The sequence below is a fragment of the Etheostoma spectabile genome, unplaced genomic scaffold, assembly GCF_008692095.1.
Source record: "Etheostoma spectabile isolate EspeVRDwgs_2016 unplaced genomic scaffold, UIUC_Espe_1.0 scaffold00018845, whole genome shotgun sequence".
Taxonomy (NCBI): Eukaryota; Metazoa; Chordata; class Actinopteri; order Perciformes; family Percidae; genus Etheostoma; species Etheostoma spectabile.
This window is the reverse complement of record NW_022604514.1, coordinates 1-72,089: the sequence shown is the minus strand read 5'-3', so window position 1 is coordinate 72,089 and position 72,089 is coordinate 1. Positions and strand designations below refer to the sequence as shown.

At 43.2% G+C, this 72,089-nt stretch overlaps 1 protein-coding gene, 1 long non-coding RNA gene and 7 other non-coding genes across 9 annotated transcripts; 3 read left to right on the top strand and 6 right to left on the bottom strand.

Moving 5' to 3' along the window:
- Positions 1-4,569: 4,569 nt before the first annotated feature.
- trnat-cgu (transfer RNA threonine (anticodon CGU)) lies at positions 4,570-4,642 on the bottom strand. Its single transcript has one exon. It is a non-coding gene; the product is annotated as a tRNA-Thr (tRNA).
- Positions 4,643-15,347: 10,705 nt separating this feature from the next.
- On the bottom strand, positions 15,348-22,788 carry LOC116682750 (zinc finger protein 239; the record flags this gene model as incomplete). Its single annotated transcript, XM_032509775.1, has 4 exons — positions 22,383-22,788; positions 19,027-19,233; positions 18,626-18,761; positions 15,348-16,037 (listed from the first exon to the last, which is right to left on the bottom strand). Coding segments are annotated over exons 2-4 (1,002 nt in total), but the record flags the coding sequence as incomplete, so codon positions are not given.
- Positions 22,789-37,744: 14,956 nt separating this feature from the next.
- trnav-aac (transfer RNA valine (anticodon AAC)) lies at positions 37,745-37,817 on the top strand. The gene has a single exon. It is a non-coding gene; the product is annotated as a tRNA-Val (tRNA).
- Positions 37,818-44,541: 6,724 nt separating this feature from the next.
- On the top strand, positions 44,542-48,992 carry LOC116682749 (uncharacterized). The gene is made up of 3 exons (XR_004330476.1): positions 44,542-44,660; positions 46,993-47,158; positions 48,896-48,992. It is a non-coding gene; the product is annotated as an uncharacterized LOC116682749 (long non-coding RNA).
- An 8,790-nt stretch (positions 48,993-57,782) lies between these two features.
- Positions 57,783-57,855, bottom strand: trnat-ugu (transfer RNA threonine (anticodon UGU)). The gene has a single exon. It is a non-coding gene; the product is annotated as a tRNA-Thr (tRNA).
- A 760-nt stretch (positions 57,856-58,615) lies between these two features.
- trnat-ugu (transfer RNA threonine (anticodon UGU)) lies at positions 58,616-58,688 on the bottom strand. The gene has a single exon. It is a non-coding gene; the product is annotated as a tRNA-Thr (tRNA).
- A 6,529-nt stretch (positions 58,689-65,217) lies between these two features.
- Positions 65,218-65,289, bottom strand: trnag-ucc (transfer RNA glycine (anticodon UCC)). Its single transcript has one exon. It is a non-coding gene; the product is annotated as a tRNA-Gly (tRNA).
- A 1,630-nt stretch (positions 65,290-66,919) lies between these two features.
- Positions 66,920-67,001, top strand: trnal-aag (transfer RNA leucine (anticodon AAG)). The gene has a single exon. It is a non-coding gene; the product is annotated as a tRNA-Leu (tRNA).
- A 354-nt stretch (positions 67,002-67,355) lies between these two features.
- On the bottom strand, positions 67,356-67,427 carry trnag-ucc (transfer RNA glycine (anticodon UCC)). Its single transcript has one exon. It is a non-coding gene; the product is annotated as a tRNA-Gly (tRNA).
- Between the last annotated feature and the right edge of the window lie 4,662 nt (positions 67,428-72,089).

Here is a 72,089-nt window from a genome sequence, read left to right as displayed (position 1 = left end):
GGAGCTGTTACAATCCTTACCTGTAATTTAAAGTCCAATTTATTTGCAAGAAACCAGTAGAGACCAGATTAAGTTGGGATATCCAAGTTATCCTGGATGAATTTAGCTTTGACTTGGTTGTGAAACCATCCATCCATCTTCGACCGCTTATCCGGTATCGGGTCGCGGGGGCAGCAGCTCCAGCAGGGGACCCCAAACTTCCCTTTCCCGAGCCACATCAACCAGCTCCGACTGGGGGATCCCGAGGTGTTCCCAGGCCAGGTTGGAGATGGCTGTGAAACCAGGTTGAATTACATTTTTTCTCCATTGGTTTGGCTCATTTCTTGAAACAGAAATTACATTCTCAAAACTCTAAGATCATTTGGCAAAACATTCTTACAGTTTAGCACAACACTATAGCTCACTTGCAAACGCTCATATCTCTCCCAAAACAGTTCACTCATGCTTCAAAACTAAATTCATTTCTCATATAAAGAGTCAGTGCCACCAAAATGGCAAAGATCCTTCTCAATTGCTTCGCTCATTTCTCGAAACAGACCGGACGTTCTCAACACTCTTGGTGCTTTTGCCAAAATAACGTGGATGGTTCGGCACAACACCATGGTTCACCTGCAAAAGCTCCCACCTCTCCCAAAACAGTTCTCTCATGTGTCAAAACTAAATTTCCTTCTCATTTAACCAGTCAGTGCCCCCAAAATACTTTGTCCCTTTAGCATTATGTAAGCACTGCAAGTCAGAATGTTTAGATATTTTGTCACTATGGCAGAGGACATGGAAATGTCCCTCATATCCACCTTTCAGTCTTAGCCCAGTCCTTCATTAACAATGGTGACAACCCGACAATGCGTGAGCTTAGAATTGTAAGGTTCTATCTCCGTTTAGGGTAGTTCTGAGATATTGAGCATCAAAGTTTTTACATCCCAGCTGACAAAACCGTTATGTAGTATAATCTTCTATTATAGCCTTATCTATTACATGTAATCTTTTTTTTCCTTTTTTTTTTTACAAAAATAACACCACACAGGCATTACTGTAATAAACACCTAATGGAAAACTCAATGTCGACCATAAGTGGAGATATAACCTTATAATTCTAAGCTCACGAATGGTTACTGTACTGTTTTTTTGTGCTTACACAATACAATTGTGTATAAAACTGAAAAAAGAAATAGGATTTCACAAAAATATATACTGTAATACAGAATTTTATTATCATTCACACACATACTGTAAAGTAACTTCTATACATCAGAGTAAAAAGAAAATGTATACAGCATAACACTGTAATATGAACACACAAATAAAAAATCTATGAAAATTATATACAGCCTACAGCGCCCTCACCCTCCCTCTCCTGACCACGCCCTCACCCTCCCTCTCCTGACCACCGTCCTCATCCTCCCTCTCCTGGCCGCCGTCCTCACCCTCCCTCTCCTGGCCACCATCCTCACCCTCCCTCTCCTGGCCGCTGTCCTCACCCTCCCTCTCCTGACCACCGTCCTCACCCTTCCTCTCCTGGCCGCCGTCCTCACCCTCCCTCTCCTGACCACCGTCCTCACCCTCCCTCTCCTGGCCGCCGTCCTCACCCTCCCTCTCCTGGCCACCGTCCTCACCCTCCCTCTCCTGGCCACCGTCCTCATCCTCCCTCTCCTGGCCGCCGTCCTCACCCTCCCTCTCCTGACCACCGTCCTCACCCTCCCTCTCCTGGCCGCCGTCCTCACCCTCCCTCTCCTGACCACCGTCCTCACCCTCCCTCTCCTGGCCGCCGTCCTCACCCTCCCTCTCCTGGCCACCGTCCTCATCCTCCCTCTCCTGGCCGCCGTCCTCACCCTCCTGACCATCCACACGCTGCTGTCTGTCTGGCCACAGATTCTCATCCACATAACAGCGTATATTCTCCATTGCGATGCAACGAGGGAAGAAACGGCGTGCATGTCGGAACCATCCCCTACACTAATCTCCTGTTATATCCTCACACGCAGCGTCCATTGCATGGAGCAGGGATCTCTGATCTTGGGCCCGATGCTCATACACTCTCCACCTCCAAGCGGAGAAAAACTCCTTAATAGGATTGAGGAAAGGGCAGTAAGGTGGTAGAAACACCATGACCATCCTTGGATGACCAGTAAACCAGGCCCTGATGAGCGGGCCACAGTGGAAATTCACATTGTCCCATATAATGACGTATTGTGGTAGGTGAGGCCCTACGAGACCTCTCTCATCTTCAGGGCTCAAATCAAAATGAAGCCGGTCCAAGAAGATGAGCAGCTTCTGGGTATTGTATGGGCCAAGACTGGGGATGTGAGTGGCCACACCATTCTCAGATATGGCTGCACACATGGTTATATTGCCCCCTCGTTGGCCAGGGACATCCACCGTGGCCCGGTGGCCAATAATATTACGGCCACGTCTTCGGCCCTTGGCCAGGTTGAAGCCAGCTTCATCCACAAACACGAGGATGTGATGGGTCTCATTTCCTTCCAATGCCATTATTCTCTACAATAGCATAACAAAGAAAACATCAAATGAGTCATACACTAGAGTCATTCACTACAGTTACAGACAATTACATAGGAATGTTCTATGTTCTCCACAAGTTCAATATACTACTGGCCACTACATGTACCCCAATGCAGACATACTACAGGGGTACTTGACAGAAAGGGGAGGGGGGAAATCATCAATGACTAGACTTACTGAAATGTTACAGTAAAACCCACAGTATTACATAGATTTACATGGGAGGCACTGATTGCAGCTCTTTGACCCCTTTTCTTATTGTATGTTATATTCTTCAAAATAAGGATTATAATGATAATTGCATCATACAGTAAGCTGCTGTTTTTAGCAAAAATGTTGAAGTCAGATAAATCAAATACTTTCATACCTGAATATACAAATCAGGTAAAGTGGGTACTGAATCCAAAAAAGTTTGGTAACCACTGCTTAATTGTAAAAAGGTAATGATGGACAACCAGTAACTAACTTACATGTACATACTGGTACCGCAGCTCTTTCACTCTGTCAGAGTTCCTCTCAAATGGTACCCTGTAAATTTGCTTCATTGTCATCCGATGCTTCTTCAATGTCCGGTCTATTGTGGAGATGCTCATGGAGTTGATATTTTGGAATATGGCATTGTCTTGTATGATTGCAGCGCGGATCTGTTTCAATGTGATGGCATTATTTGCCATCACCATGTTACAGATCTCTTGTTCTTGATGTTCATTAAGAAGTTTTCTTCTGCCACCTGTACGAGGTTGTCGTCCAATCCTCGAAATAGAATTCAAAGAACAACACTCCATTTGTAATGTATACCTTATGTATTCCTTACTGAATGAGTTACCTATGTACTTGTATTATTTTTACTGTAACTTTACCACAATTCTAATTCATAACTGCACAGTGACTGGAATACAACTGTAAACTGTATCATCAATACTGTAGAAATAAACTATTCCATAGTTTATTTTGTCCAATGTTTTCATTGTCATTTTTTAGTAACATAGCATTGAGGTAAGATATTAGTCACACACACACACACACACACACACAAAATGAAAAGGTAAATATCAATGTGTAAATACATATATTTCTTGCTCTATGAACAGTGTCCTGTCCTATACAACATATACAGTAATTCCATCATTGACTGACAACATACCTGTTTTCCCTGCGAAAGGTGTGGATGATGGAGGAGACTGTAGAGCGAGGCATTAGGCTGCACTCGGCGACCTGCCTCCGCCATTGTGAGACCATGGTTGATGACATGGTCTATAATCGTGGCCCGAATTTCATCCGGGACAGCATGATGTCTTCGTGCTCCTCTGCCTCTTCCTCCTATTCCACCACCACGCACCCTTCCTCCTCCTCCTCCTCCTCTTCCTCCTCTTCCTCCTCTACCTCCTCCTACTCGAGCAGGCAGTTGCTCTTGTTCATTTACCTGGCCAGGTGCCTCCATGTTCAGAAATTGTGCTGGTCTTGCATTGCCAAGATCTTTCTATACATGTTTGGGAGCATTCACAGTCATGGACAGCACCTGCGATGTAACTAAACATACTGTTTGATTGGTCATCTGAGATGTGTGAAACTCCTCCTTCGTTAGTAAAGTTCTAGTTTCACCTGACTGTCAATTGCTGTGAAAAAATTTTTTTTATCAAATGTTCCAAGGGATTCATATGTGGTATTCATGGTATTATGTTCTTGACTCATTTTGACAATTGAACAGACTATTGTGCATGTAATGGCTTATACAATGAAATGATGCTGACAAGTTTTGGAGTGAACAACCATTAGACCGAGAATCAACAATCAGTTTAGATCAGCAAGATCTATTCACTTGGAAATTGTGCTAAATGTAGGCTACCTGTACTTAATCATTTGCAAAGATGTACTGAGACATTGAGGCATGTACTTAGGCATTTGCAATTTGATGAAATGAATGAGAAATTCAATTCTGTTGTGAACAATTGCCAAGTAGTTTAGAGGTTTGTCCATGTTGTTTTGAGAATGTAATTTCTGTTTCAAGAAATGAGCCAAACCAATGGAGAAAAACTGTAAGTGATAACCAGGCACTGCTGGGATTTGGACCCAGGATCTCCTGTTTACGAGACAGGAGCTTTAACCACTAAGCTACAGCGCCTCCTGCAACTAAGTCTGTCTTGCAAGAATACAATGAGCTAGTGAAAAGGGTTCCCTCCATCCATCCATCTTTGTCCAGCAGCAGTTGGAGATGTACTCTCTCCACCTAGTCCTGGGTCTTCCCCGAGGCCTCCTCCCAGCTGGACGTGCCTGGACCAGCTCTCTACGGAGAACCCCAGGAGGCATCCTTACCAGATGACCCAACCACCTCAGTTGTTTACACCGAGTACCTCCATAATGGCCATGCATCCGTGTTTATTCCAAGAGGTGCTGTGGCTTAGTTGGTTAAAGTGCCTGTCTAGTCAGCAGAAGTTCCTGGGTTCAAATCCCAGCAGCACTTTGTAGTTGCAGAGATTACCTGTACTTGTTTTTAAGTTGCCTGCTAATCAGATGTTGTTGTGGATGGGGCATTAAGTCTGACTCAGTGGTGAGTGAAATGGAGCAGTTGACTGACACAGAACTGTAGTGGAGCCAAAGTAGCGCATTTATTAATTAATTTCATTAGTTATCAGGCAAATAGAACACCTTGTGCGTATGTTATTGGTGTTTCTGTGTAAATGTAACATGCCATTTTCATTTGCTACCAGGGTACTGCTACCAGGGATTGGGTTGACATGATGATGACACGCCAAAAGAGGTAATCTCTCCAACAAGAACGTGCTGCTGGAATTTGAACCCAGGATCTCCTGGACAGGCACTTTAACCAACTAAGCCACAGCACCTCCACGAGCAACAACCCTGTTAAGTCTTAATTTGTCTTTTAACTTGTATAAGCTAAACATACAGTATACTGACTGGCAGTATTGGGAGTAACGGCTTAGCTCACCTAGGCTTGGCGGATCAATCCTATCCAGTCAGTCTGCAGAAGAGGTATGTAGTGGAAGTTTCTGTTCAGCGAGGAATTTGTGAATGAAGAAGAGACCTTGTTGAAACAAAAATAAAACACAGGCTGTAGACTGGATTAAAAGTTTGGATATTCGGTGAAAGAGTTTAATTATTTTCTCGAGAGAACAATCAAACAAAATGACGAGAATGGCAGTTCACAATGAAACAGAGTAACAAGTGACACCACACATTCTGGTGTCTGTGTAACACTCCACAACTCCTTATATCCTCTTCTGCCCCCTGAGGAAAACCCTATCATGTCTTTGAAAAAACCCTTTGATTCTAAACAAAACACTTCATCTCATTCTTCAGACCTGACGGAGCCAGTCGTTGTCTCTGTCCTTATGGTTATTGCGTCAGCAGATGGCTGTCGCTGTCGTTTCTACCTTAGAAGTTAAGAGATTTATCTTTTCCATAGATTAGTTCCGTTTCTGACCTAGAGTTTGGGCAACCTGACCTGACCAACCTGACCGCCTGCATCTGTTCGCCATTTGTTTATTCCGGTGATAAACAGAGTCACACCAGTTGCTGTCCCTGGGGACTGAGGGCCCTGCAAGAGGAGGTGTCGTAGGAGGCAGACACGTTGTTTATGAGGCAAGGGTGAAATAGGGAGGCACATGTTTAGAAACATTGTGGGGGTTAAACCTAAAACACAGATTTGCTTTTACGAATGTAAAAGAACTGAATAAGCACAGATAAGCAGTCATTGCCTATGTGGAAATCATTGTCTATGTAATTTTCCCATCACATTCCCCACTTTTGATTACAACCTTAATCATCATACATTTGAAAATTACCAAAAGTATACATGCAACAAAAAGAAAAGGAAAACACTTTTCTGTGAGGGATTTAAGCCTCTGGGCACAAGCTACCACTACATCTAGTCTAAAAGAAAGATGAGGAGTCAAATGGATTCTATGAATCAGGAACTACTCAAAGTCGGAAGCTGAGTCCGCGTTGCAACCGTCCTCATGGTAAGAGGGCAAATGGAACAATTCAGGACCATCATCTTTGAGTTGTAAGGCTTGATACTGAACTTTCTCAAGAGTAAACAAAAAAACACAACAAATGCTTCAAAACAGAAACAGATCACAGAGATTACTGGAACCACAATAATCCCCATCCAAGCCTTCCACCCCTCCCCAAATATCCAAGCGCCCCAGACACCTAGAAACAGTGTGAGGGACATTTTGAGCCCTAAGACTAGTGGCAAGGTGATTTAGCTGATGGACGGTGTCAGTGAGGTTACCTTCAATGTCTGGGATTAATGTGCAGCATTGATCACCTAATACATGACAGAGCCCCCTCTGAGCTGCTAACAGTAAATCTAGACCCATCTGGTTCTGAAGTAACATGTTACGCATTGCTCACAAGGCTGTAGGAAAATCGCTGAACCCCGCAAACATGACGGCGGTCAGATTTTCCAAACTTTCATGTATCTTATCAATATCATGTGCGTTATTAACTAAACCCTACCACGGAAGAATTCCTGAAACAAATTTGCTACTGTAACTCATCATTTTACATTAAGCTCTTAAAGTAAAATGCAGTCAATGCACAAATAGTTAATTAGGTTTAGGACAAGTGGTTTTATGGGTGAAGCCCGTTTCTGTGAGTGGGGAAACAATTAATCATTAATCAACATTAATCATTGATCCCTACATCGCGTGTAAATTTGCTGATTGAACCCAGTCATACGTTGGAATATGAATGCGTTGTCTTTGTCAGAAGAAAGAACTCATTTATTTTACACAATGTTAATCATTTGAGTTGATTTTGTCATTTTTGGACTGAAAGTAATCGCATGGTTACAACAGAAAGGTAGTTGATGCATTAGCTACTACCATGAAGTCTGTTGTCTTAAGGTTATTGCTTTGTTTATATTTCTCAGTTTGCAATACTGTCTAGAGAAAGGTGAAGAGCGCTCTGCTCATTTTAACCCTTTATTTGATGACTGAAAACTGAGTGTGCGAGTTTACCGTGCATCTGTAGTAACATTAATGGGAGAAGAAGTGGTGTTAGAATAAATTATGTCAGATTTATCTCTATCATATCTGTCTAACAACAAAAATGCTACCCCCACAAACACAGACAGAAAACAGAGAACAAGAATACATTTGTGTCATACACCATGTTTTCCTCTTCCTGTGTTCTTCCATTGTCACAGCGAGTGCTGCGCCCTTCAGGGTGTGCTGTGCGTGTGTGGGTGGCTGGGCGATGCAGTACCGGGCTGTAGATCAGGCGGTCTTGCTTCTGGTGCCATGGATTTCTTCCGGTGTCAGAGGTTCGTCCACCAGCACGTGACACACCGTCGGAGTCAGTCTTTACCACTGCCTCATTTCTGGTGTGTGTTGTGTTGCAACGTTAGTGACACAGAACGCCATCTGTCAGGCCACGGACTTCCGGGTGTCTGGCGGGACTGGCTTGTCCTCTGGTCCTGGAACCCTCCTGCAGTGTGATGCGTGGATCCACGTTGCCCTCTCAGCAACCTTCACTGCTGTGGGTGACCAGAAGAACCTGGAAGGGACCTTGCCAGCGTTTGGATTGCCAGTTTTCCCTCCTGAAGTTTCTTATGACCACAAAATCTCCTGGCTTCAGCGTGTGAAGCGGTCCTCCAGCTGGCTGGGGCAGGGCAGCAGAAACCTGGATTCTTATGGCAGAGAGAGCAGAAGACAGTTGTACACACTACTCTAACATATCATGCTCGCACAGAGCTGATGAGGGAAGGGGTGCTCTAGAAGCTTCTAACCCCACACTGGGTGGTCTGCCGAAGAGAATTTCAAAAGGACTGAGGTTACTGCGCGTTCTTACCCTCATTCACATGTACATAGTTTTGTTCTTAACGTGCCGTTATCACTTGACAACCGACTTGATATTATTAATAATATATAATATAATAATTTCTGTCATTTAGAGCTTTTGCTAACACTGAAGCAGTTTGTTTTGAAGCGGGAAACACCTCCACCCATTTTGATCAACCATCACCAAACAAAACTTTTTCACCTGTGACGGTGTGAGATCTACAAATTCCATCATGATATGTTCAAATGCCTGCTTTACAAAATTTTCCTTTTCTGCAAATGTTGTGAAGGCCTTTGTGTACCATGTTTTCTTTAACAATACTAGCACTCGCCCCTTTGACACATGGTCCCATGGGCCCATGTGTCAACTTTGCAAAATGTGTGAACAAATGGTGTGGAAGGCAAGGTGTTGGATCCGGCCCCTGCCAGACATCCTCTTTAAAGGTGCACTCTGCCCTTTTCCACTGTATTCTGCAGCTACTGATTCTGCAAGTGAAAAGTCAGTCAGCTGCACTGTGTGTGTGCAGAACATTTGTATTAGCCTAGCTAAGATGGAAATAAGATCACTGATCAATTGGTGATGCAAAATGGGCTTACCATAAGATTTCAGGAAGTTTGGTGTTTCCACAATGCCCCAAAATCATGTACAACCCCAAAAGGCGTACCTGGAGTCTGTGTAGGTTGTAACAGACGAACCTTCAGCCAGTTTTACATGCTTCAGTGAGAGCAATGAGTTCAGCAGCCTGCATAGAGAAGTGTTTGGGAAGAGGTTTAGCAATTAAGGTTTCTGAATCTGATACTACAGCAAACCCTACCTGTCCCTGTCCGGTGTCAGGGCAGCGTGAGGCTGACCCATCCACATACAAAACCAGATCTGAGTTTGGCACCGGTGTGTCAGTCAGATCTGGGCGCGGAGCACAGGTGTGTTGCAACTCAGCCAAACAGTCATGCGGCTTTCCCTTTCCTGGCGTAGGGATAAGAGAAGCAGGATTAAGTGCTGTAAAATGTTTAACAGTGACATTAGGCACATCAAGCAGACATGTGTGATACCATAGATATCGTGCTGCAGATAAATGTGAAGGTCGTTGCTCCAATAGGATCAGAGAAACTACATGTGGCACTAACAATGTTAATGGAGCTAAAATAGGCCACAGGCCTGAGCCTGTCACCGTGAGGCTGCAAGAGAAGAAACGTCATGCAGCCCAAATGTTCACCCACTGTCTGAGTGAATGGAAGTTCAGGGTTTGGCAAACCTAAGGTTGGAGGGTTTTGAAAAGCTTTTTTAAGACTTACAAACGCCTAGTCCCCCTTGGTCATCTGAAGACAAGTTGTTACCATGTATTATGTCAGCTAAAGGTTTAACTAACTGAGCAGAATTTGGGATTAAAACACAACAATAGGAACACATCCCTAGAAATGACATAATTAGTTTCTTTGTTTCAAGTTTTGGGAGAAAAACTATTTCTCAATTCGAGATGAGGACAATGTTTTCCCTGACGCTGAAATGTCATGACCCAAAAAAAAAATGCACTTCTTTTTTCACAAATTGCAGTTTGGCTAAACTAGCTTTGTGCCCTTCTGCTGCCAGGTGGCACAACAGTGCAATAGTGTAATAGTTAATCTTTCAAGGCTCTCTCTCAGTGCTTCGTTGTAGACAGTTGGGCTGTCAATAAAAAATCCTTATCCTAAACGTGTGAATGTGTAGGCCTTACCATCACATAAGAAGGCAACCCAGAAAGGCTGTCTTTGTTCACTGGACAACTGAAAAAAAACGTTAGACAAATAAACAACAGAAAAATATTGTGCCCCCCTGGAATTCCTTGAATTTAGTGTACGGTTTGGCACATTGGGAGCACGTGCGTGGACCGCTGCATTTACTGCTTTAAGGTCCTGAACAAAACGCCAGTCGACCGGTTTTCCCTTATCACGAATTTTCTTGACAGGGAAATAGGCGTGCGAAACAGGTGAATCAGGACATGGAACAATAACTCCTGCTTTTAAAAGAGAGTTAAAAACCGGCCTGATTCCATTGATTGCTTCTTGTTTCAGTGGGTACTGAGGTTTTTTGGGCCTGAAGTCTGAGCGAGGAGTGATGACGACAGGCTGACAATTTTTTATGAGCCCCACGTCATACTTATGCGCTGCCCACAGGTGATTCGGCACTTGGGACAGCAGCGGAGAGATATCTGAGGGTGAAACAATCACAGAATTATTCAAAAACGTGCGTGTGTGTGTTTCAGCTTCTTTCCGCTGGAACACACTGCGTGTGGCTGTCACCCGATGCGACAGGAGCTTCCGATAAGCTCCCGTGGAGGGGGAGGTGTACACATTCCCTTCCACGGTTCCAGTAAAGTCAGTCAGTCAGCTGGTCACAGTCCCGGACAAACTGTCCCAAGTTTCTCCACTGATCTGTAGGAGATTTGGACAAAGAAATATGAGCACGTGAATGTTGAACTCTGAAAAACACTCTCTGTTTTTCAGTCAAGTTTACAGCTACTGCACATTTGTTTTCATGCCAGTATAAGTAAGTACACTCAAGCTCATCTGCTTCTTCATTGGGAAAAAAAAAAAAAATCTTCAACAAACATGTCATCTTTTCCTGATAAGACAAAATAAGTGCCATGTAGGTTTAGTTCTGACATGAAGTCAGCAAGGGGTTAAATCACATCTCTGGCCTCATGCAGCAGGCCTGCAGCATGACCCAGAGAGAGATCCACCAATGAAAAAATCAGCTGAGATGTGTGTGTGTGAAAACAATGAGTCAGGCTGGCTGTGACTTCTAATCTCACAACCTTGAGACCTGTAGGAGTTTGAGATAACTCCTCTGCCGAACATTAGATCCCTACCTAACAAATTCGCAGGACACAGGAGAGAGCAAAACCGAACATGTTGCCCTTCTCTCCTGCTCCGAATCATTTAGATCCCTATGTACACACATCATGAGGTTGAAAATCTTTCTGGGACAACTGCTCCACTTGCACTCTTGCACAGAACAATTCCATCAGAAAGCTTTTGATTCAAAAATAAAGATTTTTGAAGCACATAATTTGTTGCACCTAAAAACCCAACTACATACACTCTAAACACAAACCCAAACCACAGATTATGCCTCTAAACCAACTCTACATCCCTTCCATGCACCTTTTAAAATTGTAGCAGCCAATTTATACCCCTCAGATAAAAACATTACATAAGTAGGAATACCTTCTAAATGTTTTTTGTTCTAGGTGACAATATTGCGTCTAGAATCGTGTGAGGAAGAGTGTGATGTTTATGGGCTGTAGCGTGTGAAAGCATTTACTTCTTTGCAAGCAGATTAGTTAGTGTGTTTTGCATTTTTACTTCCCTTATCTTAGCAGACTGGCTCAGACTCTCCACCACTCCCGTTCCCCTCCTCCCTTTCATCCACCCGTTGCTGGCTGTAGGTGCGGTCCCCAGCTGGGGGACCCCTCGGTTGTCGTCTCCCTTCTGTATTTCGGGATGGGCATTTGTCTGCCCAGTGACCTCTTCCTCCGCAGTTGAAACATGTGTCTCGGTCCACTGCTGGCCCCTGCCCTCCACTTCATCTTCTGCCTCTTCCTCTCGCTTTGCCTCTGCTTCTGCCCCCCCCCTGTTCAGCCAACGTTGACACTGTCAAAGTTATTTTTCTTCTGTTTCTCTTCTTGTCAGCCTGCTCCGCTGATTTGTAGCGTTGGATGACGGTACCCGATGCTGCTGTTATTGTCAGATGTAGGTGGGGGAGAGGCCGTGGCTGCTTGTAGAGAGAGAGCTTGCAGCGAGGTGGGGGCTGTGTGGGATCTGGTCCGCTCCTGGTGCTTGCTTCTGGGGGAGACACGGACGGTGTTTCTCCCTTCGGCCTGGGTGCTGGAGGAGGGTAGGGTGGTGGTTTGAGCAGCTGATCGCCATCTTTAAGACTCGGATAGAGGGAAAATGCATTAGTGACAGTGTTCATTTCTCCTCTCTGTGTTTCAACAGCATTATCTGTTCCCTCCTTAGTTACTAGTTTTTTCATCTGTTTTCTTTCCCTACAAGTGGCTTCTTCCATCCACTGACTAAAACATTCTTTGTTTTTCTCTATTTGAATTAAATCCTGGGTGCTTATTGTTAATGGGTGGAGGTGTTTTACCCCCTCTCAATAATTTTTCTTCTTCTTCTAAATCTTGCTTTAGCATCCTAAGCTTCCCTGTGCTCAAAGAGCCATTCTCAGGGAAGCCATGCTTAGTGGTCCAATAAGCCAAACAATCTAAGGTTTGTGGACCATATCGTTTCACCATCTCATCAACCAACGGGCCTGAAGGAACGTGTGATTTTGTGCCTTTATTGCCCATGTCTAAATATGAAATGAGCAGGCTAATTGAAGTACTTCTTTTTCGTATAATCGTCACTATACGGCCCAGTTTAGTCTCTCGGTAAACTTTGCGAAAAAACCTGAAAACAGCTGTAACTTAATTTAAGCTACAATGACTGTTTATCTGTGATAGATTTTAGCTCGATGAAAATCCAGATAGGCAGCTACGATGACTGTTTATCTGTATGATTTCAAAATCTATCCTTCACCCCGTCCTACTCCCTTGTTTGATGAGATGATGTCAAATTAGTGGTTTATTCTGTTCAACAACCTGGATGTTTAAACCCACGAATAAAACCCTTTTTCTCTTGTTTTTGTAAAAACCTAAAATTTCCCAAAACAAAAGATAAAACTTTCACCAAATAATCCCAGTGAAAACCTTGGTCAGTCTTTGTCTCACACGGTGTCTCGGTATCCAATTCAAATTGTTTAAAATTGAAATTCTAACTTACCCCCGCTGTTTGAAATTGCTTCCTTTTCGTTTGGATTTCAGAGTGGAATCAGCGAGCCCTCCGCGGTTCTGACCCTCTGTCTCTCAAAGATGTTTTGGCGAGGTTTAGAGGCAGGTGATCCTCAGATCCCTGGGTGCTAGCTGTCATCAGTCACCAGCGGAGTCCCGTTCTGATCCCTCCTTGAAATCCTGCCGACAACGCCAAGTTTGTTGTGGAAGTTTCTGTTCAGCGAGGGAGGAATTTGTAAATGAAGAAGAGACCTTGTTGAAACAAAAATAAAGACAGGCTAGAGACTGGATTAAAAGTTTGGATATTCGGTGAAAGAGTTTAATTATTTTCTCGAGAGAACAATCAAACAAATGACGAGAATGGCAGTTCACAATGAAACAGAGTAACAAGTGACACCACACATTCTGGTAAATACAATCAGTAATCCACTTCTTTATATGCAGTGCCCCCAGAGGAAAACCAACCCTTTGTTTGGAAACCAGTTTAATCTCAAACATAACAATCAGTGGACCTCAGGCAGACAGTTGGAGCTCTTACGTATTTCTGAATCTGTCCCTCGTGTGTCCAAGTGTCTTGACCGGTCATTCTATCTTAGCTAAAAAAGGACATCTTGTCTCTTGGATAGGCTCTGGTCTCGACCTGGGACCTGCTATGATAAACACCGTTCTAGGCAACTGTTTCTGTCAGGCTCCACGTCATCTATCTTTGGTGGGAAAATGCAAAGTCATAACATATCCAGTTGTCTCCTACAAAGAGATCACACTGAGGACAGATACAGGAACCAAATACTCTGAGAGGCATTGAAGATATTATTATGAATAATTAATATGAAAATCATTGGTTACATGTAATTTTCCCATTACAACTGACAATGCTCAAAGGTTATAGTTTTTACCAACTTTTGGGAGTTTAGAAATATATAAGGGTGACAAAAATGTATTCCTAAAATGAAAATTATACTGACTTCCTGTCAGCCAAAAAAATTGTGTATGTTTCTAGAGATGAGAAGAAAGTTTTTACAAAATAAAAAAAGTTTCAGACATGTCTACGTTTTCCAACCAAAACATCTTTAAATGTCTTAATGTTTCGCCTTTGGGCCTTCTCCTTCCCACGGTGGGTACCAGTAGTGGTAAAGAGTTCTGAGGACAAGCAGAAAACAGTCCAGCTGATCCACAATAACATACATGTTGTCAGAGGTGGGTAGTAACGGGTTACATTTACTTGAGTAAGTTTTTGAAAAGATTGTACTTCTAGGAGTAGTTTTAAATCACAATACTTTTACTTGAGTAGATTAGTGAAAAATAAACTGTACTCTTACTCCGCTACATTAGGCTACGATGAGCTCGTTACTCGTTACTACGCTTCATTGTTTTTACCCCAGCGTACGTCTCATTTTAATGTTTTATTTTGACAGAGAGAGAGAGAGAGAGTCTTCCGCTGAAGGCGCTACCACGTGACTGTGCTTAACCAATCACACGTCGTTGTGCAGTCACGTGACCGTACTTGTTTCAGCAGCGCGACAGGTTAACTTTACAGTCGTAGCAAAGCAAAGACGTCAGAATCAAACGTTATGCGGCGTCTTCTGTGTCGACCAAAACAAACGGACATGTTAGCGTTCAACAACTCAACATCTAACCTGAGGAGACGTAGCGGTGGTTTTAGTTTTTGCTGTAGTTTTTTGCTGTGGAGAGGTGGATGTTTGTCTTTTAGGTTACATACAGAATGTTTTGCACACGCAGTATCCATCCAAATTTGATGTGACAAGTCTCTCAAGTAAGCTATTTTGTAATTAATAAATTATTTTTAATTTATTTTATTGATTGGATGAACTATAATTTGCCTAAATATGATTATTTTGTATCTTTGTCGGTCTGATTAATGCTAGTGTTAAGAAATAAATCAGACGTTACTCAACAGTTACTCACTACTTGAGTAGTTTTTTCATTAAGCACTTTTTTACTCTTACTCAAGTAATTATTTGGATGACTACTTTTACTTTTACTTGAGTCATATTATTCTGAAGTAACAGTACTTTTACTTGAGTACAATTTTTGGCTACTCTACCCACCTCTGCATGTTGTTCAGAAGAGAAAGTTACTGCTGGTCAGCCTTCAATGTGGAGAGAAGATCAGAATATAACAACACAACTATCAGGGCATGAGGAGGAGGAAACAGCTTGGCTCTGAAACATGTTCACAACGAGGCAGTGTGAATGCGCTGGTGTCTTTTAAGGTTACTACTCTGAGAAAACGTTTCCCCACATTGTTCACACCAGTACGGCTTCTCTCCGTTGTGAATCCGCTGGTGTTTTTTAAGGTGATCACGCCGAGAAAACGTTTTCCCACATTGTTCACACCAGTGCGACTTCTCTCCAGTGTGAATAAGCTGGTGTTTTTTAAGGTGATCACGCCGAGAAAACATTTTCCCACATTCTTCACACCAGTGCGGCTTCTCTCCAGTGTGAATGCGCTGGTGAGATTTAAGGTTACCACTATGAGAAAATGTTTCCCCACATTGTTCACAGCTGTACGGCTTCTCTCCAGTGTGAATACGCTGGTGAGATTTAAGGGCATCACCACGAGCAAAAGTTTCCCCACATTGTTCACAGCTGTGAGGTTTCTCTCCAGTGTGAATACGCTGGTGAGATTTAAGGGCATCACCACGAGCAAAAGTTTCCCCACACTGTTCACAGCTGTACAGTTTCTCTCCAGTGTGAATGCGTTGATGTGTTTTTAGGGAACTCTGTAGTGTGAAAGCGGCCCCACATTGATCACAGCTGTACGGTTTCTCTCCAGTGTGAATGCGTTGATGCCTTTTCAGGGCACTCTGTAATGTAAAAGCTGCTCCACATTTGTCACAGAGCTGACAGCGGTGACGTTTGACTCCTCTTCCTCTCCGTTTCTATCAACAAAGAAAAACCAAGAGAGTGAGGTAGTGAGGTGCCATGCTGTAGAGCTTTATCTTAAATTAGAAACAACATTTAGAGCATGTCTATGGAACATTATTTGACTGACACATTACCTTTCTTAATTATCTGCCTACATCACTATTATGTAGTTGCATTATGGGAAATATAACATCCAGTGTTGGTTAGTTTGTGATAAATAAACTACTTTTAATCAATTTATGTGTGGCCCCCATTTTGTTGCCAGCCTTTAGCCTGCCGGTAACAATTGGGGGATCATCTGGGATTTTTAGTGCCGGGAAAGTTGTAAATGTAACATTTTCCCACAGATTTTTAGCTTTCACTGGTATCTGTAGGTGTTACCGTGTTGTCTTCATGTTGCTGGAACAGCTCTACTCCAGTAAAGTAAATTGGAACCATTGTCCCAGATAGGCATTAGCAATGAGGGGCACCAGTTGACCTTTGACCTTTTGTTTTAGGTTGTCGTTTTGCTAAATCAAACGTGTATAGCCAGCAGTATTATGTAAGTAAATAATATGGTAGTGTAATGTGGTATTGTCCACACAAGCTACATTTCCTCAAGCATTTCTGATGCTCAGCAGAGCTTTCTGTGTGCTCTGGAATAAAACTAGCTTTGATGTACAGTTGTGTTCACAATAATAGCATCACTAAACTCAAATTATTTTTTGGTAAAAGTGATATTTCTACATGGCAAGTCATTTACTAGTAAGTGTTGTAGAGTCCTAGAAAACCAATAGTCATGACATGCATGCTGCTCATTCTGTGGAATTGAATCTGTAATTGAAAGGAGCATGTTCAAAATAATAGCAGTGTTGTGTTCAATTAGTGAGTTGATTGATTCTGTGAAGAAACAGGTGTCAGTTATGGCCCAAATTTAATCTATATACTGTATATATACATATTCAAGAAAGGAAGGAAGCATATGTTGTGCATGCTGGTTATAGTGCATTTCACACTAAAACTCAGACAGTTTGTCCTCCGATCCCCCTGCACTGAAATCAAGCCCCAGTCCACTGTGAAGACAGTAAAGCGAGGTGGTTATGGGATGTTGCTCATACTGTGGTGTTGGGCCTGTTTATCACATACCAGGGATCATGGATCAGTTCCAATACATCAGAATACTTGAAGAGGTCATGTTGCCTTATGCTGAAGAGGAAAGGCCTTTGATACGGGTCTTTCAACAAGACAAAACCCAAAGACAACAGGATGGAGCAAAGTCTTGGTTCCAGAAGAACCAGATTGATGTTATGGAGGGGCCAGCCCAACCTCCGGACCTCAATCCCAGAGAACACTTGTAGGGTGACATCATAAATGCTGTTTCTGAGTCCAAACCCAGTAATTCAGAGGAATTATGGGATGTAGTTCAATGGTCCTGGGCTGGAATACCTGTTCACAGGTGACTCCATGCAACACAGATATGAAGCAGATCTCAGAAATAATGGTTATGCAACTAAATATTAGTGCAGGGATTCAAACCCTGACCCATTTTCAGTTTATAAAGTAAACATTTAAGTTTTTAAAGAAAAATGCCAATACTGCTAATATTCCTTTTTCTTCACTTCCTGTAAAGGTAGAACACAGACTTGATCAATGTTTGTCATGTTTTGATTTGGAAATGAATGGGCAGTGTTCCCAATGCATTGGTATTATGGAATTAAAAGCTATTTTAAGGATTTGGAGCATTATTCACTTCTTTAAAAACACTGTGGTTATTCTGAACACAACTGTATGTAAAGGGTTTGCACACAAAGGTGTAATGATTGGTGGAAATGGGGGTGGCCTCATACACCCCCCCCCCCCAACATTACATGCATGTCCATTGATCCGCGTTTGTAGATCAACAGACTGAGTGAGTGAGTTAGTAAGGCGCCATGGTGGAGCGAGCTAAGTAAAACCAGAAGCATCGTTTACAGCATGTCTGTGTCTTAGTTCCACTGCTGCATTGCCATGGTTACGCTGAGTGTGTGTGTGTTAATAAAGTTTGGGTTGAAATATCTGCGTGGCCTTTTTGTTGCCGGCCTTGAGCCAGGCGGGAACAACGGGGGGATGGTCTGGGATTGGTAGTGCTGGAAACTTTTCTTTGTGGGAGTGTTTGACTCCCAGTTGACCTTGATCTAGTATCTGTAGGGGTCATCAGCCTCTCCGACTCAGGGGATTGGTTGGCACTCTTTGTTACTTAATTAGATCAAAAATAAAAATTTGATCACAAAAAATACTTTACATGAAAACCATAATCCAGAAAAGCAAAGTGTGTATATATTGTGGAATCTGTGGAGTTAAATTGGTAGAAATGTACGTTACGGTAAACATGATTGCACATTATATGAAAGACACCGAGGAGATTATCCACACTGATTTTTCCCGGCCTTTATTTATCCGTGTTGCCCCCCCCGGCCACTATCAGAGGGCCGCAGTTTAGTGACTACTAATTTTTCTTTGAGGAATTACGGTATAATATATAAATCCTAAAAGACATTTGTGAAACCCTCTGTGTGCATTCATTAATATTGAGATTAGATTTCTGGGACTCTTCAGTCTGGAGTACCCTCTTTCCTTCACTCACCTCCTCCTCCCTGACACCTTTCCTCTTGCCCCCCTTCTTCTTCTTCTTCTTCTCCTCCGTCTCCTCGTGTTTCTGCATGTACTCGGTGGTAAGGTCCAGGTCCAGGTTGTCTTGTGGCTCCCATGTGTTATCCTCACTGGAAAGGTGAGTGCAGACAGAAGAACATCTCCTCACACTTTGTTTTTAGACAATCCATTCTCACTCTAATTATCATTCCTATTATTCCTTTTTTCTATTGCCATCATGTAAGGTTCTTTGTGGGTCTGCAACATAGTGTCAAAATACCAAACCTTCAACTTTAGAGGCATGATACCATGCTGACACTTATTTGCAATATGTAAATATATTATATATCTCAGGACCAAGAACACCAACTATTATTATTCTAGACTCATACTTACTCTGAGAACCCCTTCCATTTCAGCAGAAACTCTACTCTTCCCTTCACCACTCTGCGGTCCAAAACCTTCTCCACCACATACTCCTCCTCTTCCTCTTTCACTGCTGTTGCAGACTGCTGCTCCTCCTCCTCCTCCTCCTCCTCTTTCTTGCACTTCTTTCCTGCTCTGGTCGCCATCTTGCCGTCTGCTAAAGGTGCTTTTGGTAGGCTCAAGGGGGGGGGGACATGCAGAGAAAATGATTCAAGGGTTAGAAGAACTAATGGGAGTTGTGAGTTAATTCTAGTGTTGTTGTCTAATGTTTTACTAGATTAAAATCTTCTGTTAGAATGGAGAAAATGCAAGGGCTGATGAGGGGACCAATCCATAGGAGTCCGGGGACATTTTCAGCTCAGAAGCGTAAATACCTCCAAAACAGGTTATGTTTTTATCTTTGTAAAAGTTTAAACGGGGACACAGCCCCAGGGGCATCACAAGACCTAAAGCTGCATTGGGGCACAAGCCCACCCAGGAGGGTCCATGGGCATGCCACCCTGTAAGAACATTTTGTCCATTTTAAAGGTGCTCCAAGCAATGTTGGGTGACATTACTTCTTGTTGACGTTCAAAGTATTTTCAAACAAAATGAGACTAGCTGTAAACATGATAACATTTCATGTCAGGTCTGATCCTAGAATCACCCCTGCTGCTACTTCTTATACCTCAGAGTAGGGCTGCACGATTATGGCCAAAATGATAATCACGATTATTTTGATCAAAATTTTGATCGCGATTATTCTCACGATTATTTGTTGATTTTAACCAAAACAAATTTTATTGTCATGTAGGCTGTTTATAACTGCGAGAGGGAGTGTGATGGACGCTACTCACAGAGAGACGGCTGACTCATTATGAACGGGTCCAGCACGGCTTGAATGGCGGACACACACGTTGTGTGTATGAAATGTCTGTATCTTCACTGCGCTGCATTTTTATTAACTATGATATTCTGGCCATGGGTCACATCTCTGGCCCAGGTCCAGCGGCTCCGTCTCACACGCTGTTACTCTACCAACTGAAGTTAGTTGCATTCAATAACTTGTTCTGTGTACTTCGCCGTGGCGGCCGTGATAGCAGAGTCACCATGGAAACACTGCTACAAATACAGGTTTGCCCCTCATACTTAACAATATACAGCTGTGTCAATAAAAAATTTAAACTGTGGACAAATGTCAGAAGTGTGGACCGGCGCTGTGTGGCCGGCGCGGAGAGGAAAGAGAGTAAGAGGAGAGATTCAACACAGGCACGGCTTTACAGAAGATATGGGTCACGTAACGCAAAATCAAACCATATCCATATAAACAGCATTGCAGCGGATGCGAGGACATTAGCACCGGTGCGTCTTAGAGGAGCTAACAGCTAACAGACGCTAACTAGCACCGGTTACCGCTGTTGCAAAATGTTGCGTTTACTGGTAAACTGGTAAACCTTAAGACCGACGTATAACCGACTGCTATCTGTTGAGTTTTCCTCCAGTTACTCTGTCCTCTGTGACTGTCTACATCTAGAAACTAAGCTGCACGGTGCAGGGAACTACTCTGACTGGCTCATGATCAGACAGGTTAACGGAGCGGTAAATGGGCTTTGCAAAAACCCGGAGCGTTCTATGAAATGACGCTTTAAAAAAAAAAAAAAACGCTCGATCACGCAAATTTGATCGTGGGAAGTCAAAATCGTGATCGCGATAAAAATTGGATTAATTGTGCAGCCCTACCTCAGAGTGTTGTAATCTTTAGTCTTGAGCCTGCAGGGGAAGGGGTGCGACTATCGGCTACGTTTGGTCACTGGTTTCTTTCTTTCTTTCATTCCAATTTCGGGTCTGTCAGTGACAGTGAAAACCGGGGGCCTTTCCGGGGACAGGTCACCAAAACTGGGGACTGTCCCCAGAAACCAGGACGTCTGGTCACCCTACTTTAGGGTGCTAGTTAGTGTCTGTTAGCGTACCGAGCTCTAGGGCGCTAGTTAGTGTCTGTTAGCGCACAGCGCTCTAGGGTGCAAGTTAGTGTCTGTTAGCTTACAGGGTTCTAGGGGGCTAGTTAGTGTCTGTTAGTGCACAGGGCTCTAGGGTACTAGTTAGTGTCTGTTAGCTTACAGGGTTCTAGGGGGCTAGTTAGTGTCTGTTAGCTCATAGGGCTCTAGGGGGCTAGTTAGTGTCTGTTAGCTCATAGGGCTCTAGGGTGCTAGTTAGTGTCTGTTAGCTCACAGGGCTCTAGGGTACTAGTTAGTGTCTGTTAGCTTACAGGGTTCTAGGGGGCTAGTTAGTGTCTGTTAGCTTACAGATCTCTAGGGCGTGAGTAATATTTTTCCACCAGGTCGCATCCGCTGCCTCTCCACTAACGAAGCAATGTTGTTTATATTGATATAGTTTAATTTTGCGTTTCATGAAACATTTCTTCTGTAAAGCTGGGCCTGTGTTTGGTTCTCTCCTCTTACTCTCTGCGAAGCCCTGCCCCCCCATTCACTAACACAGGCTCCCCAGCTACAGAGACAGAGCGGCGACTGCACCGGTGTCACGCTTCTGACATTTGTCCACAGTTTTAATTGTTATCAACGCAGCTGTATATTGTTAAGCATGAGAGGCAAACCTGTCTTCGTAGAGGAACAGCGTGTGAGACCCATTCGCCCCCATCTCTCTGTGAGTATGTCCATCGCCCCCCCCCCCCCATTCATTCCTAATGAGTCAGCCGTCTCTCTGGGAGTAGCTTCCATCGCACCCCGCCCTTTTCCTAGCTCTTTTAATCAGTTATTGTTTAAAACAAGTGAAGTAGATACATTTTTTTTTTTAAATATATCTTAGGCTATTTCAGATTTTCATTTCCATGTGTAACAGCTGTATATGTGCAACATATAACTTCAACATAAGAAGAGTGTAGCATAATCTGGATGTGAAAAGAGTTATAAATACCTTATGTGACAATAAAATTTGTTTTAGTTAAAATCAACAAATAATCGTGATAATAATCGTGATCACAATATTAATCAAAATAATCATGATAATCATTTGGGCCATAATCGTGCAGCCCTACATATATTACGGAAAAGTAACGAGGAGGTGAAGCTAGTCTGGCTGTAGGCCCCTGGAGGGGAAAAACCAGAAGGCACATAACACCAGATCAACATCAAGGAACAAAGGTGCGTTCAAAGCCTTGTGCTGCTGGGCCAGTGTCTATCATTATGAAACGGAACAGCCTCTCCAGTCTGATTGGTCCATTCTCTGCAGTTCAACCTTCACTTCATTTACTGGAACATTATTCATTACCTTAGTGCTCATAATACTGAAGAAAAGAAGAAGAAAAGGAGAAAATGATGCCTCTTCCCTACCTGTAGGCGCTCCTAAACCTTCACCCCCCGTCCTTTCCTGGTTTATTAATAATCCTGTAGTCCGGAAGTGTCCCCAGATGTAAAGAATTCATCCAGGTTGGGAGTATTGTCCTGTAGAGTCCGTGCTAACTCGCTGCTAACTTCATGTGCCGACCTCGTTCCGTCTCCTCTGCCTGCACCGTGTTGCTGGGTGTGTTTGTATTCCTCATGTTGCTGCCTACACAATCAAACTATCCCCGCCTTTTTCTGTTTAGTTTTCACCCCGGGACAGCCCCCGACGTCCAGCAAGCGCTCCCACTGTGGAGCGCCAATACGCTGCGTCATCTCTCTGAGCGGCCATCTTAGAAACAGCTCTCATTGGCTATCAACACGCCAATTAGGCCAGTTGTAGCCAATCACGTTCCCTTTCCAAAGCGTGATAGGAACATAAAATGGGAGCCAGTCCTCATGAATAACAGAGTTAAGCCCCGCCTCCCAGAGCCAGCAGGCTCACACATGTGATTTATGAAAACAAATCTGTTCAGCAGTTTTTGTTTTTTTATAGGCTACGTGTTGTTTTATTGTTAAAACTGTATCTTATGTCAAAATGGGTCCCTATAGTGCATATCAATTCAAACTTACAATACTGAACTGCTTTGTGAGGCCCTGCATGTTCTGATGAAAACATGGTGGGACTACATGAAAGCTGAGAGTGTATAAAACCTTTTTTTTTTTTCAAATTTTATTGAACAATATGGACATACAGTAGAAAGAACCATTTCCTGTACATCTCAGAAGTCTATGTTCTAAAAGAGCCAGGGGTTACTAAAGAAAAAAAAATAAAGAAAAAAATAAAATAAAATAAGCAAACCACTTCATACAAATATTCTGTAAAGTTTACAGAGGTCATATGATCTGACAGCTTTCTTGCTCGTACAGGTGGAAATGGAGGCAATGTATTGTTTAAGATTAAGAGCCAGCTCAAAAAAGCTTGGCTTCTTTTTCAAAACCTTCGATTTATGCAGATAAAATTTGGTTAAAATAATAATTAGATTTATTGTGTAATACTCAGAATAAAGCTTTCCATTATGTTGAGTGAATCCAAACAATACATTTTCCCAGTGTAATGTAAAATGAGGGTAAATATGATCAGCAATAAATGTGATAACCTGCTCCAAAGTTTCTTGGTGTACTGGCAAGACCAAAATAAGTGAACCAGTGTTTCATTTAGCTCTCCACAAAAAGTACAGCTGATATTAATGTTTTTTTCATTTTCTGCCGATAATGGTTAGTTGGGTAGAATCTGTGAAGCATTTTAAAGGATATCTCTTTAACTTTGTTGGTTAAGAAAAACTTGTGCGGCAATAGCCAAACCTTTTCCCAACAAATCTCTTCAACATATGAAGACCAGTATGATAAAGCAGCAGGTGGACTCCTAACGTCGTGTAGAAAGAGTTGACGAGTTGCCTTATTCTTGCTTTTGGCCTGTAGAGAAATACAGATTTTTCCAACAAATGTTTCATTCACATTTAACATTGTGGGGTGAACATCGACTCCATTAAAACCTTTAAAGAGTGCGATCACAGCTGGCGGTATTGCATCAAAAACAATAGAGAAGTCCTTCGGAGAGACAGGAATGCTATAGTGATGAATAAACTCAACATAATTAAAAAGCTGACCACGTTGGTTGAATAACTGAGATACAAGCAATATGTTGTTGTCGACCCACTGGATTTGTTTTTATACAAAATGTATCTGTTGTTTTAAATATAAAACCTGTGAGGACTGAAATTATGCGTGTAAATCAGAGACCAGGCCAGCAACATTTGTTTATGAAATGAAGAAAGTTTAAGAGGAATTTTGTCAATATTATAGGTGCATACCAACAAAAATTGGAGACCACCTACTGAGGAGAAGACATAATGGGGAATAAAATTCCACAAGGAAGTTGGACAATTTAAGTTGTTTAATCCAATTAGTTTTGAAGGTGTTATTCAAGGTAGTAACATCTAAAAACTGAGGCCACCATTACTGTACTCATTCATAAAACAGACTTTCTCAGATAGTGAGTGCGGTTTTTCCACACAAAATTATATAAGACTTTGTCTAATGTTTTACACATTTGTTGATCTACATATAAAGATCGAGAGAAGAGTCCTGCCTTTTAATGATAAGTCACGTAACAGCCAAAGATTGAATTTCTTTTTGTTTTTTTCAACAATTGGAGTGAAATTAATCTTGCATCTTTGAAGTTCATTTTTATCAATAACAAGTCCTAAGTAATTAATACTGTTTTTTCACAGGGATAGTAGCGATTAAGTCAACATCACAATCTTTAAGTGCTAGTAATTCACACTTTTTGAGATTTAAGCGGAGACCAGAAGCTCTGCTGAAGGTTTCTATTATAGAGATTGCTAGGGGAACCTGGGAGCTGTCTTTTAAAAACAGTGTTGTATCATCTGCCAGTTGACTTAAAATAATTGTCCTATTGGCGATGGAAACACCCTGCAATTGACTACTCTTAACGTGTTCACATAACAGTTGGGCTGCAAGCAAGAAAAGGTAGGGTGAGATAGGGCATCCCTGCCTAATTCCACGCTTAATTTCAAATCTGGGCGTGGATCCGTTTTTAAGCTTAATGGAACAATTTGCATTATTGTAGAGAGTTTTGATTGCATTACAGAAGAAATCTCCAAAGCCAAACTTCCTCAGAGAATGATAGAGAAAATGATGCTCAACTGTATCAAAAGCCTTGAAAAAATCTAGGAAAAGAACAAAGCTGTCTTCTGAAATTAAGTATGAATAGTCAACTAGATCTAAGACTAGTCTAATGTTGTTGGAGATATGCCTGTTGGGCATAAAACCTGATTGCAACCAGTCAGACCATCTCTACACAGCAGCTGACCCCAGTAGTTAAATCTGTCTGGATGATCAGGATATGGCTGATCCTCCTTCACATTTGTCACCTTCCTGTTGTTGTCAGACAGTTTGAGGTCTCTGTGTACTGAGTTTCATCAGATGATGGAGTTCTACTATCTGTCCACTAGATGGAGCTAACTGACCATCTAATGAGCTGAAGATCAGCAACTTGTACAGCAGCAGGTATCTCTCCAAGGGGCCTCCGTGTGACATATTACTTTGATACTTTAAGTACATTTAGCTGTTAATATTTACTACCTTAATATATATTTTTAACCCTACTTGTTTTTGTCTAACATTTACCTTTACATAAAAAACAATAAAAGCATCTTTCTCCTGACTGCAGCTCGCAAATCAACACAGCAAAAGCAGCGGTGTTATAAATTAATTTAATATCTACTCACATTTGTCGACGGGTCTCTGGAGCACAGGCTGCGTCCCACCTGTGTGACCTCATGTTGCAGTGGATTGTGGGATATGCTTCATGCTGGAAGCTTTATGTTCTAGCTGAAAGAAATAAGGGGATGCATGGGATTACCCATAGACTGTATAGATATTGATTATATTATTAATATTATCGGTCTATGGGATTACCCCCTTTCTGGTCTACATGTCCCTGACTCTGCTGAACACCTAAACAGCCCATATGAGCAGACGTATGTGAATAATTTAGCCAGTCTCCTAGTATGTATGTATGTATGTATGTATGTATGTATGTATTGTCCTCTCTGACCTATTTCCTCCTCCCCCCTAGTGAGGAGTTGTAGAGTCTGATGGCATGAGGGACAAAGGAGTCCTTGAGTCTGTTGGTCCGGCACTTGGGAAGGAGCAGCCTTCCACTGAACCGGCTCCTCTGGGTGCTGATGACGGTGTGCAGGGGGTGGCTGGCATTGTCAGTAATGTCCAGCAGTTTGTCCAATGTCCTCCTCTCTGCCACCGTCACCAGTGAGTCCAGCTTCATGCCGACCACAGAGCCGGTCCGCCTGATCAGTTTATCCAGCCTGTGGGTGTCCTTCTTTGATATGCTGCCCCCCCAGCACACCACAGTGTAGAAGAGGACACTGGTGACCACAGACTGGTAGAACATCCACAGCAGTTTGCTGCAGATGTTAGGAGCGCAGCCTCCTCAGGAAGTACAGCCGGCTCTGTGTCTTCCTGTATAGGTGGCTGCTGTTTGTTGTCCAGTCCAGTTTGTTGTCCAGCCACAGCCCAAGGTATTTGTATGATTGAACTGCCTCCACCTCAACTCCCTCCAACAGGACTGGTTGCGGTTTTGGTCTGGACCTCCCAAAATCAACGACCAGCTCCTTTGTTTTAGAGGTGTTGAGCTGTAGGCAGTTAGTGCGACACCAGAGAGCAAAGTCCCCCACCAGACTCTGATACTCCTCCTCCCTGTCACCGCTGATACACCCAACGATGGCTGTGTCATCTGCGTACTTCTGTATGTGACACAGCTCTGAGTTGTAACAGAAGTCGGAGGTGTGTATGTATTTGTGTGTGTGTGTGTGTGTGTGTGTGTGTGTGTGTGTTCTGTGTGTGTGTATGTGTGTGTGTCTCTCTCTGTTTGTGTGTGTCTGTGTGTGTGTGTGGTGGTGGGTGTGTGTGTATGTATTTGTGTTTGTTTGTGTGTGTGTGTCTGTGTGTGCATGTGAGTCTCTCTGTCTGTGTGTGTGTGTTCTTTGTCTGTATGTGTTTGTGTGTGTGTGTGTATCTTTGTGTGTATGAGTTTGTGTCTGTGTCCGTGTGTGTCTGTGTCTGTGTGTGTTTGTGTGTGTCTGTGTCTGTATGTGTATATGTATCTGTGTGTGTGTGTGTCTCTGTTTGTGTGTGTCTGTGTGTGTGTGTGTGTGTGTATGTGTTTCTGTTTGTTTGTGTGTGTGTGTCTGTGTGTGCATGTGAGTCTCTCTGTCTGTGTGTGTGTATCTGTATGTGTGTGTGTGTGTGTGTGTGTGTGTGTGTGTGTGTGTGTTCTGTGTCTGTATGTGTATCTGCGTGTATGTGTTTGTGTGTGTGTATCTGTGTGTGTATAATTGTGTGTCTGTGTCCATGTGTTTCTGTATCTTTGTGTGTTTTGTGTGTCTGTGTGTGTGTGTGTGTGTGTGTCTCTGTGTGTGTGTGTGTGTGTGTGGGTGTGTTTGTGTGTATGTGTTTGTTTGTATGTGTGTGTCTGTGTGTGTGTGTGTGCATGTGAGTCTCTCTGTCTGTGTGTGTGTATCTGTATATCTGTATATGTGTGTGTTTGTGGGTGCGTGTGTGTGTGTGTGAGGTACAGCTTCAGTTCCAGTAACCCCCCCCCCCCCCGTGTGTTTTATCTGTTTTCAAAAAGAAAAACAGATAAACACCAGAATGAACCCTTCAGACTCCGATCATCTCACTCGGCTGCCAGCCTGGGTATTATTAGTTAAGTGAAGCAGGTTTAAAGGAATCCACTGGTGCTCATGAGTTTACCCCCCCATGCTGAAGTTGACTAATATACTTATGCCCCTGTATTTTAACATAGGGGGGTGTATACTTATGCCCCTGTATTTTTACATAGGGGGGTGTATACTTATTAGGGGTGAGCCGAGTATCCGGCTGAAACGAGTATCCGGTACGGATAAAGCACTTTTGCCGAGTACAAGTATTATCCGAGTATGTGAGTCAATATCCGTGCTCGGATTCAGTGAAAGTCTCCACTGACTGTGTCCGTTCTGTGATAGGCTAGTCACAGTGCCAGTCACAGCGCCTCTCCCTTACACTATTCTGTGATAGGCTAGTCCCAGCGTCCCTCCCCTACACTATTCTGTGATAGGCTAGTCCCAGCGCCCCTCCCCTACACTATTCTGTGATAGGCTAGTCCCAGCGCCCCTCCCTACTCACACAGATTCCTCCTGTTGTTGTGTCCCACCGGCTGTTCTCACACGCACTCAGGACGCGGAGAAGTGAACAGCTCACTCCGTATCTCTCAGGTCCGCGGGCTTTTCTGTTAACATTTAGGGTTCCCCTTCGAGGGGAACTCGACTGCGTCGGTTACGACACTAGGGAACGCCTTTAGGCATGACAGGGCTGAATGTGAATGAAAACTACTCCAATCCTATTGGTCCTAGTGAGAACGGTAGCATGTGACGGCATAACCGTAGGGGCATATATAGGCACGCCGGCACATAGCTCATTAGCTTTTTTCTATTCAGCAGGCACGTTGGTTGATGTTGTGTTGAAAGATTCCAAGTATATCCTACTCACCTGGAAGTTGCAGTCTGTCCAAGCAGTAACCAGTTCCGGAGATTGTGTCTCCCTGCCCGCGTTTCATCACGGTAGGAGACTTCGCATGAGCTGTGTTTTTGCTTGTCTGGGCCTGTCGCACGCCACGGCGGCTCTCGAGGGGGTTGTTTGTGTCCATTGCGTGGCCCTCGCCCGTGCGGGCACTGCGGTCCCGCATGGCTCTCTTTTCCGCGGACGCCGGATCCGCTCTCCCCATGGCTCGGGCCCCGCGGTCGCTGTGGCTGCTCGGTTATGTGTAGCGCGCGGCGTGATCTGCTGGAGGTTTCCCGAGACGGCTGTTTCCCCGTCTCGTCCTTCGTCGCCGGTTCCGACTTCCCCCGGTCCCCGTTCGAGGGCCGGCTTCTCTGCTTCTTCTGTTCGGGGACGCTGTTCTGACGCAGTGTTTTGCACTCGTGCTCTGAGGAGCACGCCGTGCGCTTGGCAGCGTGGGGGAGGGAGAGGACTTCCGGGTGTCGGTCCGACGTCATCTGAAGAGCGCCGAGTGTGCCGTTTTATGATTGGCTGCTGGAGTGGTGCCGCGCTGTGGCAAACCCGGACTGGATTTGCCCACGGACTGGATGATCGCTTCCTACTAAGCCCCTCTGCACTCCCATACCACTCCTTGCCGTTTTTTTCCGGGCTTGCACAATGAGTTGTGTCAGTCCTTGGGTTGTGTTTTTCTCTCCGCCTGGCTTTCTACTCCCCAGCTGCTGGAGTATGGCAATGTGGCGGGGATCAGGGGCTGCGGCTACGGGACTTTGCCCTCGGGTTGAGGTTGCTCTGGGAGCCTGCCCTCTGTGGAAAGACGATTTTGCAGCCTACCAGGCGACCTGCTACTGAAGATGACTGGGTCCCGCTCTGCTGAGGCAGCTGAATATCTCGGCTCTCATCCGGCTCCCACCGGTGTGCCGACCGTTTGTGTGGCTTCTCCTGGTCCCCATCGAGCGGCTTGGGCCGCGGGCACCGCTCCCTTCGCGGCAGGTCGGCCTGTGGGCCGTCACCTGTGACGAGGGCAGGGCACAGTGGTCCTGACTGTGTGTTTTGGCCCTGGAGGCCGACTGAGGTTCCCTCCTTGACGGCCGCTAGCGATGTTTGGCGGATCATTGGCGGCTCTTCCTGGCGGCCCGCTAGGTTGTTGTCCCCCGCCGTGGCGCTCGGGACGTGCTGGCCGCCGCCGGGCCTTCTCCGCTCTGCTAGCCCCGAGGGGTGGCAGTAGGCCGGGGGTTTGGCTCCTGGACTGTGGATCCTCGGGGGGTTCTTCCTGGCGGCCCGCTGGTTGTTGTTGTCCCGCCGCCGTGGCGCTCGGGACTGCTGGCCACCGCCGTGCCTTCGCCGCTCTGCCAGCCCCGACGGGGGCGGTACGCCGGAGGGTTGGCTCCCGGACTGCGGATCATCGGCGGGTTCTTCCTGGCGGCCCCCTGGGTTGTTGTCCCGCCGCCGTGGCGCTCGGGTCACACTGGCCGCCGCCGCCGCGCCTTCTCCACTCTGCCTGCCCCGAGGGGTGTCGGTAGGGGGCCGGTGGTTTGGCTCCCGCGCTGCGGATTATCGGTGGGCTATCCTGGCGGCCCACTACCGTTGTTTCCCGCCGCCGTGGCGCTCGGGACGCACTGGCCACCGCTGGGCCTTCGCCGCTCTGCCAGCCCCGAGGGGTGGCGGTAGGCGGAGGTTTGCTCCTGACTGTGGATCATCTGCTCGGGTTTCTGCCAGAAAAGTGGCGGCCCGTTTCTGGGATCGGCCTGTTCTGAACCGATCTCTGAGGAGATACAGTTCGTGATGCTCTCCGTCCCCGCCGTCTGCGTCGCGTCTGGACTGGTTTGTCCCCATGTCTGACAGCGCATCTTCCGCTCTCCGTTCCGTCCCTTCCCACGGGACTTCCTGAGGTTCGCCTTTGGCGTACCAATATCGGGTTCTTCCCTTCGCCTGGCACTCTCCCCTTGCACTTTCGCCAAGTGTATGGATGCGGCGCTGGCCCCTCTGCGGCTCCAGGGCGTCCGGGTCCTCCATTGCATCGACGACTGCTTATCCTGGCTCGGTCTCGGGAGTTGGCAGTTTGACATCGAGATGTCTCCTTGCCCATCTTCTTCGTTTGGGGCTGAGGCTCACCGAGGGAAGGAGTGTGCTAGCACCCGCCCAAAGGAATGTGTTCTTAGGGGTGGTGTGGGACTCGTTGACGATGCTGGCACGTTTGTCTCCGGCTCGTGTCGAGTCCGTCTGGCCGCAGTGACGGGTGTGAGGCTGGGCCGCGCCATCACAGTGAGACACTTCCAAAGGGTGTTTGGCCTCATGGCGGCTGCTTCCAGCGTGATACCTTCTGGTCTTCTGCACATGAGGCCCTGCAGTGGTGCTGAAATTCAAGGGGTTCTCCCCGAGGGGAAACCCGTCCGCCTGATATGGGTTACGCACAAATGTCTTCGTGCCCTATCGGTGTGGTAGGAGCCTTGGTTCCTGTCCGAGGTCCCGTGCTGGGGGCGCCCTGTCGCCGTGTGATCGTTCGACAGACGCTTCCCTCACCGGGTGGGGCCCGGTCATGGACGACCGCTCTGCGAGGGGTGTTTGGCGGGGGCATCTCTCGTCATGGCACATCACTTGCCTCGAGTTAATGGCCGTGTTCCGGGCTCTGAGGAGCTTCCTGCCTGCACTCCTGGGTCACCACGGGCCTATCTGAATCACCAGGGGGGTCTGCGCTTGCGCCCTCTCTGCTGCGCATCAGATCCTCCTGTGGTCCCAGCGGAGCCTGCTCTCTCTCAGGGCGATGTTCTCCCTGGGCTTCAGAATCAGGGTGCAGACCTGTTGTCGAGACAGGGGCTGAGGCCCGGGGAACGCGGCTCCGCCCCGGGGTGGTGGAGTCCTTGTGCGGAAGGTTCGGTCCTGTAGTCGGGACTTGTTTGCGTCTCGGGTGACTACACACTGTCCTCTGTGGTTCTCCTGACGCCCCCGGCCCCGCTAGGGCTGGACGCCATGGTGCGGGAGTAGCCGGGGCTGCGTCTTTCCGTTTTTCCCCCAGTCGCTCTGCTCCCGGGGTTCCTGGAGAGGGTCCGTCAGGAAGACTTCCGACTGCTTCTTGTAGCGCCGTTCTGGCCGACCCGTGTGTGGTTCGGACCTGATGGTGCTCGGACGGCCCGCCGTGGCCCTCTGCTGGGACAGCAGGTCCTTCTGTGGAGGGGCTGCTGTCCCAGGCAGGGGCCGGGTCTTCGCCCTTGCCCTGCCCTGTGGCAGCTGTGGGTCTGGCCCATGAACAGGCCGGGGCCTTGAGGCGGGCCTGACGGCGGGCGGTCGGGACTCTCCTTGCTCCAGGGCCCCGTCTGCACGGAGGATGTATGGCCTGAAGTGGAACGTCTTCTCTGCCTGGTGCAGTGGACGCATGCTGGACCCAGTTTCCTGCCCGGTGGTCAGGTGCTGGGGTTTTGCAGGACCGCTTCTCTGCGGCCTTTCCCCATCCACCCTCAGGGTTACGTGGCAGCCATTCAGCTTTCCATGCCCTTCGAGGGATGGGTCTCTAGGGAGCTTCCCCTGGTCGTACGTTTTCTCCGTGGGTCCCGGAGGATGTGACCTGCGGCTCACCCTAGGATTCCCGCCTGAGTTCTGGCGGTGGTTTCTCGACGCTGTGGCTGAGGCCCCCTTCGAGCCTGTGAGTCGGCTGGACCAGTACCTGACCCTGGTGATGGCCTTCCTCCTTGCTATCACCTCCCTGAGGAGGGGGGGACCTCCAGGCTCTTTCGGTTGCTCCCCGTTGCCTGGAGTTTGCCCCGGTATTGTGAGGGCCATCCTGCACCCCGTTCCGGATATCAGGTCTACATTCCCATGGTGCTGTCCACTGTCATGGGGCCTGTGGTACTGCAGGCGTTTCATCCTCCACCTCATGTGACGGCGGAGGACGGGAGCCTCCTTTTGCTCTGCCTGTCAGGGCGCTGAGTGTCTTCCCTCTGAGGTCCTCCCGGTGGAGGAAGTCAGACCAGTTGCTCACACATACTATCGGCTGCTGGATTGTTCAGACTATCTCCTGGCCTATCAGGTGCGCGGTTTTGCCTTCACCTATGGCTGTACGGGCTCACTCCTCAAGAGGCATGGAGGCCTCTTTGGCTCTCCTCTCTGGAGCGTCTCTCCGGGGTTTGTGATGCAGCTGGCTGTGCCACTCCTCACACCTTTTTCGGGTTCTATACTCTGGACCTTCTCTCCGCACCCGGCACCCGGGTGCTCTCCTCCTAATCGTGCCCACAGGTTGCTTGCACGCTAGGGCAGGCGGGGGTTCGGCGGGGTTAGTGGGTATCTCGTTCCCATAGTGTCGTAACCGACGCAGTTCGAGTTCCCCTCGAAGGGGAACGTCTCGGGTTACGTATGTAACCCTTGTTCCCCGAGATAGGGGAACGAGACACTGCGTCGGTTCACCGCCCTCACCCCGCCTGGAGTGCCTTGCTTCATAGAAAGAGCTAATTGAGCTATGTGCCGGCGTCCTATATATGCCCTACGGTTATGCCGTCACATGCTACCATTCTCACTAGGACCAATAGATTGGAGTAGTTTTCATTCGCATTCAACCCTGTCATGCCTAAAGGCGTTCCCATAGTGTCGTAACCGACGCAGTGTCTCGTTCCCCTATCTCGGGGAACGAGGGTTACATACGTAACCCGAGACGTTTTTTATGTGATGTAGGCTATGATTGGTATTATGCAAATCACACACTATAAATATGGTAGAGAAGCAGAAACAGATAGTGGCAGTAAAGTCAGATATTTTAATAAGTGGAAGAAATAATATGATTATAATATTAGAGTCTACTTGAAGCTTTTTATATTTGTCTCTCTCTCTCACTCACACACCCACACAACACACACATACACACACCACTGTACTACCACGTTGTTCTGTGATTAAAGACAGATTCTCATTTATTATCCATCTGAACGGTTTACAACCCGGGAAACGTCACCGTAGTAACGTTATCAGCACCTAATTCCATCTTTCTCATAGTAGCTGAAGGCGGCCATTGTGTCTTGTGCTCGTGCAAAATCACATTTGATCACACAGCTTATTTGCTATTTGCTTGTAATTCCAATATTCTTTGGAGTTATACTGTAATATTACAGATTACATTGTCATGAAAACTAAAAGTATATTTACGTCCTTTATTCCTTTATGGAGAAGATTAAGATTCATAGAAGGGTTAGAATGTGGACATCACACATTCTCTAATGACACTGATATAGAAGGTTTAATGTGCTGTCACAAGTGTGTGACATCACACGTCCTTTCATGACGTTCTGTGGCTTTGAACACAGACCCTGTATCTTACCGAGAGACACAACCTTTCACTTGAACCCTGTCCTCCATTAAGAGACACATCTTTGTTGGAAAAGAGCTCAAAACTCAAAAACTTTTCTAAACTGCAATACAGCAGTAATAGTACAAAATATTCCAGTACCGCAAGAAATATTGTTAAAATATCTACAAAAATATTTTCTGTGCTATCATGGTGACCAGCGCCTGGCTTGTGGACCTGAGAAAAGCCCTTCTGGAGGTCCAAAACCAAAACGAGGAGCTGGTCTCAATGAATGCTGGCCTGGTGGAGGAGAAGGGGAAATCTTTAGGCTCTACAGTCAGAAAGATCCATGAGGAAAAACCTAAAGTAGGACCAGAAACTCAAGGATGAAGAGATCCGCCTTCTTAAGGAAAGGTTGGTCCAAGACAAAACCTCACAGAGTCAGTCAGACGCCACTGGAGCTCAGAGTTCAACGGGTTCAATGGATCCATAAAGAGGAGGACAAGAGCAGGAGACAGGCCTGGCAGGACAAGGTCAACTGTGGACGATGAGAATGATAGCCTTAGCACTGCGTTTATCTCTCTATTAGATTCTATTGGCTTCTCTCAAAGTGTTCATGAACCGACTCACCGTTTTAACCTCAACCTTGATCTTGTTCTGGTGTATGGTGTTGAAATTGAACATTTGATAGTGTTCCCACAGAATCCCTTTTTATCTGACCACTGTTTGATAACTTTTGAGTTTATTCTGCTGAACTACACGCCAGTAGGCAAAAACTTCTATACAAGATGTCTATCGGATAGTGCTGTAGCAAAATTTAAGGATGTGATTCCATCAGCTTTTAATTCGTTCCCAAGTCACAAAGTAACGGAGGACTCCTATGCTAATTTCGGTCCCTCCCAAATCGATCATTTTGTCTATAGTGCAGCAGGCTCGCTGCAAATGACACTCAACTCTGTTACCCCTCTAAAAAAGAAGATGATAAAACCAAGACGGTTAGCTCCATGGTATAACACTGAAACACGCAAATTAAAGCAAATATCATGGAACCTTGAGAAGAGTTGGCGTTCCACCAAACTGGAAGATTCTCGTATAATTTCACAAGATAGTCTTAAAACTTATAGGAAGGCCCTCCGTAATGCCAGAGCAGTGTACTACATCATTAAAGAGGAAAATAGGAACAACCCAGGTTTCTTTTCAGCACTGTAGCCAGGCTAACGGAAGGTCACAGCTCTACTGAGCGAAGTATTCCCATAGCTCTTAGCAGTAACGACTTTATGAGATTCTTCAATGATAATATTAGACTATTAGAAGCAAAATTCACCAAGACCTGCCTTTAACTGGCACTGACTTATCTCTAAACTCAGGAACCTTAGAAACATCAGTAAAACCAGATACGTGTTTAGACTGCTTTGCTTCACTTGATCTTTATCAATTTAATTCAGTTATGTCTTCATCCAAACCATCAACCTGCCTCTTAGACCCCATCCTGACTAGGCTACTTAAACAAGTTTTACCCTTAGTCAACAGTTCTCTACTAGATATAACCAATCTGTCTTTATTAACAGGCTATGTACCACAGTACTTTAAAGTATCTGTAATTAAACCTCTTCTGAAAAAGCCCAACCTTGATCCAGATGTTTTAGCCAACTATAACCTATATCCAACCTTCCATTTCTCTCTAAGATTCTTGAGAAAGCAGTCGCCAAACAGCTGTGTGACTTTCTGCATAGCAACAGCTTATTTGAGGATTTTGAGTCAGGATTTAGAGTTCAGTTGTCTAATTGCCTCAGACAAAGGACTTATCTCTGTAATGGTGTTATTAGATTATTAGTGCTGCTTTTTTTCACCGATGTAATATTGCAAAAATCAATTTCCATAGTGAAGTAGTAATTACATTACATTCAGGAATTCAGAAATATCCTGTCTAAAAATGATAAAGACAAACTAGTCCATGCATTTGTTACTTCTAAGCTGGATTACTCCAGTTCTTTATTATCAGGTTGCTTAAAAGAGTCCATAAAGATTCTTCAGCTGATCCAGAATGCTGCAGCACGTGTTCTGATAGGAACCAGGAAAAGAGATCACATCTCTCCTGGTTTGGCTTCTCTGCATTGGCTTCCTGTAAAATCCAGGACAGAATTTAAAATCCTTCTTCTCACCTACAAAGCTCTTCATGTTCAAGCACCATCTTATCTTAAAGAGCTCATTGTACCTTATTACCCCACCAGAGCACTGCGTTCCCAGAATGCAGGGTTCCTTGTGGTTCCTACAGTCTCCAAAAGTAGAATGGGAGCCAGAGTGTTCAGCTATCAAGCTCCTCACCAGGTTCCCGTTTGGGTTCAGGAGGCAGACACCATCTCCACATTTAAGAGTAGGCTTGAGAGGCTTTCCTTGCCTCTTTCGCCTAGTGCTTGCTCTTGGTGGGAATTTTCGGGTTTCTGTAAATAACATCACAGAATATGGTCTGGACCTGTTCTTTTATAAAAAGCGCAATAAGTGTAGTTGTGATTTGGCGCTATTTAAAAAAAATTGAATTGAATTAAATTACCTGAACCTCAACTTCCTAGCCTCATAGTTGATGTTTACATTCTTGGATCCGTCTTAGGTTCCTGCTGTCTGCCTACGTTCCTGGATCCTGAAGTAGGTGATAATATCGTCACTGAAAACATATCTTTGATAGCAGGATCATTCTCAATCCTTTTGTAAAACCTTTGTCTTTCTTGGAGTATATCCACTATAATACATTCTTAAAAAATGTCATATCTTTTGCTCTGGTTAGGCCACGTATCCAAACTACTCTGGCAGATGTAGTAGTGTCGATGTAGCCTTGGGAAATAATTAGCAGCTGGTAGACAGATCTCCCCATCGGGAAATAAAACCCCAGTCTTCCGTGTGAGAGGTGGAGGCGACCATCCAAAGTTTCAGTAGTATTGTGGTTTTTGTGTTGGAACAAGTTGCACTGTTTGAAATAAGCTTTTGAGATACAAGAACGTCTTCACTTGGGACAGCAATTGACTCCCAACCCGATGGGAGAAATCCTGAGCTTTGAGATTTGGAGGGGCTGACTTTGATTCCGAATGCTTGACACTGGACTTCAATCTGCCCCAGTGGGTGCTGTAGATCACTGTTTGATGAAGCCAACAGAACAACATAATCTGGAAAGAGCAGAAAAGGAATTATAAGGTGCCCAGACTTGACACTCTCCCACCTTCTGCTGCGCCTTGTGAGGTGCTGTTCATGTCCAGTAGATATGCTTTTCCATCGCTTGACGATATTCCCATTTAGGGTCAGGAGTTCTCCTCCCATGCTGAACACAGCCTGAGCCAAGGCACGCTTTCCCCCTCATGATTCACCTCAGTGGGGGCTGTAGATTAATGCCTGATAAAGCCAAATGAACACATAGTCTGCAAAGAGCATAAATGGAATTCCAAGGTGGCTAGACTTGACACTCTCCCAACTCCTGCGGCACCTTGTGACGTTTTGTTCACGTCCAGGAGTTGTGCTCTTTCAATCGCTTGAAAACATTCCCATTTAGGATCAGGAGTTCTCCTTCCATGCTGAACACAGCTGGAGCCAAGGCCCACTTTCCCGAGTAGTCCCACGCGTTCGCCGGGCCTTCCTCGAGGCCTTGCATTGGTTAGCTGGTAGAAAAATCTCCCGTCGGGGAATCGAACCCCGATCTTACGCGTGACAGGCGGAGATACTGTCCATTTACTAACGAGGAATGCCCAAGCTTAATATTTGGCACATCAAGAAATAGGTGGCGCTATTCCAACATTCAGACCACAGTCAATGCATGTAGAAATATTTAGGTTTACTACATATTTGCTGTCATTCAAATACATGACAAAGCATCTGTGACTGAATCTAGTTTAAAATCTCTATTTTGTAGCTTTTTGAACATTTGCAGTAAAATAAAATGGTGCATTTTCCCACAAATATGCAAAATAAATGCTTTTCGTCAGTTTCCGTAGTGTAGTGGTTATCACGTTCGCCTAACACGCGAAAGGTCCCCTGTTCGAAACAGGGCGGAAACACATTTCTTTGTTTGTATTGACTTCGCACAATCAAACTCTGCAAAGTTAAACTCTCCATGACATTCACGGAAAATCTCCCTGACGTGAAATCGTGGCCAGGCCTGCCGAAGTTTCCCCAGTGCAGTAGTCATCACATTCAGAGATTCAGGAGTATCCTGTCGAAAATTGATAGAGAAAAACTAGTCCACGCATTTGTTACTTCTAAGCTGGATTACTCCAATTCTTTATTATCAGGTTGCTTAAAAGAGTCCATAAAGATTCTTCAGCTGATCCAGAATGCTGCAGCACGTGTTCTAATTGGAACCAGGAAAAGAGATCACATCTCTCCTGGTTTGGCTTCTCTGCATTAACTTCCTGTAAAATCCAGAATAGAATTTAAAATCCTTCTTCTCACCTACAAAGCTCTTCATGTTCAAGCACCATCTTATCTTAATGAAAAAGAAAGTTGATGTGTATATGCATTAATCTAAAAGAAAGTTGATGTGTATATGCATTAATAAAAACTAAATTGAATGTGTATATGCACTTATTAAAAAGAAAGTTGATGTTTTTTAAGCATCAATCAAAAAGAAATTTGATCTGTATATGCATTTATCAAAACAAAAGTTTATGTGTATATGCATTAATGAAAAAGAAAGTTGATGTTTATATGCGTAAAATAAAAAGAAAGTTGATATTTATATGCATCAATAAAAGTTGATGTGTTCATGCTTTAATATCAATAAAAGTTGATGTGTATATGCATAAATAAATAAAAAAGTTGTGTATATGCATTAATATAAAAGAAAGTTGATGTGTATATGCATAAATCAAAAATAAATATGATGTGTATATGCAGTTATTAAAAAGAAAGTTGATGTCATAATGAATGGTGATGATAAATCAAGTAGAAAGTTGATATGTATATGCATTAATATAAAAGAAAGTTGATGTGTATTAGGGGTGATCCGAGTATCCGGCTGAAACGAGTATCCGGTACGGATAAAGCACTTTTGCCGAGTACAAGTATTATCCGAGTAATATGAGTCAATATCCGTGCTCGGATTGAATAAAACTCCTCAACTGGCCGCGCAGCGTTCTGTGATAATCACATTAATGCATATACACATCAACTTTCTTTTGATTTATCATCACCATTCATTATGTCATCATCACTATTCATTATGACATCAACTTTCTTTTATATTAATGCATATACACATCAACTTTCTATTTCATTAATGCATATACACATCAACTTTCTTTTATATTAATGCATATACACATCAACTTTCTATTTCATTAATGCATATACACATCAACTTTCTTTATATTAATGCATATACACATCAACTTTCTTTTTATTATATCATCACAATTCATTATGACATCAACTTTCTTTTAGATTTATGCATAAACACATCAACTTTTTTTTTAATAACTGCATATATACATTTTGATTGAAAGACAAGAACTCATCAATAGAATTTGAAATAAGTTCGCAAAATTCTTTGTCTGCCAATAGAAGAGAGTTAAATCTCCAAAGAGGTGGGCTACGTTTATAGGTAGAAAGTTGCATATCTAATAATAAAGGTGAATGGTCAGATATTACAATACCTAAATAGTCAGAGGAAATTACACCTGCATTAGGCGTACTGTCAATTAAAAAGTAATCATTCCTAGAATGTGAATGATGCACCTGGGAAAATCTCCATGGATCAACAAGACCATTCCGTTTCATGTCTATAATCAGAGAATATTATAGACATAGCAGATTGAGTCAGATTTCGAGGATTAGAACGATCCAAGATTGGGTCAAAAACACAAATTAGATCCCCACCGAAGATCAGCAGGTGTGTATTCAAGAAGGGAATGTTACTCAGCAATCTGTTAGCGAATTCAACATCATCGAAGTTTGGGGCATTTACATTTACAAACAAAACCCTCTTTTGTGAAAAAGTACCAGCAACCATGAGGTATCTGCCGTTCCTATCAGCAATAACATCAGTGGATGAGAACTGAACTTTTCTGCTAACTAAAATGGCGACTCCTCTAGCTTTTGAATTAAATTTGAGTGGAAAACTTGAGCCACCCAAGGGCAATGTAACCTACGGTGATCTTTGACGCGAAGGTGAGTCTCCTGCAAGAATACTACATCAGAGTTTAAACGTTTCAAGTGCGCAAAAACCTTAGATCGCTTAACAGGATTCCCCATACCTCTGATATTCCAATGATAAATCTGAGAGGTGTGCCTGACCCAGCCATGCTGGGATCTATAATGCCATTAACCATTTAAATAAAAAAAATAACATAAAAAAATGAAAATGGTCATAGAGAGCCGGGGTGGAACACCCACCCCCAACATACCCCAAACACAAATACACCAAAAGTCCCCATATAACCATAGAACAAAGGAGACAGCAGTGTTTCCCACAATAACCAAAAGTTGTCCACAATAGCGTCGAACAACCGGAGACCATGCAGAATAGACAAAGGTAAGAGAGAAAAAAAACTCCCGCCGATCTCAACACTGTTTAACAGTATGCACATGAATATAGTAAAGCACGTAAAAATGCAAAATGACAAATAATAGTAGGCCCTCAGTCCTGTACTATCAGATGGAGAAAGCATAAAATGAGGTAGTGCTGATCATATCTGAAGTACAAAATACAAAATATATATATTATGTTAATCACATACAGTAAGATTGAAGGAAAAAAAAAATACCTGCTATAAACAAATAAAACAGTGACACTAACCTAGTTAGTGTAGCAAGCCAGAAAACCTGAAAATCTACTGAAAAAAAATACTGAACATGTAGATAAATAAGGCTGGTGAGTCCACAAACTAAGGAATAATAGAACAAAAATCTGAAAAGCTACTAGAGCTCACCCAGAAATCAAAGTTTTGACATAGTCGCTGGCTTCATCCGCAGAAACAAAGTCCTTCTCAACACCGTTGTATGTGATGCGAAGTCGCGCTGGATGAATCCGACCACATCGAGCACCGACAATGCCACGAAGTTGGCGTCTGACCTCGTTGAAAGCAGCCCGAGCCCGAGCTATCTTGGCAGTGTGATCCGATAAGAGTGAGACGGTCAAGTCTCTGACTTTCATCTGTCGGAGCTCTCTAGCGCGGCGCAGAATGTCAACACAGTCACTGTAACGATGAAATCTGCACACAATGGCTCGTGGACGATCACCAGGCTTGGGTTTGGGTTTGAGGGTCCGATGGGACCTGTCCAAAAGCGGCTCATTTTCCAGACCGAACGCTTCCTTCAGTAAGGCGGCTACAGCAGCAGTGGTACAGGTGTCAGGACCCTCCGGTACTCCCACTATCCTAACATTGTTACGCCGTAATCTGGACTCCAAGTCTTCACATTTATTTTCCAGCTTGACCACGGTAGCTGAGAGGCACTCGATAGTAGTTTTCATCCCGGCGATGTCATCGGAGCACTCGCTAAGTGCGTGCTCCATCTCTCCAACTGTACCTTTTAGCTTGGATATGGTAGCATCGGTAGCAACTTTATCATTCGCCAGCTGTGATTTCACCGCTTGCAGGTCGAGCTTGATAGTAGACAAAGCATCCCCGAGAGTATCCTGGAGTTCCTTTTTAAAAATATCAGCAATATCTTTCCTCATCGAGGCCAGCAAGTCGAGCTTGAGGGCAGCGATGTCAAGGTTAGCGTGCGTCGAGGCGGCCTCTGCAGCAAAAGATGGCTCACTCGAGGATGTGGTTGCAGTTTGAGGACCAGGCCGCAGTTGTGTCTGAACAGTATTACGAGTTTTAAAGTTCTTTCCAGCCATCTTACGCAGTCAAGAGTTAACTTTCCCAACAAAAAGTATTGCGGAGTAAGACGATACTAAATATGAGAAGAAAAAGTGCAGATGGATTACAATTTTAACCGAGATCGGCAGGAGCTTCCAAACTCACGTCTTACTCCATTAACGCTCAGCAGCGCCCCCCTGGAGTGTGCTCTTTGAGCCACATGGGGAGGACATCAACAACATGGTTGTCTGTATCACAGAAAACATTAAGTTCTGTGAGAACACCACCATGCCCTCCCGGACTGTACGCTGTTTTCCCAACTACAAGCCGTGGATCACCAGTGACCTAAAAGTCCTTCTGAAGGAGAAGAAGACAGCTTTCAGGTCATGGGACAGACAGGAGCTTAGGGAAGCACAGCACCGACTGCGGGATAAACTGGGGGAGTGTAAAAACATCTACAGGAGGAAGCTGGAGGCCAGTCTCCAGCAGAGCAACATGAGGGAAGTGTGGACAGGGATGAAGGAGATCACCGGGTGTGGGGGGGAGAAGAGGACAAACACCAGGCAGCAGGGAGAGAGCAAACGAGATAAACTGCTACTTCAATAGGTTTAGCTCACAGCCATCCCCTGCCTCCTTGTCCCTTTACTTTCCCGGTCCCTAAGAAGTCGACTCCATCTGGCCTTAAGGACTACCGCCCAGTGGCTCTCACATCCCATGTGATGAAGGTGCTGGAGAGGCTGGTCTTGGCCTACCTGAGGCCGCAGGTGAGTTCTTCTCTGGACCCTCTACATTTTGCCTACCAGACTCGTGTGGGAGTGGACGACGCTGTCATCTATCTTCTGCAGCGAGCTCATTATCACCTGGATGGCGGTGGCGGCACTGTGAGAATCACATTTTTTGATTTCTCCAGTGCATTCAACACCATCCAGCCACTGCTACTTGGTGAGAAGCTGCGGATGATGGGTCTCGGTGCGTCCACAGTCTCCTGGATCACTGACTACCTGACAGACAGACCACAGTTTGTCGGTCTGGACCGTGTTCCGTCTGATGTTGAGTTGATGGTGAGTGGCACGGGGGCCCCACAGGGGACTGTGTTGTCTCCTTTTCTGTTCACCTTGTACACCACAGACTTCCAGTACAACTCAGAGTCATGTCACCTACAGAAGTTTTCTGATGACTCTGCAGTTGTTGGGTGTATAAGGGATGGACAGGAGGGAGAGTACAGGGCACTGGTGGGTGACTTTGTGGAGTGGTCTGGTAAGAATCGCCTGCTTCTGAACGTGGATAAGACCAGAGAGATGGTGATCGACTTCAGGAGGAAGGGAACGGCTCCGCAGCCCCTTTGCATCCTGGGAAGTGACGTGGAGATGGTGGAGGAGTACAGATACCTGGGTGTCAACATTGACAGCAGGCTGAACTGGAAGGTCAACAGTACTGCTGTTTACAAGAAGGGGCTGAGCAGACTCTACTTCCTGAGGAAGCTGAGATCCCTTCAACGTGTGCAGCAGGATGTTGGAGATCTTCTACCGGTCTGTTCTGGCCAGCGCTCTGTTCTCCTCCGCCATCTGCTGGGGGGGGCAGCAGCATCGGAGCCAGCGACACAAACAGACTGAACAAACTGATCAGGAAGGCTGGCTCCGTGATCGGCTGCAAACAGGACACTTTTGAAGCTGTGGTGGAGAGGAGGTCACTGAACAAACTGTTATCTATCATGGATAACCCTGACCACCCTCTCCACCCCCCACTGGTCCTACAGAGGAGCTCCTTCTCAAAGAGGCTTCGACAGTTTAAATGCAGCACGGACCGCTACAGGAAATCATTCCTACCACAGGCAATAAAACTCTTCAACGCGTCATCCCTGGGTGCTAGATGAGACTCTGAGACACCACAATATTGCAATAAGGGCAACCGGCACGATTGGTTCATTTACATTTTAGCATACTTAAACAGTTGCAGATTTTGTTTTCCCATCTTGTACATATTTAAATATTTGTTCTTATATTCTTATATTTTGTCATTATTATTATTATTATTTCATGTATATTGTATGTATGTATATTTTGTGTGCTGCTGTAACACTGTAATTTCCCATTTTTGGGGATCAATGAATATCTATCTATCTAAAGAATCACTACTTCTAGTGTATAGAGCAGCATATCTCCACCAGACTCCATGTAAATAATCACTACTTTTAGCGTGTATAGAACAGCATTTCTCCACCAGACTCCATGTAAATAATCACTACTTTTATAGAGCACTATCACCAAACCCACCATAATCCATATAATCTGGGGTTTTATTTATAAAACTGCATGTAGGATCCTTACGGAAAGTGTACGTACACCCAAAAGCCAAAAATAAATCAGCTCGATAAAACCATGTGCATGCACATCTGTATGTAATATTCTGTTTATAAATCACATATTACCTACAAGTGTGCATATGTGTCTCAGCCTCTTATCCCTCCCTGTACACGCCCACTTTTCATTTTAATAATCTGTTAATATTTAAAGTAGAACTTGTGTATATTTCAACCTGGACTCCATCCCCCCGTGGTTCTGTGTATGCAGTAGCATTTTGAAATACATTCTTTGAGGGGCAGGAAAAAAGTGTAAAGACCTCCAAACTGGAGTGATGTGAACACTGAGTTAATATATACATTTATCATAATTTAAACCATAATTTCATACAATAATAACTCAAGAAATGTACTCACAATATTAACACACACACACACACACACACACACACACAATGTTTATGAAAGAAAAGTTCAGTTATTGTTATTACTACACACATGTCAGGTTTATTTAATTATGTATACTCTATATTACATATTATTTTGTAGTTTTTCCGTGTTTTTTTGTAACCGTTAAATAATTTATTTTGAATATGTTCAGTGTTACAGTAAAAATACAGTGTTTTAAAATCTGTTGACCTACTTCAATTCTATTGGTTGCTGTTAACGTCCCGTCCAATCAGCTGTCGATGTGAGGGCAGAGGGGCGGGCCTTCGGCGACCGTTATCCGTGATTATGAAGAGAATCAGTTATCTTTACCGGGGCTGATTAGCTGCACTTACTGATCCAGACAGAAGGTAAACATTCTTACATTCATTCATTTCCATATGTAAACATATGAAAAACATACATATGTGTGTGTGTGTGTGTGTGTGTGTGTGTTAATATTGTTTTACATCCATACAGTTTGTTAAAGTTATGATACCAACGACTGTTAGCATCGTTAGCCCGTTAGCATCGTTAGCAGTTAGTGTAGCACAAGCTAAAGTCCTTGTGGAGGGTGACCAGACGTCCCCGGTTTCCGGGAACAGTCCCCGGTTTTGGTGACCTGTCCCTGGAAATGTCCCCGGTTTTCACTGTGACTGACAGACCTGAAATTGGAATGAAAGAAAGAAAACACTGACCCAACTGACCTAACTGGCTCTATTAGCCTACAAGCTAGCACTAGCTTGTAGGCTAATAGAGCCAGTTAGTAGTTGTTTTAAGTGAGTGAGTGAAACCATAGACAGTTAAAGAAGTGGACCAACAGGTCCCGTTGTTTCCATGGAGACCAGTGAAGTCTATTAGAAGCGCTTTTCCGGTGATGCTGAGCGTTACTGCGCAGCCTCCAACTGACGACGTAAATGTGACGTGAGCAACCTGTCTGAAAGTTGTAACCGTAAGTAATTACTGCTAACTAACATGCTAGTTAACATTAACATAGGCAAAGGCTAATTACTGCTAACTAACATGCTAGTTAACATTAACATAGGCACAGGCTAATTACTGCTAACTAACATGCTAGTTAACATTAACATAGGCACAGGCTAATTACTGCTAACTAACATGCTAGTTAACATTAACAGACACAGGCTAATTACTGCTAACTAAAATGTTAGTTAACATAGGCACAGGCTAATTACTGCTAACTAACATGCTAGTTAACATTAACATAGGCACAGGCTAATTACTGCTAACAAGCATGCTAGTTAACATTAACATAGACACAGGCCAATTACTGCTAACTAACATGCTAGTTAACACTACATAAAAGAGACACAAAAATACAGTTAATCAACATTGTATTGTCTTATAGTCTAAGACAGCGGGGGGGGGGGGGGGCAGAAGGTTACTTCCTGGTGTGAAGCAAAAGGTTTCTTTCTATATGTGAGATGCCAGACTTGACCTAATCATTTCTTTAGAGTGGGGGGGGGGACAATAGGGCCGTCCTGATCTACTCGTCACTGAGACAACAGATGATAATTAAACAGCTTGATATGGAGCATTCACCACTGAATTAAATCAAATCTTCTCAACCCGACTGCAGCATACTTTAGCATAAATACATTGTTTTTAACTCTTCATGACTCAACACTGTCAACGGGCTTATCTGCTAACGTTAGCTACCAACAGTTACCTTGGAACAATCCAGCAAATAGACCAAGCTTTAATGCGTTGCCTGAAATATATCTTCAAACAAACAAACAATTGCTGATTTTTATGTTTCTGAAATGTGATCATTTGAAGCTTTCCGTGTCGTACGTTAGGGAAAGAGATATGAATCCCAATTACTTTGTTTCTATTGAAATCAGGATTATTTAACAGGATTCCTTGTTGTCTCTTAGAAAGATGTTTTCATTTATTAAAGTTAAAAACAGCTTTAACTGGGATTTTTTTGCTTCGTTCTTTTACTGTAGAAGAAATGTTTTGGCTTGTTTGTTTTCTTTAAACCAATCAGAATAGTCGTGGGCGGGGCTGAGCTCTGGACGCAACGACTTTGGCTCTGCTACATAGTCTCAGGAAGGAACTGTTCACCCTGATAGAAGAAACACATGTTGACAGAGAGCAGACAGACACACACACACACACACACACACACACACACACACACACACACTATGTCAATGTTCTGCATCCATGGCTTATCAGTCTGTGTAACTTTACTTCGTCCTCAACAATCCTGCTCCAATCACTGCCAAAACATCCCAGTTAGATATAAGATGGCTAACGTTAACATATTCTTTGGGAATCTTTACAGTTATTCCCTTAAAGAAGCGGCCAGGCCTGCCTTGTTGCACCATCAAAATGTCTTTCTGAACTTTCCATTTTCACACAGGAACATCTGGAGATGTTCTGCTAAATGAAGTGTGGTTGGTCCAGGCTACTGTGCATGTAGCTTGTATTTCCAGTTAATGACTTTTGGACCTTACATTGTAGTAGTTCTTCCAGTCTGAATGCAGGAGATACTTGACACTCTGGAGTCCTATGGATTGGTCCCCTCATCAGCCCTTGTATTTTCTCCATTCAAACAGAAGATTTGAATCTAGTAAAACACGGTCAACTAGAATTCACTTACACCTCCCATTAGTTCTTCTAACCCTTGTATCTTTATCTCTGCATGTCCCCCCCCCCCCCAATCATTGGGTCTAGTAAAGGCACCTTCAGAAGACGGCAAGCTGGCGACCAGAGCAGGAAAGGAAGGCAAGAAGGAGGAGGAGGAAGAGGAAGAAGAGGAGTATGTGGTGGAGGAGGTTCTGGACCGCAGAGTGGTGAAGGGAAGAGTAGAGTTTCTGCTGAAATGGAAGGGGTTCTCAGAGTAAGTATGAGTCTAGAATATTAATGTTTGGTGTTCTTGGTCCTGATATACTGTGTATATATCATTATCATATAACTCAATGCATTTCCTTTATTTTCATGACTATTTACATTGTGGATTATCACTGAAGGCATCACAACTGTGAATGAACACATGTGGAATTATGAAAAGTGTGAAATAACTGAAAACATGTCATATATAGTCTAGTTTCCTCAAAGTACCCCCCCTTACTGTGATTACTGCTTTGCACACTCTTGCATTCTCTTGAATGGTAGTCACCTGAAATGGTTTCCCAACAGTCTTGAAGGAGTTCCCAGAATGCTCAGCACTTGTTGGCCCTTTTCCTTCACTCTGCAGTCCAGCTCTCCCCAAACAATCTGGATTGGGTTCAGGTCCGGTGACTGTGGAAGCAAAGCACTCCATCACTCTCCTTCTTGGTCAAATAGCCCTTACACAGCCTGGAGGTGTGTTAGGAGTCATTGTCCTGTTGAAAAATAAATGATGGTCCAACTAAACGCAAACCGGATGGGATGGAATGTCGCTGCAGGATGCTGTAGTAGCCATGCTGGTTCAGTATGCCTTCAATTTTGAATAAATCCCCAACAGTGTCACCAGCAAAGCACCCCCACACCATCACACCTCCTCCTCCATGCTTCACGATGGGAACCAGGCATGTAGAACCCATCCGGTCACCTTTTCTCCGTCACACAAAGACACAGCGGTTGGAACCAAAGATCTCAAACTTGGACTCATCAGACCAAAGCACAGATTTCCACTGGTCAAATGTCCATTCCTTGTGTTTCTTGGCCCAAACAAATCTCTTCTTCTCCTTAGCAGTGTTTTCCTAGCAACTATTTGACCATGAAGGCCTGATTCAGTCTCCTCTTAACAGTTGTTCTAGAGCTATGCCTGCTGCTAGAACTCTGTGTGGTATTCATCTGGTCTCTAATCTGAGCTGCTGTTAACTTGTGATTTCTGAGGCTGGTGACTCAGATGAACTTATCCTCAGCAGCAGAGGTGACTCTTGGTCTTCCTTTCCTGGGGCGGTCCTCATCTGAGCCAGTTTCGTTGTAGCGCTTGATGGTTTTAGCGGCTGCACTTGGGGACACATTCAAATTTTCCGGACCGACTGACCTTCATTTCTTAAAGTAATGATGGCCACTCGTTTCTCTTTACTTAGCTGATTGGTTCTTGCCATAATATGAATTGTAACAGTTGTCCAATAGGGCTGTTGGCTGTGTATCAACCTGACTTCTGCACAACACAACTGATGGTCCCAACTCCATTAATAAGGTAAGAAAGTCCACTAAGTAACCCTGAAAATGCCCACCTGTAAAGTGGAAACCATTTCAGGTGACTACCTCATGAAGCTCATTGAGAGAACACCAAGGGTTTGCAGCACTATCAAAAAAGCAAAGGGGGGCTACTTTGAAGAACTAGAATATAAGACATGTTTTCAGTTATTTCACAGTTTTTGTTAAGTACATAATGCCACATGTGTTCATTCATAGTTGTGAGGCCTTCAGTGATAATCTATAATGTAAATAGTCATGAAAATAAAGGAAATGCATTGAATAAGAAGGTGTGTTCAAACTTTTGGCCTGTACTGTATATGTGTGTGTATGCAAATAATCTACAGCATAGATTGCAGCATTGTATCATGCCCTCAAATGATCAATGGATTGTCTAAAAACAAAGTGTGAGGAGATGTTCTTCTGTCTGCACTCACCTTTCCAGTGAGGATAACACATGGGAGCCACAAGACAACCTGGAACTTGACCTTATCGCCGAGTACATGCAGAAACACAAGGAGACGGAGGAGAAGAAGAAGGAGGGCAAGAGGAAAGGTGTCGGGAAGGAGGAGGTGAGTTAAGGAAAGAGGGTACTCCAGACTGAAGAGTCCCAGAAATCTAATCTCAATATTAATGAATGCACACAGGTTTCACAAATGTCTTTTAGGATTTATATATAAATGACTCTCGTCATTACAATATGCATGTGCATATTACATACATACATACATACATACATACATGCATGCAAAATAGTAAGACTAGGCAATTCCAATTGCTTTGGCGAAAGAGAGCGGATGACAGTTGGCTCGAGTCCAGTAGATCAGACGGCTCTGCAGAGTCGCGTAATTACGACTTCATGACTTTTCATGACCAGCTGAAGGAGCGGTGGTGTACATAGCAGAAACCCTGTTGTGCGTCTGCCCTATACCGTGGTGGGCCGCCATCAACATATCAACACTAAAAGACGGCGGCTGTGGCTAAGTAGAAAAGCGGTCGCCTGCCAATTAGAAGGTTGGTGGTTCAATCCCTGCAGTCCTACGTCAAAGTCGAAAACACTGAACCCTGAGTACGGGGTGTACTTGTACAGCAGCCTCGGCCACAGTGTACTTCTGTGTGTGAATGGTTGCTGTATTATGTAGAAAAACTTTGAGTAGTCGTTGACACTAGAAAAGTGCTATAGAGAACAGTCCATTTATCGTTTTAGTCCAAAGAGAACTCGGGTATCATGGCCAAGTTTTAGTCAAACCATTTTTGTCTTTTTTAAATATTATTTACACAGACACATGTTAGATAAGAGCCAGGGCTCCTGGGCTCTACAACACGTTGTTGTGCGGCTCAGGCAGAGGAACCGCAAAGTTAGCTGACGTTAACTTTTTTCAGACAACGGAGTTGGATTTGCCTTTTTTGCAGACCAAACGCTGCTGTTGCTGCCCTCCTTCTGCCATCTTTACTCGTGCTGAGTTTTTTAAATTCCACTGGATGCACACACCTTGCCCCCTGACTGCTGAGAGGTTTGATGGCTTTGGGAAGGGCAGATGTGTGCATGCGTGTGTCATTCAGAACACAAGACAAAATGAGTGTTCTTCAACACAGAACATTTTTTTCTCGATTGTACTATTTTTGTGATCGTTGGAGTCAAAATCTATATTAAAAACAAAATTCTATTAATTGCACAGCCCTCGCTAATGGTAAACATATTCTTTGTGAATCTTTACAGTTATTCCCTTAAAGAAGCGACCAGGCCTGCCTTGTTGCACCATCAAAACGTCTTTCTGAATTTTCCATTTTCACAAATGAAGTGTGGTTGGTCCAGACTACTGTGCATGTAGCTTGTTGCTCCAGTTAATGACTTTTGGGCCTTACATTTTAGTAGTTCTTCCAGTCTGAATGCAGGAGATACTTGACACTCTGGAGTCCTATGGATTGGTCCCCTCATCAGCCCTTGTATTTTCTCCATTTACACAGAAGATTTTAATCTAGTAAAACACGGTAAACTAGAATTCACTCACACCTCCCATTAGTTCTTCTAACCCTTGTATCATTGTCTCTGCATGTCGTCATCCCCCCCCCCTCCACCTCCATGGGTCTACTAAAGGCACCTTCAGCAGATGGCAAGCTGGCGACCAGAGCAGGAAAGAAGGGAAAGAAGAAGGAGGAGGAGGTGGAAGAGGAAGAAGAGGAGTATGTGGTGGAGAAGGTTTTGGACCGCAGAGTGGTGAAGGGAAGAGTAGAGTTTCTGCTGAAATGGAAGGGGTTCTCAGAGTAAGTATGAGTCTATAATATTAATGCTTGGTGTTCTTGGTCCTGAGATATATAATATATTTACATATTGCAAATAAGTGTCAGCATGGTATCATGCCCTCAAAGTTGAAGGTTTGGTATTTTGACACTACGTTGCAGACCCACAAACAACCTTACAAGATGGAAATAGAAAAAAGGAATAATAGGAAGGATAATTAAAGTGAGAATGGATTGTCTAAGAACAAAGTGTGAGGAAATGTTCTTCTGTCTGCACTCACCTTTCCAGTGAGGATAACACATGGGAGCCGCAAGACAACCTGGACCTAGACCTTATCACCGAGTACCTGCAGAAACACAAGGAGACGGAGAAGAAGAAGAAGAAGAAGAAGGAGGGCAAAAGGAAAGGTGTCAGGGAGGAGGAGGTGAGTGAAGGAAAGAGGGTACTCCAGACTGAAGAGTCCCAGAAATCTAATCTCAATATTTATGTATGCACACAGAGGGTTTCACAAATGTCTTTTAGGATTTATATATCATACCGTAATTCCTCAAAGAAAAACCGATGGTCAATTAAACTGCGGCCCTCTGATAGTGGCCGGGGGGGCAACACGGATAAATAAAGGCCGGGAAAAAGTCATTGTGGATAATCTCCTCGGTGCCTTTCATATAATGTGCAGTCAAGTGTATTGTAATGTACTACCAATTTAACGTAACAGATTCAACAATATATTCACACTTTGTTTTTCTGGATTATTGTTCTCATGTAAAGTATTATTTTTTGTTATCACATTTTTATTTTTGATCTAATTAAGAAACAAAGAGTGCCAACCAATCCCCTGAGTCGGAGAGGCTGATGACCCCTACAGATACTAGATCAAGTTCAACTGGGAGTCAAACACTCCCTCAAAGTTTCCAGCACTACCAATCCCAGACCATCCCCCGGTTATTACCGCCTGGCTCAAGGCCGCCAACAAAAAGGCCACGCAGATATTCAATTCAATTTTAACAGTTATTTCTTTGCGCTTTCCATAAAGATAAAGAGCAGGTCTAGACTGGACTGGATTTGAACACCCTGCTATAGTTCTCCCACTTAGAAATCATGGAGGGGTCTCAAATTGTCATCGTAGGTGCATGTCCACTGTGAGAGACATAATCTAAAAAAACAAAATCAAAACCAATGACGTCTTAGTGTATTACCAACAGTAACCTTGGAAACGGTGGTCCCAGCTCTTTTCAGGTCCAGCTCCTCCCGTGTAGTTCTGGGCTGATTTCTCACCTTTCTTATGATCATTGAGACCCCACGAGGTGAGATCTTGCATGGAGCCCCAGTCCGAGGGAGACTGACAGTCATGTTTAGGTTCTTCCATTTTCTAATGATTGCTCCAACAGTGGACCTTTTTTCACCAAGCTGCTTGGACATTTTCCCATAGCCCTTTGCAGCATTGTGGAGGTGGACAATTTTGTCTCTAGTGTCTTTGGACAGCTCTTTGGTGTTGGCCATGTTAGTAGTTGGATTCTCACTGATTGTATGGGGTGGACAGGTGTCTTAATGCAGCTAACAACCTCAAACAGGTGCATCTAATTTAGGATAATAAATGGAGTGGAGGTGGACATTTTGAAGGCAGATTAACAGGTCTTTGAGGGTCAGAATTGTAGCTGATAGACAGGTGTTCAAATACTTATTTGCAACTGTATCATACAAATAGTTTAAAAATCATACATTGTGATTTCTGGATTTTCTTTTTAGATTATGTCTCTCACAGTGGACATGCACCTACGATGACAATTTCAGACCCTCCATGATTTCTAAGTGGGAGAATTTTCAAAATAGCAGGGTGTTCAAATACTTATTTTCCTCACTGTATCTCCCTGGTCTTTCCATAGAGAGCAGGTCAAGGCCAGCAACAAAAAGGCCACACAGATATTCAATCCAAACTTTATTAACACACAAACACACAGTGTAACAATGGTAATGCAGCAGTCGAACTTGGACACAGACATCCTGTGAACGATGCTTCTGGTTTTACTTAGTAAGGCGCCATGGTGGAGCGAGCTAACTCCAAGTATTCTGATGTATTGAAACTGATCCACGATCCCTGGTATGTGATAAACAAGCCCAACACCACAGTATGAAAAACATCCCATAACCACCATGCTTTACTGTCTTCACAGTGGACTGGGGCTTGATTTCAGTGCAGGGGGGTCGGAGGACAAACTGTCTGCGGCTTCTAGACCCAAAAAGAACAGTTTCCCTCTCATCAGTCCCCAGAATGTTGCTCTATTTCTCTGTTGGCCAGTCAATGTGTCCTTTGGTTGTTTCCCACGTCGGTCAGGCTTTGGATGTCATTACAAGGCATTTGAAATGATTTTGGCAGAGCAGCTTATAATCTTCTGCACTTCTTTATATGTTTTCCTCTCTCATATCAACTTTTTAATCAAAGTCCTCTGTTCCTCAGAGCAATGTCTGGAACGAGCCATTTTGCTGAGTATTTCAGTGTGAAATGCACTATAACCTCTCCATGTTCAACATGTGCTTCCTTCCTTCCTTAAATATGTATATATACAGTAGGGCTGCACGATTATGGCCAAAATAAAAATCCTGATTATTTTGATCAAAATTTTGATCGCGATTATTCTCACAATTATTTGTTGATTTTAACCAAAACAAATTTTATCATCATGTAGGCTATTTATAACTGCGAGAGGGAGTGTGATGGACGCTACTCACAGAGAGACGGCTGATCATTATGAACATTTCGGGTTGAATGGTGGATACACGTCGTGTGTATGAAACGTCTGTATCTTAACTGCATTTTTATGAACTTTGATATTCTCGCAATGGGTCACATCTCTGGTCCAGGTCCAGGTCCAGCAGCTCCGTCTCACACGCTGTTACTCTACCAACTGTAGTTAGTTGCTTTCAATAATTTCTTCTGTGTTCTTCGCCGTGGCGGCCACGATAGCAGAGTTACCCGCAGAAACAATGGTACAAATACAGGGTTGCCTCTCATATTTAACAATATACAGCTGTGTTAATTAAAAAATGAAACTGTAGACAAATGTCAGAAGTGTGGACCGGCGCTGTGTGGCCAGATGCGGACAGTAAGAGGAGAGAGAGTAGAGAGATTCAACACAGGCACGGCTTTACAGACGAAATGGGTCATGTATCGCAATATTAAACCACATCCATATAAACAGCATTGCAGCGGATGCAAGGACATTAGCACCGCTGCGTCCTAGAGGAGCTAACGGCTAACAGACGCTACTAGCACCGACTAGCACTGGTCACTGCTGTTCTCTGAATAACACAGACGGGACAAAATGTTGCGTTTACTGGTAAACTGGTAAACCTTGAGACCGACGTATTACCGACTGCTATCTGTTGAGTTTTTCTCCCGTTACTCTGTCCTCTGTGACTGTCTCCATCTAGAAACTAAGCTGCGCGGTGCAGGAACAACTGATTTGAAATTTGATCGTGGGAAGTCAAAGTTGTGATCACGATAAAAATTTGATTAATTCTGCAGCCCTAATATACAGTATATAGATTAATTATTGGCCATAACTGACACCTGTTTCTTCACAGAATCAATCAGCTCACTAATTTTACACAACACTGCTAGTATTTTGAACATGCTCCTTTCAATTGTGTGGACAATACCAGTTGTCCACACAAGTTTGATTTAGCAAAAACAACAACCTAAAACTAAAGGTCAAAGGTCAACTGGTGCTCCTCATTGCTAATGTCTATCAGGGACAATGGTTCCAATTTACTTTACTGGAGAAGAGCTGTTCCAGGAACATGAAGACAACACGGTAACCCCTACAGATACCAGTGAAATCTAAAAATCTGTGGGAATATGTTATATTTACAACTCTCCCGGCACTAAAAATCCCGGATAATCCCCCATTTGGGACTGGCTGGCAACAAAATGGAGGCCACACATAAATTTATCAAAAGTAGTTCATTTATCACAAACTAACCAACACTGAATGTTACATTTCCCATAATGCAACTCCATAATATTGAGGTTGGCAGATAATAAAGAAAAGTAATACGTCAGTCAAACAATATTCCATAGACATGCTCTAAATGTTGTTTCTAGTTTAAGATAGAGCTCTACAGCATGGCACCTCACTAACTCACTCTCTTGGTTTTTCTCTGTTGATAGAAACGGAGAGGAAGAGGAGTCAAACGTCACCGCTGTCAGCAGTGTGACAAATCCTTCACAATATCAGGATATTTAAAGATTCATCAGAGAGCTCACACTGGAGAGAAGCCTTACAGCTGTGATCAATGTGGGGCAGCTTTCACAGTACTGAGTCACCTAAAAAGACATCAACGCATTCACACTGGAGAGAAGCCGTACAGCTGTGATCAATGTGGGGAAACCTTTTCTCAGAATGGTAACCTTAAAACTCACCTGCGCGTTCATACTGGAGAGAAGCCGTACTGGTGTGAAGAATGTGGGGAAACCTTTTCTCAGAGTAGTAGCCTTAAAGCTCACCAACGCATTCACACTGGAGAGAAGCCGTACTGGTGTGATCAATGTGGGGAAACCTTTTCTCTGAGTGGTCACCTTGAAGCTCACCAACGCATTCACACTGGAGAGAAGCCGTACTGGTGTGAACAATGTGGGGAAACCTTTTCTCTGAGTGGTAACCTTAAAAGACACCAGCTCGTTCACACTGCCTCGTTGTGAACATGTTTCAGAGCCAAGCTGTTTCCTCCTCCTCATGCCCTGATAGCTGTGTTCTTATATTCTGATCTTCTCTCCTCATTGAAGGCTGACCAACAGTAACTCTATCTTCTGATCAACATGTATGTTATTGTGGATCAGCTGGACTGTTTTCTGCCTTTCCTCAGAACCCTTTACCATTTAGGCACCAGAATCGGTGCCTGAACCCGTTCTTTTAAAAACATATTTTTTAAATGTATGTGTTTAAATAAAAAAAAGGGAGCACAACAAGACAGCCAGCAACATTTAAGAACAGCTTGTTTATTTCTATATGGTCCAAATTAAATGTAAGAAAAAATATGTAATAACATATTTCTCTAGTAAATTGCTGCTAAATAACAAAAACAACCACTAGATGGAAAAAGGCAGCGCTGGTGTTTCAGTAGCACCGAAATGAGGCCCCAAAATCCCCGTTACTATTCGGTCTGATAGATACCGGGTGTTAAGGCACCGGTGCCGTACTAGCACCGGGTTTTGGTACCCAACCCTAACCACAATGTACCCGCCGTGGGAAGGAGAAGGCCCAAAGGAGAAACATTAAGACGTTTAAAGATGTTGTGATTGGAAAACGTAGACATGTTTGAAACTTTTTTATTTTGTAAAAACTTTCTTCTCATCTCTAGAAACATACTTTTTTTTGGCTGTCAGAAAGTCATTGTAATTTTTTTTTTTAGGAATACATTTTTGTCACCCTTATATAGTGGGTTTGGGATGAAACTATGAAAAGTTGGGAGTTTAGAAAAAGCGCAAATTAAATATTTGTGTAAATTGGTCCTGTCATTATTACCAGCACACTAGAAGTTGGCCATTTTTAATTGTACGCTCTCAAGTTATTGTTGTTTTGTAGTTAAAATAAAATTATTTAAACGAGGCCTCATGCTGATTATTTGTGACTTGATTTGGTGGATTTATCCTTCCCGCCGTTTCTGTGTTTAAACTCCTTGACAAGAGAACGTTTCCATCCATTAAAAGTGCTGAAAGACTCAGATTATTATGCTAAGTGTGTGACAACATTATGAGGGGGGGGATCCCTACAGAGATAGAGCTTTAGTTAGAGAGTAAGATCCTTTTAGTTTTGTAAAATTCATAGTATAGTATGTCAAAAAATTCATAAGTCATAGTATACTATGTCAAAAATTCATAAAAATTCATAAAAAGTCATATGTAAAAATATTCATAAAAGTCATTGTTTAGTATGTTGATAAAAACATAAAAAAATCACACTGTAGTATGTTGAAATATTTATAAATATTCATAGTATAGTTGTCAAAAAAAGTCATAGTATAGTATGCCAAAATATTCCTATAAAGGTGTAGTATAGTATGTCGTAACAAGTCCAAATTTATAGTTCTTGTTGTAAAACAAGAATGCGGGCATTGATCCCGCTACCTCTCGCATGCTAAGCAAGCGCTCTACCATTTGAGCTAATTCCCCTTTTCAAAAAATTCATAGTATAGTATCTCAAAAAATTTATAAAAATTCATAGTGTAGTATGTCAAAAATTCATAAAAAGTAATAGTATACTATGTCAAAAATTCATAAAAAGTCATAGTATAGTATGTCAAAAAATTCACAGTCATAGTATAGTATGTCAAAAAATTCATAAAAAGTCATAAAAAGTCATAGTATAGTATGTCAAAAAATCGTAAAAAGTCATAGTATACTATGTCAAAAATTCATAAAATGTCAAAAAAAATCAGTCATAGTATAGTAAGTCAAAATATTCATAAAAAATCACAGTATAGTATTTCAAAAACTTTATAAAAGTCATAGTATAGTATGTCAAAAAAATCATAAAAGTCATAGTATAGTATTTCAAAAATTCATAAAAGTCATAGTATAGTGTGACAAAAAAAATCATAAAAAGTCATACTATAGTATGTCAAAAAATTCATAAGTCGTAGGATAGTATGTCAAAAAAATCATAAGTCTTAAAAAGTCATGGTATAACATGTATAACATTCATAAAAGTCATAGTTTAGTATGACAAAAAAATCATGAAAGTCATACTATAGTATGTCAAAAAATTCTAAAAAAGTTGTAAAAAGTCATAGTATGTCGAAATATTCATAAAAGTCATTGTTTAGTATGTCGAAAAAAACATAAAAAGTCACACTGTAATATGTCGAAATATTCCTAAAAAGTCGTAGTATAGTATGTCGTAACAAGTCCAGATTTATAAATCTTGTTGTAAAACATGAAGTATCTAAAGTCCCCTGTATAGACTGTTTTCAGCCACATATGATGTTATAAGACAACATCACATGTCACTTTTGTGCTCTGGAAAAATCAGGCAGCTGGTAATTTTGTTGCACCTGTTAAGAATCACATGCATACACTTCTTAAGTGAGAACCAGGCACTGCTGGGAACTGGACCCAGGATCTCCTGTTTACAAGACACGCGCTTTAACCACTAAGCTACAGCGCCTTCTACAGAGAACCCTGTCATGCAAGAATACAATGAGCTAATGAACAGGGTTGCTTCCATCCATCCATCTTTGTCCAGCAGCTCCAGTAGGGGACCCCTACGAACTCCGGCAAATGAAAACAGCTGGACGTGTCCTTGAGCGACGCCTCAGGACTCACTGTTCATAGGCAGGCCTACCGAGAACAACAGAAGTCCTATGCAAAGACCTTGAGAGATGAGAGACCCTTTCCCCACAGCCCTGGTAAAATCCAACCTCAATGCCATAAGGCCCCTCATCACAAAGGTCATTAACCACTCCCTCCGCTCAGGCCATGTTCCATCAACACTAAAAACAGCTGTTTCTCATGGAAAGCCATGGAAAGCTTAAAACACAGTCCTAGTTTAGTCCTCCTCAACAGTTAACATAGTGTTTGCTGTGTGGCGTGTTCGTTTTTATTTCTCCCATGTTAACAGTATTGACCAATACGGTAGGCATTCTAACCTCAGCTGACACGCTCACGCCATGCAGGCAGTGTGCAGGAGCCCTAAGCTTCCAAGGTAAGACTGAAATTCATGATAATAAAAACTTTATAATCTTCACACTAAAGTTGCAAACACACCTCCAACAAAAGGAGTTTATTCGCTTTACATGGACACATGTAATGTTATGGTACAAAGCAACATCACATGTCACTTTAGTGCTCTAGAAAATCAGGCTATAACTTTGTTAAACATGTTAAGTATCAGGAACCATGTGGAAACACTTTATTAAGTGATAACTAGGCACTGCTGGGATTTGGACCCAGGATCTCCTGTTTACAAGACAGGCGCTTTATCCACTAAGCTACAGCACCTCCTGGAACTAAGTCTGTCTTGCAAGAATACAATGAGCTAGTGAAAAGGGTTCCTTCCATCCATCCATCTTTGTCCAGCAGCTCCAGCAGGGGACCCCAAACTCCCCTTTGCCGAGCCACATCAACCAGCTCTGACTGGGGGATCCTGAGGCGTTCCCAGGAGATTGGGCTTTCTACTCAGCTTGCCTAGGCTTGGTGGATCGATCCTATCCAGTAGCCAGTCTACAGAAGAGGTATTAAGTACCTGGCAATCCGTGCTGCGCTAGCTATGCCTTGCAGAAGCATGTCTCAGATCACGGTGCGTCTGGAGATAGCGTCCGGTCATCAGTGGAAAGATGTTTCTATGTGGATAACTGCCTCCTGAGCCTGCCAACATCAAGGAATGCCACACAGCTAGTGAGCAAGCTACAGGTCCTCCGAGCCTCCGGAGGGTTGGAGCTGCGCCACTGGGCCAGTAATGTTTCCAGCGTAGTTAATCACCTGCCAAAAGAGGCCAGATCAGACAACCTTGATCTCTGGCTTACTCAAGAGGTAGCAGAGGCTGCAGTGTACAGCGTACACAGTGTACAAACAACATAATTAGGCCAAATGAACAGAAATGGCTGATGAATGAACTTTGTGTATAGTGTGGCTTAAACTTGAATTTAATTCATCATCTTTAGTCTGTGTTAACATAACATGCCTTTTTCATTTGCAACCAGGGTTTAATGGGTAGACATGATGCAAACAGAGGTAATCTCTGCAACAACAACATGCTGTTGGGAATTGAACCCAGGATCTCCTGTTTACTAAACAGGCACTTTAACCAACTAAGCCACAGCACCTCTGGGTGTGAACCCACATGCCCAGCCATGTTGGAGGAACTCGGTGTAAACGCCTGAAAAGATTACAGTGCAGTATTGTGCACTTTGGATACTTTATGTGAATGTAGCCATGTCTAAACAACAGAAAAGCATCCAAGATGCAAAGGCATTTAGGGAAGGATGATATTTCGAAAAATTACAGTTTATTGGCGGTGCAGATCCTTACGAGTTGGCTCCCTCTTCTTAGATCCATGACGACCCGGTGATTCTTCCTTCAGTTACATATCCCGTTATAATCAACTAATGTCAAATAATTTATTTATTAATTTTTATTCCAGCAGCATCAAAGATGTTGAAATCAGGCCTGGAAAAATGACAAGAACAGCTCTCACAATGCAAGTTACAGAGTGACAACAGTTCGGGTGAATACAATCAGTAATACACTTCCTTATATCCAGTGCCCCCAGAGGAAAATAAACCTTGTTTGGAAAACAGTTTAATCTCAAACACAACAATTAGTGAACCTTAGGCAGACAGTTGGAGCTCTTACGTATTTCTGAACCTGCCCCTTGTGTGTCAAGTGTCTTGACCGGTCATTCTATCTCAACTGAAAAAGGACATCTTGTCTCTAGGATGGGCTATGGTCTCAACCTGGGACCTGCTATGATAAACACAGCTTTAGACAACTGTTTCTGTCAGGCTCCACGTCATCTGTTCTTCAAGGAAATGGTGTGGAGTCATAACAAACCCACTTGTCTCCCATCAAGGAGACACACACAGATGACAGATACAGAAGTCATATACTCTGAGAGGCATTGGAGATCTTATTATGAATAATTAATATGAAAATCATTGGTTAAATGTAATTTTCCCATTACAAGCCGTATTGTTTTCAGGTCCGGTACAGACATGGAAAGAAGAATGTCATTGCTGACTCTGATGAGTAACGGTTTTAAGAGGGAGGGTGTGTGACAAAGTGGGTTTGCTCACCACTTGTCCCATACAGGTCATTACAACATCTGAAAACCTCGACCTGTTGCCTTGATGTTCTACCAACGGGACTTTTCAAAAATGTTTCCAATTGTTTGACTTCTGATCTTCTACAGATTGTGAACACATCTCTTCTTTCAGGAATCTTTCCACAGGCCCTGAAAACTGCAGTAATCAAGCCACTCTTAAAAAAGAACAACCTAGACAAGTCACTAATGAGCAACTATAGGCCAATATCAAACCTTCCGTTTTTAAGTAAAATCATTGAAAAAGTAGTCTTTCAACAACTCAACCATTTCTTGTCACTAAGCAACAGTTTTGATACCTTTCAGTCGGGTTTCCGACCACACCACAGCACTGAAACGGCTCTTGTCAAAGTCTTTAATGACATCCACCTTAACACAGATAATGGCAAAATTTCAATCTTAGTATTACTTGATCTCAGTGCTGCATTTGACACGGTCGACCACGACATACTACTAGACCGATTGGAAAACTGCGTTGGCCTTTCTGGCTTAGTACTAAACTGGTTTGAATCCTACCTAAAGAATAGGGATTACTTTGTGTCTATAGGTAATTATGCATCTGAGCGTACAAATATGACGTGCGGAGTTCCGCAAGGCTCCATTCTGGGGCCTCTTCTGTTTAACATCTACATGCTTCCACTGGCTCAGATTATGGAGAAAAACAAAATAAGTTACCATAGTTATGCGGACGACACACAAATTTACATAACCTTATCGCCAGGGGACTATAGTCCAATACAAAAACTGACTAAGTGCATCGAACAAATTAACGGCTGGATGTGCCAGAACTTTCTGAAATTAAATGAAGGAAAAACTGAGGTGGTTGTTTTTGGAGCAAGAGAGGAACGATTAAAAGTCTGCGCTCAGCTTCAAACAACAATGTTAAAAACAACAGACAAAGCCAGAAATCTTGGTGTAGTCATGGACTCAGACCTGAACTTTAACAGCCACATTAAGACAATTACAAAGTCAGCCTACTATCACCTTAAGAATATATCAAGGGTTAAAGGACTTATGTGTCAACAGGATTTGGAAAAACTTGTCCATGCCTTTATCTTCAGTAGACTTGACTACTGTAACGGGGTCTTTACAGGTCTCCCTAAAAAATCAATCAGACAGCTGCAGCTGATTCAGAACGCTGCTGCTCGAGTCCTCACTAAGACCAAGAGACTGGATCACATCACTCCAGTTCTGAAGTCTTTACACTGGCTTCCTGTGTCTCAAAGAATTGATTTCAAAGTACTCTTGCTAGTTTATAAATCACTTAACGGTTTAGGTCCAAAATATATTGCTGATCTGCTACTACACTATGAACCACCCAGACCTCTCAGGTCATCTGGGACAGGTCTGCTTTCTGTCCCCAGAGTCAGAACTAAACAGGGTGAAGCAGCTTTCAGTTTCTATGCTCCTCATATCTGGAATAAACTCCCAGAAACCTGTAGATCCGCTGCTACTCTCAGTTCTTTTAAATCAAGGCTGAAGACCTTTCTATTTGATGCTGCCTTTCTTTAAATGACTAATCATTTCTTTAAATTTCTTATGCTGCACTGTAAATTTTATTCTTGTGTTTTATGTTTCTCTTTGTTTTTAACTGTCTATTCATGTGTTTTACCGGTTTTTAATGCTTGTGATTTTTAACTGTTTTTACTTGTGTTTTATCTGTTTAACTGATTTTGTGTAAAGCACTTTGAATTGCCTTGTTGCTGAAATGTGCTATACAAATAAAGCTGCCTTGCCTTGCCTTGCCTAGTAAAGTAAACACACAGTCATACATTAGTTTCAGTTCCATTTTATTAGGTTGCAAGTTGAAACATGGTTTTTCCTGTATTGATACTTACAATTGTTTGTTCCTTTGTTCAGTTCCACCATGCAAGACAATTGGTTGGGGAGGGGCCGGCCTAAGTATTTCCTGTTTTATAGGAATGGGGTGGTCATGGATGACATCACCGGGCCAAACCAAGTAGAGGGTTTTCTTTTGTATAGGAATGTTTATTTTGGTTGTTTTTGGTCATTGTATAAAAAAGGTATGCAAAATCCTGACCTGTTTTGTAGTCAGCAGGATAGGAGGGAACTGGTGACCAAGTTCCATAGGTTAAGAGATGGCAAGGTATTAATGTTTGGAGTAGATCAACCTGATTTAGGATGGGATGGACTGAAGCAGTGGGGTGGGAATTGACAACCCTATACATATGGGGGGGGATTTGTGCTCCTGGTAGGAGAGAGGGAGGTGAGGCTGTGCTGCCAGGAACATGTGCCTGTTATTGCTACTATTAGTTTAATGTGCCACTGTCTTTAAGTTTGATGGGTTAATTATCAGTGTACTGCAGACCATGGAAATAAACTAATCACCTTTGAAAATGTGCAATGTTCGAGTCTGCCAGCCTACCGCCATCCTAGCCACTCTGGCTAACTCTCCACGAATGTGTAAAACTAAAAAGAAGACACACAAGACCAAAAACAAACAAATTAACTACAGCTATTCTGATATTCCTGACCAGGCTGATGCCGGTTGGCCAGTAAACCCCCCCCCCAAATCATCAGTGTCCCGTATCAAAACCAAAAACAATACACAAGTGTATGAACAGGAATTAATTACAAATGATTACGATAATACAGTACCGATGCAGTAATGAATGGGTACAACATGAACACATGATTTAGGAAACGTCTGCGTTTTCAGCCCTAAAGTGGATCAGCTGCTGTGTCCTCCTGTGTGATACAGGACGGTATATGTAAAGCACGTAGCGATGTATCATAGACCGGTAATATTAAAATATATAGTCTATGCGATGTATACAGTCCATTTAAGGCAGAGAAATGCGGGACTGTTGTAAAAATCAACATTAACGTTAGTGGTTAGCGATTGGCGTTAGCATAGCAAGCTAGCGATTTTTTAAAAGTTTCAGTTTGGAACATGGTTGCAAGCATGTATGGACAGGACTGTATAGACCACAAAACAAGACTGTTGTAATTTTTAAATCAATTCTTTAAGCCGAAAATACCAGAAATGCGTCTCTCTGGTCGATGCCGCAGCCATTGTTGCCTGTTGCACATTGTATATCGCTACCCCTCGGTTTCAAGTAAGATGGCATTCTCCCTTGATTTTCTTCATTCATTGTCTATGGTTCCTAGGGCCATACAGCCCTTACCCCTCGATCAAAAACATTATTGGGACAGCACTCATGTGAACGCTCAAGACGTAGGGAAAGGGGTAGGGGTAAGATAGAGAAATGAGATTCAGCCTAAGACCTCTTGTGTTAATCTGACTGATAGGGTTATGGAACATAGTGGTAGACCAAGGCCTCCTGTGGTAATCTGACTTGAAGGGTTTTGGAGCGTAGTGTTAGACTAAGACCTCCAGACACAAACTAAGCAGCATGCTTTCCCTTTTATATCTCAGGCTATTGTAGACAGCACAACAACCACTTCAAACATACACATTTTACAGTTTTTATTGTACTTTATCTATACAATATTAATGCTCCAGTTTTAATGGGTGTTACAGCGGGTATGAGCACTCTAATTTCCATTTTAATGGATGAAATAAACATAACATAAGGACTGTACCCTTCAGCAGGAGGAAACATTTCACAAACAGATGCACTGTTAATTTTCAACAGCCTGGGAGTGGACTTCATATGGAGACAAAGCATAGCAATTAGCAGAGGATGGTTTTGATCCATCGACCTCTGGGTTATGGGCCCAGCACGCTTCCGCTGCGCCACTCTGCTGTGCTGGACAAGGCCACAGGTTCAAATAAGCACGTAAATCACCGTAGTTTTAGATGTTTAAATGTGCGCACAAGAAAGCTAAGAGATTACTGTGGGGAAATGGAGACTGGCTAGGTTAACTGAAGATTTTAAACATTGTAAAAAATGTATGAAACATATGAACACGTTAAACATATACGGGCATATAATATATACCTACAGTCTCAGTCTTTGGATGGTATAGGTAGCGTATCGCTACCGTGACGGCTGACATACGCCCCGTCACGGTTACCGACAATTTTGTTAATGAATGAGTATTTCACATTGAACACTTACGATTGGGTGGTCGTTAAAAACAGGGCATTGCGAATATACAGATATAAAATCTAGAGTCAGAAAGGGGTACATATCACAATCCCAAAATCACAATCTCCACATATCACAAAACTGTTGCGTGGGGCCTTAGGTATTTGCTTGTATTACATCAAGTTTTCCAATAACATTAACAAGCATAACATTGATTATGGTGCCTGTGTTTGTCATGATGTGAAAAGTTAATAGTTGCAGTTAGTGTGGCCGAGTGGTCTAAGGCGCTGGATTAAGGCTTCAGTCTCTCTGGAGGCGTGGGTTCAAATCCCAACACTGCCATTTGCATATATTACATAGCTGGAAGGCAACCAATGTGATATCTTAGAGCTGTGGCATTTGGCCTGAACTTGGTGGAGTAACTAGAATCATCCATCAATAACTTTGCTGAGATTGTTCCTTGTTAACCTGAGGTTCAACGAGGTGAAACCTTCCTTTCCAGCACTTTGGACTAGAACATCAACAAATAATTGTGATAATTAATCGTGATCTCCATATTGATCAAAGTAATTGTTGTTATCATTTTGGCCATAATCATGCAGCTCAAAGAGATTTTATCAAACCAGGTTGGGCAAGTAACCTTTCTGCTGACTTCTTGTAAAAAAAGAAAGTACAACAACCCAAAAACATTTACTGCGATGGCTGGGAATCGAACCCAGGTCAACTGCTTGGAAGGCAGCTATGCTCACCACTATACCACCATCGCTGGACAATGTGATGTTTACTTCAAATCTTGTAATACATTTGGGCATTGAGACTGGTTCAAATCTGGCTCGAAGGAGAAGTCTTTTCCAGAGTTTCCCTTCAGGGATCAATAAAGAATTTCTGATTCTGATGTAGAGATGGACAAACAACCCAAAAGGATAATACTTCTTGCCGAGACATAACAAGAAACAAAAAAACTGACTATTGTAAGTAATGAATGGCTTCATGAATAGACAACCATCATCCCACCACTCGGCCACACTACCTGCACATGACTATGCTTCACATCGTAATACACACAGGGACCTTAACTAACGTAATGCTTGCTAACTGTTATCACTCTTTGTCATTTTTCTCTGACCTTGTTCATTATTAGAATATTGTAACCAGCATTAAGTGAGTAGGTTTAGGTCTGTGTGAATATGGGCTGAGCATTTACCTGGACTGAATTTGTGAACATCTTCTTTTGCATATTCACTGTAAAGAGCCATTACTCCTCCAACTGCCAACTATTGTTCTAGAGACAATAGGATATAGAGTTTTAGATTGCAAGGTAACTGTCAAAGACCAAAGACTTCATTGAAATACCTCAAGTGATCAAAACAGTTTGTCAAAATGGGAAAGGTCTTGTTTTTTATTGCAAATTCCAGCACAGTTCTAAAATTATTCTTTAAAATATGTCCATTTACCATTCAAAAACAAAAGTACAATCATGAAACACATACTACTTAGATAGAATGAACTTGTTCAGGTGGCAATGAAATGATTCCAGAGACGTGGACCCTCTGGCACAGCGATACTTGGTCAGGACAACACCCCCCTTCTTGATAGTACCCGTCTCTGTATGAAGCTGCACACCAGGCAGGTCCTGGATGCACTTGATGTGTTGTTACTGCACACGCCAGATATCACAAAACTGTTGGGTGGAGCCTCATGTATTTGCTTGTATTACATCAAGTGACCTGCATACCAATGACCGCAAAGTTTTATATGTACATGGTTTCTAAAGGCCACTTGGGTGATCTTTGGGCTGCTCTATGGTCTTCAGCTGGAGGATAAATCCCAGAGTTGGCACACTCCAGGTTATCAAAGCAACACACATCCCTGGGTGGACTTGAACCCCCATCCTTTCAGCTAATAGCTGACTGCGCTGACCTATTGCGCCACAGTAACTACGACTGTCTGATGTTTAATGAGCGGGAGCTCGATCTTTAAGCCACAAGCATTTGCTTTATGGCTTTTTGAGGTTGAGCTGCACATGTATGCTTATCAGGCTATTTTCCTGTTTATATTTCCTTAGAAATTGGGGAAGCTGACTCATGCGGAAATGTAGAAGCTGGACGTGCATTGTATTGTTCTTACATGTCAATTGGATTCTGACTTTGTATTCAAATATTTGGCATTCAAGAACATTTTTAAACTGATGATGTATCAGTCATTTTGCTGGTGGTTTCTTGGTCACAGCAACAAGCTTGATCATTGACATACAGTTACACGCCACATATCACAAAACTGTTGGGTGGGGCCTTAAGTATTTGCTTGTATTACATCAAGTTTTCCAAAAACATTAACAAGCATAACGTTGATTACGGGGCCTGTGTTTGTCATGATGTGGAAAGCTGATAATTGCAGGTAGTGTGGCCGAGTGGCCTAAGGCGCTGGATTAAGGCTCCAGTCTCTCTGGAGGCGTGGGTTCAAATCCCACCATTGCCATTTGTGTATATTACATAGCTGGAAGGCAACCAATGTGATGTCTTACAGCTGTGGCATTTGGCCTGAACTTGGTGATGTAACTAGAATCATCCATCAATAACTTTGCTGAGATTGTTCCTTGTTAACCTGAGGTTCAACGATTGGTGAAACCTTCCTTTCCAGCACTTCGGAGTAGAAAACAAACAAATAATTGTGATAATTAATCGTGATCTCCATATTGATCAAAGTAATTGTTATTATCATTTTGGCCATAATCATGCAGCTCAAAGAGATTTTATCGAACCAGGTTGGGCAAGTAACCTTTCTGCTGACTTCTTGTAAAAAAAGAAAGTACCACAACCCAAAAACAGTTACTGCGATGGCTGGGAATCGAACCCAGGTCAACTGCTTGGAAGGCAGCTATGCTCACCTCTATACCACCATCGCTGGACAATGTGATGTTCACTTCAAATCTTGTAATACATTTGGGCATTGAGATTGGCTCACATCTGGCTCGAAGGAGCAGTCTTTTCCAGAGTTTCCCTTCAGGGATCAATAAAGAATTCTGATTCTGATGTAGAGATGGACAGACAACCCAAAAGTATAATACTTCTTGCCGAGACATAACAAGAAACAAAAAAACTGACTATTGTAAGTAATGAATGGCATCATGAATAGACAACCATCATCCCAATGTATGCCATTAACAGTCTATGAGTGGTCAATTAGAGTCCAATAACTTTCTTTGGGGCAACTCCTTTTTCCTCCAGATAGAGCTCATTCAGCAATAGAAAGTACCAGTTAGTGCTGAATATCTATTCCAAAACTCCCATTCTTTATTTATTTAGCCAGCGGTGGACAACTGGTGAAATGTACTTGCTCTGCATGTGTTAGTGTCTGATGATGAACTCACAACCAAGACAACCCCAAAGAGAAGCACTTATGAACACAATGATCATCAGTGTCTTTATTTGAGGTGATCTGAATGTGATTACAATGACATCTTAAGTTACAGTCTTAACCAATAGAAATGTGTATGAACATTTGTGCAGACAGGTATATAGTAGCTTTTCACGTTGTTGTGGCCGAGTGGTTAAGGCGATGGACTAGAAATCCATGGGGTCTCCCAGCGCAGGTTCAAATCCTGCCAACAACGAGCGCTGTTTTTTAAGAGTAGTAGCCAACCAATGACACATCACAGTATACCAAATCACAGATGTGCCTTCATAAACAATATTGTCTTATCTCATAGGTACTGGAAGCAACCAGTCTCCACCAAGGTATTTCTTATCAATCTGTCTTACAAGATTTGCAGTGAACGTTGTGTTGTCCAGCAGAAAGGCAACAGGTGTGTTACTTTTTGACTATGATTTATACCATAGCAGTGCAAGCATTTTGCCCAGGTTTGATTTCAAGCCACCGCATATTTCAATTTCCTTGCGGGAGTCATCCCAAAAGGATTAATAAAGATAAGTCTAAGTCTATCTCAGAAAAAAGTCAAAAGAATTTCAAAATCTTCAGGGGATGTAGCTCAGTGGTAGAGCTCATTCTTTACATGTATGAGGACCTGGCATCTCCAGCAGGTATTATGGTAGAGTCTTTAAAAGAGCTGCAAAAGATATTACCTCCTGTGGTAATCTGACTGGTAGACAACACAACAAGCACTTTGAACGTATATGTTTTACAGTTTCTATTTACAGTATTTATTACTTGTAGTGTAGTATATTTACTGTATTACACTCTAGTTTTATGTGTGTTACGCGGGAATAAAAGGTATGAGCACTGTAGTTTCTTTTTTTATGGGTGAAATAATCTCAACATGCCATTAAGTTTACTCTTCAGCAGGTGGAGACATTTCACTTCAGACACTTGCAACATCAGTTGCTGTGTTAAACATCAACAGACTGGATATATACTTACTGAAGATACAAAGCACAGGAAATAGTAGAAGATGGTTTCGATCCATCAACCTCTGGGTTATGGGCCCAGCACGCTTCGCTGCTAATATTAATATAAAGGCTTATATTGCAATCTCGTCACCCTACATGTAGGTGTACCTATGTTTAAATAAACACACTGTAGGAAAGTTTATGTAGTGTTTTTTCTGTGTTTTTTTAATTTTACCTGTGTTTTTTTTCTGTGAGGGACAGCTCTGTCAGGCTTATTTATGTAGCATGGAAGCTAGCATTGGCCAACTAGCAGCCAGCCTGCTTCTAAACAAATACTTTTTAATTATCTCAACACTTTTTAACAGTCAAACTGAAACACTGGCGGTGAGCTCCAGGTCCTGCAGCTGCAGACGGACATGGATAGCTTCAGACCCGCTCACCACTAGTGTTGGTGGATTAGCAAGCTAGCGTTAGAAAACTAACCCCGCTTATAAATAAATACCTTTTAATTATCTCAACACTTTTAACAGTCAAACTCAAACAATGGGGTGAGCTCCAGGTCTTGCAGCCACGGACGGACCACCATCAGTAGGTATAATGCGTGCCTTTTAAATTACTTTTTTTTTTGTTAGCGGGCTGGTTGGTTAGTTCGCTAACGCTAGCTTGCTATTCCACCAACACTGGCGGTGGGCTCATGGGGGGTTGCGCCGCTGCCGCTGGAGATCAGATCCCGTTGAGGTCGGCAGCGGAGCTTCTAGCGATGTTTCCCCGCTGGCCGAGCCCCACTGACGGCGGACTGTCTGCGTCTGCAGGACCTGGAGCTCAGCGCCAGTGTTTCAGTTTAACTGTTAAAAAGTGTTGAGCTAATTAAAAGGTATTTACAGTATTTAGAAGCGGGCTGGATGTTAGTAAGCTTATGCTAGCTTTCATGCTACATAAATAAGCCGGACAGAGTTGTCCCTCATCTGGGGATAGACTTTAATGCTTTACAAACACCAAAGCAAGTAAGCGCTGTGACTAACATTACTCTTCTGAAGTGATTTTGGAGAGGGACATCAGGTAGAAATACTCTGTTGACTAGCATGACACCATTGTATTCATATAATAATCAATCCAGGTTAACGTGAATGACAGTGACTGCATGTTGCTTCTCTAAATTTCAGGTGTGGTCGACTAGCGAGGCCAGCTCGTTTGATAAACTGACCAGACCTGCATGCCTCTTGTTTCTTTGGGCTAGTTGTATTAGCTTTAGCCTGGCTGGTAGCAGCTTTCTGCTTGTTTCTTAAGCTAACTATATTAGCTTTAGACCGGCTGGTAGCAGCTTTCTGCTTGTTTCTTAAGCTAACTATTTTAGCTTTAGCCTGGCTGGTAGCGCCTTTCTGCTTGTTTCTTTAAGCTAACTATTTTAGCTTTAGCTTGGCTGGTAACAGCTTTCTGCTTGTTTCTTTAAGCTAACTATAGCTTTAGCTTGGCTGATAGCAGCTTTCTGCTTGTTCTTTAAGCGAACTATTTAGCTTTAGCCTGACTGGTTGCAGCTTTCTGCAGTGGGAAATGGCGGGAGACGTTGTGATTATGTTGCATTAATCAGGGGGTTTAGTTGTATTTGCAGAGACATAAAACCCCAACTACTGTAGCGTCACTCACTACCCATCAAATACTATGACATCACTGTGTTAGAGGCAGCTGTTGCCAACGGTAGGCTACTTTTCTCCACACAAAAGAGCCTCACTCCCATACCCACTCCCTTCCTTCGGACTAAGTCAAATACACACGTTGCCCACATGGCTACCTGTCTTAAAGGGGAATGGTCGGATGGTAATAATCATGTAAAGGAGAAACGGTGAAAGGTTACTTTTCTATCAAGCAGCAAAAAAGTATTAACGTCAACATCGTAACGTCCTGCAATGTGACTTTCGCGCATGCGCACATCGCGATGTCAATGCTAAAACACAATATTGTTCAGCCCTAACTGACGGTATACTTCAGTAAGCTAGTTTCCACTTTTTATCTTGGGTAATGCCCTGTAAGTATATCTTAGTTTATTTAGATACCCAACATAGGTTATACTACGTACACTGTATAACAATAATTACGTTTTCTTATTCATCTTACATTTTTGCTAGCCTGTTGTGTAGTTATATTGTTTTACAATTATCTTGTTTAATAGCTGGACTCCTTACTATCTAAGTAATCTGGTCATTGTGTTTTCTCCCAGTTTCACCTTTGTAACTCAAATAAACGTGTTACAAGGATCCAGTCGCCAGTGCTTGATGGTGGAAGGTGTTTAGCTGCTGGTCAGATTGCACTGCGTTACGTACGTGAGGACAAGACATATTTCATGGTAAGTATTTCCAGGTAATCTCTGCACCTCTAATCTCTGCACCTCTGTTATTCTAATATTACCATGTAATAAAATTGAAAACAGGCAGTTTTTGCATTTTCACCACTGATTCATGGTTGTTGGAGTAACTACAGAAGCATTTCCAGGTAATCACTACACCTCTGTCTTACTACGTAATAAAAATAGAAACAGGTAGTTTTGCATTTTCCACCACTGATTCATTGTTTTTATTTCAGAAACTGCCGGAGCATTTCCAAGTAATCACTACTCCTCTGTTTTTGTATTATTACCATGTAATTAAATCGAAACAGGCAGTTTTGCATTGGCACCACTGCCTTCTAAATCTCTAACCATGGCGCCTTTCTTGCCTAAAACAATATAACCAAACAATTGTTAAATTAAATTTGATAGATGTAACTCCTTGATGGTCTAATGGCTAGGATTGGCGCCCTCACCGCCGCGGGCCGGGGTTCAATTCCAGTCAGGGAATGGTCAGGACTTGACAGATACAGATTAAAAGAGTACGGTTTTGGTTGAGTTGTCAAATTCTTCCTCATTAGTTTAACGTTTTAAAGAGTACTGTTGGAGAAATCCTTCTATAAACTGACAACTGACTCCATGATGAATTAACACAGCGTTTATTCTTGTGGTCAACAGATGAAATGCGTTTCCGGGCAGTTAAACGTGCCGGACCTGATGGAAACTTGTCTAGTACAGAGGTTCCCAAAAAGGCACTTAAACAATAGCGTGCTCAGGGTTATATTGGTTCCTTGTGGGCCTGATTGGTCAGCTATACTGTGCTGGGGTTACAATCCCTGCTCTGCCTCTTCCTTCTGCCTGTCTATTATTTTTCAGTTATCATTTACTTCACAAGACAGC